Here is a 71,917-nt window from a genome sequence, read left to right as displayed (position 1 = left end):
ACTCCTTTCCTGGCCATATCTGGGCGCTGGGTTATGCTCTGGCTTATCTTCCAAGAACCTTGAGAAGAGAGAGCAGCCTTGACCTTCCTTGGTGCATAGTAGGTGCCCAATACTTATACTTTATCAGGATTGCACATTGATCTCAAAGAAGAGTCAGCTGGAATCTGCACATCTGGATTCCAAAGTTTCCCAGGTGCTTTTTATTAATCAGAATGAAGGCACAAGTACCCCAAGGAGGGGCGGTAACAGAGAAAGCATGCTTTGGTGTGAAACATGCCACTGGGTGTGTTACCTCATCTCTCTGAGCCTCTATTTCTTAATGTGTAAATTGCGGATGACAATAACGCAGACATTATTAGGTGGTAGTGAGCATGGCTTTGAAGTCCGTCCTGAGTTCTATCCTCAACCCCATCATTCAGGGCTCAGCTTAGATGTCCCTTTCTCAGAGAGACCTTCCGCATACCCTAAGGGAGCCCCTGGTGTTGTCATAAGCCATTGCGCCCTGTTAATTACCTTCTTAGGTCTTCTTACCATCTACAAAGATTTTGTTTGTGTACATGCACCGTGTCTGTTTCCCTGGTAGAATGTAAGCCCCACGAGAGCAGGGAACATGTCAGTCTCATTCGCCATTGTGTCCCTAACTCATAGGAATGTCTGGCATTTAGTAGGTGTTTAGTCAATTTCGGTTTCTTTTCTTTCCTTTTCTCAGTAAATAGCATGTTGTCAGTCTCAGTGTGAGGAAGATAAAGGATCTCCTTTAACCTCTAAGAAACCTCCTACAGTGGTGACATGAAGGTCAGAACGTGCACATATCATGAAGAAGCTCCTACACTATAAACACCTTTCCTTCAGAAAAAGAAAGATCAGTGGGTGGCGTGGAGGGGCAGGGGCTGGTGACCTTTTAATCTGAAGCAGCAGAACAAATGCCCTACTTCCACCTAATGAACTGGTTTGGAGGTGTCCTCTGCCTCAGCAGCTGGACACCTGGGATCCTCAGGCCATGGGACAAGTCTGGGCTGTACCCACCTGACAACAGAAGAGTTGCAGGGCTGTGGGCATTTCTGGGGACAGCAGCCTGGTCTTGCCCTCCCCCCGTGCCCACCCGTCTTCCCAGTGCTTAGTGAGCACCAGACTTTTCCCCCACCCGGGTCTGTTTTGGTCATGGTCAGCACAGTGGCCCCTGAGGAAGCTATGAAAGCTGTGGCCTTTCTCACCCAGTGCTGACATGGGTGTGAGTATGGGGGTAGGAGAGAGTGTGCATTAAAAATAAATTTTTTTGAGAGAAAGAAAATGGGAGACGACAGAACAGAAAAGAGAGGTAAAGGCAAAGGCAGAAAGGGAGGACAAAGGGGGAAGGTGAGGAAGGAGGAGAGAAATGTTGGAACAAAGGAGTTTTTTGTTTGGGTTTTTTTTAAATCTGAGAAAGGTTTGAACTGATAGAAAGCAGCCGGTTGAGAGGGAGAGTTTGAAAAGACAGAAACACAGACTGAAGAAAGGCTATTAACTGGAGCAGAGCGCAGGCTGAGCACTCTCCCCAGTTTGTCCAGGACGAAGGGGTCTCCTGGGCTGTGGGAAGAGACACACAAAGGACTTCTCCTGGGACGTCCAGTGGGCCTGGCCAGGCAGCGGCAAAGAGTGGCTTTGCTGGAGAGGAAGGACGAGTTACTAAGAGCTCACCATTACATGAACTCCAAAGACGTTCAGATGCTCAACCCAGACCGTAACGCATGTCACCTCCACCTCCCACAAAAGCACGTTCTCCAGGCTGGTGACGTGAAGCTGGAAGTGACCTAACCTTGCTCGTTTTCCTCATACGTAAAACAAGGACGGTGGGTTGGATGATGTCTGAGGATCTTTCCAGCCCCTGTTGAGCATTGTGAGGCAAGGTATGTAAGTGGCTTCAGACCCCTGAGCACTGGAGCTTCCAGGGGAAAATCTTCAGGCTGGGCTGCTTCTGGCTGTCAATGGAAGCCTCTCTCCAATTCTGTTGTGGAGGACATGGCTTTGGGACAGTGGGTCCGCACGTGAGGGTAAATGGACCAGTGAGTGGGTGCGTACAGGCTTGTCCTCCCTCAAGGATCCCTGCCTCCTAAGTGTGGTCTGGGTTAGCCAGTCACTGGTGCAGCATCATCCATCTGTGTGGGGCTGAGTGATTTCATCAGCAGCACCATGTGGCAGGGCCTCGAAGTGACAACAGCAGGAAATGAGGGGGAGAAGGGGGTTGGTGAACTGATCAGATTTCTCAATTATTTCTTTACACTAACCAGTTTGGGCTGAGCTAGCACCTGGGGCTCTTTAGTTTGGGGGTGGAGAGGAGGTCCCAAGAGAGATGCTATTGGCCATCCTTCAATTTGGGCAGGTGGGGACCTGAGTGATTAATGCACAGATAAGAAACAGATGTAACTTTATTTTCCAAGCTGGTGGTGCAGGTCATGACAATTACATGAATTTTTTCAAAAAGAATCAAAGTGAAAAAAAATAAGTTGCATGGGTCTGCGGTAGTGTTCATGGGTGTTGTATGTTGGGGGAGGTGACTGAAATCCCAAATCGATAAGGTAATTGAGTTATTTCCGTCAAGTGTTTAAAGCTATTACTTTAAGTGGACACAGGGTCGTTGGCTGTGTTTGCTGTAATCAGCTTTGGACTCATTGGGCATATTGATCTCCTCCAGCGCTATTTGGTGTTCGTAAAACATCAGCGGAAGTCTTCCCCTCCTCCTCCCCTCCTCCCTCCTCTCCTTCCCAAGGCTTCTGAAAAGCAAAAACACACTTCTCACTGCTGGCTGGGCGGCAAGTTTTCCACTCCACATCATCATCATTTGTTCTAAAAGCAAAATGCAATTTTCTGAGACTCTTTACACTTCTGTGCACACACACACACTCACACACACACGCACGCACGCACACACACAGCCTCTGTGCTTAACAATGTGCTTTTTAATCTAGAAAAGGAGCAGAGACAACACGTCCACTATAGTCCTGCAATATCCTAGGGCAGGGGAACCATTCCCAGCCCGGCAAGAGACATTGTCCCCATTGAGGCGCCTCTCCAGCTCTGGGCGACTCACAATCCCAACCTTTGTAACCACCAGAGAATCGTGGCCTGTACCCGTCCCCTCAGACTCTACCCTGCTGGCCCCCAAAGGTCACTGACAGTGATGTCACGGAAAAGCATGTGGTCAAGAGAGTCTGTCTTTGGAAGAAGTGCTGGAAACTGTGGGCCCATCCCCCTTCCACCCAAACCCCAGATGCTGGCCCTGGAGAATTTCTGCAGCTTGGAAGCAGTGCACTGGGGGAAGCACCCTGTCCCACTGAGAGGGCTGGGCGCTCTGCCATCTTCTCCGCTCTCCACGTGAGGCACCCAGGCAGGCAATTGAGGACTGAGCAAGATGGACCTCGATCCCCTCCCCTTGGACCTCCAGCCTCTAATCTACTCAAACTCTCTTCTTGCACAGCTGGATTTGGCACCACTTCTCTGTGTTCATTTGCCTTTCGGATTCCCCCTCCTTTCCTTTGTATCATCAGCAGAACTGACATACACAGATACACCTGTACCCACACACACCACCCTGATCGTCCCCATAAACCCACTCTGTAAGTGTCAGCCTCATCCAACTCAGGCCAGAGAATCCAAGGAAAGCCCCACTGGAGAGGTCCCAGAAGTGAGGTTAACTGGAGTCTGCATACATCTCCCTGAAAGTTTGGGGACACAGGACTCACAGGTGCTCTTGGGGAATATAGAGAGGACCCCAAAGAAAGCAACAAAATTTATATTAAAATTGCATTTGCTGGGCTCTGTCTGTGTCCTATTTCCCATACCTTATTTCCTATAATATTTTCAGCCACGCCAGGAAGGAGGTGTTTCTGTTGCATTTTAGTGCTGAAGAGGCTGAGCCACAGTGGTGACCTCCTGTGACCTTCTGAGTCCCAATCTGTGACATTTTCCCTAGGCTCCATCCCCACTGTCTTCCCATAACACTCTGCAACCTCTAACTTTGCATTCCAAGTCTGACCAGAGCTACATTTTAGAAAGATCCTGAATTGGTGGCATGGAGATGCATTGCATGAGAGACTAAAGGCTGGGAGAATGTGAGGAATCCACTGTAACCGTGCCAGAGAGAGGGGGACTATGGCGGTGAAGGAAAGAAGGGTTCTTTCTGGGTGTGGGGAAGGAGTCTGGAGGCTGAGACCACCAGACGTGGAGCTGAGTTTGACTCCAGGGTCAGATTAGGTGAGGTCAGCACCTGCTCAAGGCAGGATTGGGGAAAGTTTTGCCTCACAGCAGGGGACTTTCCTAGAAGACTTTTAGAAGACCCTTTCAACCCTTTAACCGGTTCCGTTATAGAAGTGGCATTCTTTGGGTTGCTCAGAAGGCAGAAGCTCTAAAAATAGAAAGCCTTATTATTACTGATTAAATTTCTTTCCACCTACAGAATTTTCTGAAAGTAATAAGAAAAGGAAGCCTGAGTCTGTGCGGAAGGGTTCAGGGAGCAGAGATGTATTGAGAGGTGATGAGAGAAGAGGGAGGGTGGAAAGAATGTGAGGCCAAGCAGGTAAGGAAGGGGTGAGGGTAAAAACATCACTGAGTGGGCTTCCCTGGTGGCGCAGTGGTTGGGAGTCCGCCTGCCGATGCAGGGGACACAGGCTTGTGCCCCGGTCCGGGAGGATCCCGCATGCCGCGGAGCGGCTGGGCCCCTGACCCGTGGCCGCTGGGCCTGCGCGTCCGGAGCCTGTGCTCCGCAGCGGGAGAGGCCGCAGCGGTGAGAGGCCCGCATACCGCAAAAAAAAAAAAAAAAAAAAAACCAAAAAAAAACCCATCACTGAGTGAGCACACTGATAGCTGAAGGGAACTTTCAGCATGCATCGGTGTCCAGGTGGGGTAAACTGAGTTTTTACCGAGGCCACTGACTCGGCTGAATGAAGGAGGACAGGGGCCAAGGGATGCAGGGACTTTGAGCCCGCCTCTGCTTCAGGGCGACACATGAATGTCCCCACAGTTCTAAAAGGTCGGCGGCTTCTAACCCCTTCACTCTTCTGCCTCCCGATGCATGCCATGCTCATAAAAATTCTGAGACGGGCACCCATGGTGATTAAGCATCTATAAAGTCATAGGTAGAGACGAGTTTGAAGAAAAGAAATGGAAAATACTATATTCGTACATTTAAATTATTTTTTTAAAAAAGAGATGATCTCGCCAATTGAATCAGCATCAGCGGATTCAGTTGGATTCACCCCTGTAGCTCTGCCTTAGTATAATTGAGAATGATTTGAACTCCTCTTTCTTATGATGTGAACAGTCCGAGTCCATGTATTTCCTGTATCTTCCCCCATATGACTTGGTTCACCGTCCTGGATGCCCTCCTGTGTTGTCCCTGCAGGAGTGTTCTCATCAACATGGAAAACACCAGGGCTTCAAAGTCAGACTAGAAAGCTGGCTTTTCTCATAGATGGCTCGGGCTACTGGCCCCTTGGAATTATTCCAAGGGAATTATTATTATTATTATTATTATTATTATAATTCCAAGGGAATTATTCCAAATTGCCATTTACTCATAGGTAAAAAATGATTGGATAACAGCTTTTTTTTTTTTTTTTTTTTTTTTTTTTTTTTTTTTTTTTTTTTTTTTGTTTGTGGTATGTGGGCCTCACTGTTGTGGCCTCTCCCGTTGTGGAGCACAGGCTCCGGACGCGCAGGCTCAGCGGCCATGGCTCACGGGCCCAGCCGCTCCGCGGCACGTGGGATCCTCCCAGACCGGGGCACGAACCCGTGTCCCCTGCATCGGCAGGCGGACTCCCAACCACTGCGCCACCAGGGAAGCCCAATAACAGCATTTTTACATTATGTTTTGACATAATCATTCCTCTGACTTTCATCTTTTCCAAAATGGAGGTGATAAAGGAGTTGTTGTTTAATGAGTATAGAGTTTCAGTTTTACAAGGTGGAAAGAGTTCTGGAGATTGGTTGCCCCCAAATATGAATGTACCATTAAAAAATGAAGTTCCACAGAGTAAGTTTTAAAGACCTTATTGGCTTTATTCAGTGATTCACGAATCAGGCAGCATATCCAATTTAGCAGGTAGAAAGGAGCTCTGGGGAACTGTGCAAAATGAAAGGTTTTTTCGGAGGAAGGGAGCAGGGACAGGGAAGTTATACTAGGCAGAAAGCAGACTGGTTACTTTCCCTACAGGACATGGCAGGGGTTCATAAGGCATATTACCTACCTAATGCTAATCAGGTTGGCTGGTTTAAGATTCCATTTCTGGGAGAGTGGAAACTGTAATCGAGTTAAGTCTGGGTTTGATGACATGGGGCTTAGCATAAGCAACTCCATTTTGGGCCTGTTGTCTTGTTTTTAATAGTACTTAACACGGCTGGGCTGTACCCTTAATAGTGGTTAAAGTGGTATACTTTGTTATGTGTATTTCACCACAATAAAAACAACAGAGATAGTAAAGTCTGTCTCACCTGACAGTGGTGAAGATGGGACTAAGAGGATGTGTGTACAGTGCTTTGCACAATTCCTGGCACATGGTAGACACTCAGCTCAATAAATGTTAACTTTTATTAGTAGTATTAGTATTAATAGTTTATTGTGGGGCTTCCCTGGTGGTGCAGTGGTTAAGAATCCACCTGCCAATGCAAAGGACGTGTGTTCGAGCCCTGGTCTGGGAAGATCCCACATGCTGCCGAGCCACTAAGCCCATGAGTCACAACTACTGAGCCCAGCCTAGAGCCCGTGCTCCACAACAAGAGAAGCCACTGCAGTGAGAAGCCCGCACACCACGACCAAGAGTAGCCCCCGCTCGCAGCAAGTAGAGAAAGCCCAAGCACAGCAATGAAGACCCAATGCAGCCAAAAAGTAAAAAAAAAAAAAAAAAAAAAAAGTTTGTTGTTAACAGCATTGGTATTTTCTTTCCCCAAGTTGGCCCTCTAGTACTTTGGGAAGGAGAAAGCTATAGGGGATGATTACCTAATGGAATCTCCAAAATATTCATTATTGACATTAGGGTTTCCCTTAAGCTGGAATCTGAATCTTTTTATAATAGTAACAGCTTAGGAAGAACACTCTTTAACATAAATCACAGCAAGATCTTTTTTTTTTTTTTTTTTGGTACTCGGACCTCTCTCTGTTGTGGCCTCTCGCGTTGTGGAGCACAGGCTCCCAGACGCGCAGGCTCAGCAGCCATGGCTCACGGGCCCAGCCGGTCTGTGGCATGTGGGATCTTCCCGGACCGGGGCACAAACCCGTGTCCCCTGCATCGGCAGGCGGACTCTCAACCACTGTGCCACCAGGGAAGTCCGCAAGATCTTTTTTGACCCACCTCCTAGAGTAATGGAAATAAAAACAAAAATAAACAAATGGGACCTAATGAAACTTAAAAGCTTTTGCACAGCAAAGGAAATGATAAACAAGATGAAAAGACAACTCTCAGAATGGGAGAAACTATTTGCAAATGAATCAACAGACAAAGGATTAATCTCTAAAATATATAAACAGCTCAAGCAGCTCAATATTAAAAAAACAAACAACCTAATCAAAAAAACGGGCAGAAGACCTAAATAGACATTTCTCCAAAGAAGATATACAGATGGCCAAGAGGCACATGAAAAGCTGCTTAACATCACTAATTATTAGAGAAATGCAAATCAAAACTACAATGAGGTATCACCTCACACCAGTTAGAATGGGCATCATCAGAAAATCTACAAACAACAAATGCTGGAGAGGGTGTGGAGAAGAGGGAACCCTCTTGCACTGGTGGTGGGAATGTAAATCGATACAGCCACTATGGAGAACACTAAGGAGGTTCCTTAAAAAACTAAAAATAGATTTACCATATGACTCAGCAATCCCACTACTGGGCATATACCCAGAGAAAACCATAATTCAAAAAGACACATGCACCCCGATGTTCATTGCAGCCCTACTTACAATAGCCAGGTCACAGAAGCAACCTAAATGCCCATTGACTGAGGAATGGATAAAGAAGATGTGGTACATACATACAATGGAATATTACTCAGCCATAAAAGGAACACAATTGGGTCATTTGTAGAGACGTGGATGGACCTAGAGTCTGTCATACAGAGTGAAGTAAGTCAGAAAGAGAAAAACAAATATCGTATATTAACGCATATATGTGGAATGTAGAAAAATGGTACAGATGAACCGATTTGCAGGGCAGAAATAGAGACACAGATGTAGAGAACAAACATATAGACACCAAGGGGGGAAACTGGGGTGGGTGGTGGTGGTGGTGGTGGGATGAACTGGGAGATTGGGATTGACATGTATACACTAATATGTATAAAACAAATAACTAATAAGAACCTGCTGTATAAAAAAATAAAATAAATTTTAAAAATAAAAATAAAAATAAATAAATAAAATAAAATAATGTTGAAAAACAAACAAACAAAAATAGTAACAGCTAACACTCATTTTAACCTAAATGAGCTCATCTAAGCCACACAAAACTCTAGGGAATGGGTATAGTTATTTTCATCACTTGCCTGAAGTCACACAACTAGCAAGTGACAGTCCAGATGAGACTCTGCAATTTTGACCACTAAGTCATACAGCCTACACCCAGCCCACCATTGCTTTATAGAGTCTCTAGCTTAGAGCCACTTTACATGATAGGTTCCTCTTTATCTGTGGCCAACTAAAATCCTTAGGTCTTATTCTCTGAAATTCCAGCCATCATCTCAGATTTGCAAGATGTTTGTATTTCAGATATAAGAAGGGCACAGCTGGAACGGTGCCCACATTGGGAGGAGTCTGGAGGTGCTCCCTAGGTGGCCCGTTACTCATAAGACTGCTCTGTTCAATGTGCCTTCCCCGAGAGCTCTGAGCTTGACTCACTTACCCCAGAAGTTCTATTCATTTAGTTTTGCATGTTCTTCACCCACTAATTAATTAATGTAATGTATGCACAGAGTAATAAACACTCGAGCAACATAGAACAACAGAAAATGAAAAGTAAAAGTGTCCCGTCCCTCTCCCTCACCTATGTTTACCTCGCCTATATTTAATTACTTCTGTTTCTAGTTCTTCTGGTGGTTATTTCCAAACTTTAAGTGCTTTTATGCCTTTTTCTTGTTTTTCAGCTTGAAATACTGTTTACTGATTTTTCACTTAAAAGAGGAAGAATATAACTCATTTGCAGTAATTGTATTTCTCCTCCAAATTTTGCTTTTTTGTTGTTCTTTACTCATGTAATTTTAAATTATAAATTGAAATTTATGTTTTTAAAAGATTATTTCATGACAGCTCAATTTCAGACATTTCCTGATTCTGCACTGTAAAATAAGGACGTCACTGCCCTTCACATTCTAACTTCTCTTAGTGTTTTCTCACTTTTACTTTGCTGGCATTAAATATTTACATTCTGGTCTGTAACCACCATTAGGTCCTCTGTGTTTTGCTTATATGTTGATTTCATAGATTGAAAATCAATGAATATTTACATTATGATTATGTAATTATTATTTTCTTCAGAACCAAGCAGTGTGATTAGACCCATGGAAAAGATGCGATTTTATTGTTGAAGTAATTGAACAAGGAGGCATTAGACCGAGGTGACTCTAATGCTTTGGTAGTCTACTAAGCAAACCAAAGTCCGAGCCAGAGTCAATTCCTGTAAGTGTGCTTGTTCTGAGAAAATGAAATTCAAGGACAACAATCACCATTAACTGGGCTTTCCCAAATACGGCAAATGTTTAGCCAGTCGAATAATTTTCTTGCTTTGCTTCTGTGTGTGCTCTGTAAAAGCCTTTCCCATAGTTCCTGTCGGCCCTGCATCCCTAACCATTCTCAATTTAGCACTGCCTCATCCAAATTGATATTTCCTCAGATAAACTCTTCAAAAATTTAACGTGCCTCAATTTATCTTTTTAACAGTATGTTGTTAAAAGTCCTCCATTCAAAGGAGACCAATCCCAGAATCACTGTCAGATGAATTCTGTGTTCATACATTCTATCCATGCTCAGAATCATAACATTTTCATTTTTGTATATTTGGATTGTGACTTTCTTCTACACCTCTTTCCTAATTTTATTTTTCCTGGCATTTCTAACTACCTTTCTTTCTTCTTGTTCACAAAATGGTGATGCTCTTTTACCTTCTCAATAAGATCATTCAGCTTCTAATTCCAATGACTTGTTACAGGACATTTCCTTTATTCTTAAAGATATTCTCAAAGTTCTGTCCTCCTTTCCTAATGTGCTTCATTACTTTCTAGGCCCTCTAAAGAACTTTCACTCTAGGATTTCAATTCATTTCACATTTGTCCTTGGTGTTTCTAAACTTTAACTGGGATATATTTGAGTGGTGCACCTAGTTTGTAGTTTTTGTAAGCTCCAGGCATCTGTCCTCTTTTCTTTCTTTCTTTCTTTTATTATTTTCTCCCTTCCATTTTCTCTGTATTCATTTTCTGGAGCTCTCATCAAATGGATGGTTCACTTACTGGATTGAGCGTCTAAGTCCTTTAACTTTTCTCTGATATTTTCCATCTCTTGGTCATTTAAAAAAAAAAAATTATTTATTTATTTTTGGCTGCACTGTGTCTTCACTGCTGCACGCAGGCTTTTCTATTTGCGGCGAGAAGGGGCTACTCATCGTTGCAGTGCGCAGGCTTCTCATTGTGGTGACTTCTCTTGTTGAGGAGCACAGGCTCTAGGTGCATGGGCTTCAGTAGTTGTGGCTCACGGGCTGATAGAGCACAGGCTCAGCAGTTGTGGCTCATGGGCTGAGTTGCTCCATGGCATGTGGGATCTTCCTGGACCAGGGCTCGAACCCATGTCCCCTGCATTGGCAGGCGGATTCTTTTTTTTTTTAACATCTTTATCGGAGTATAATTGTTTTACAATGGTGTGTTAGTTTCTGCTTTATAACAAAGTGAAGCAGCTATACATATACATATATCCCCATATCATTCCCTCTTGCATCTCCGACTGTGCCACCAGGAAGTCTCTGTCTTTTTTTAAATCTATGCTCTAGAAAATTTCTTTGAATTTGTCTTCTAGCTACTCTATTGACCTTTTCTCTTTAACAATTGTGCCTTTACTTTCCAATAACTGTTTCTTGCTCTGTGAAGGTTTTATTTTTATAAGAACTATTTTTGTTTTATGAATGTAACATCTCCCTGAATCTCTCTGAACACACTAGTTAGAATTGTTTTAAAAGTTGTTTTCTATCTTGTTTCCTCTGAGGTTTTTAATTCATCAAGATTCTTTTGTGATGCTGATTTTTTTCAAATACCTAGTGTTTCTTGGAAGTCTACTCATATTTTTTGAATGAAAGAGTAAATGTATGAATTTCTGAAGCCAGCACAAATTTCCTTTGTGGGTGTAGAGTCCTGCTTTCTTATCAGGTCTCTTTCCTAAACAGACGGCAGTTAAGGTCAGAGACAAAGTGCCTGCCCTCATGTTAGTTATCATCTTAGGGATGCAAACATCACATACATAATGGGATAAATAAATATAAATTTTTGATAATATTTGATGAGAATTACAGGGCTTTAATGAGGGAGCATACCTGGGAGATCTAATTTAGATTGAAGTTTTAGGGAAGGCTTTTCTGAGGAGGTAACCTCCATACTGGGCTCTGAAGTGTGGATTGGAGTTGCCAGGCAGATTGGATATTAGAGCCTTCCAAGCAGAGAGAATGGGCCTGGAGGCAGGAAAGGGTATGGCATGTTTTAAGCACTGAAGGGAAACCTGTGTATCTATGACACAGTGATCAAGGGCAAGAATCCATGAGTTTAGAGTAAAGAAATAGCCAGGGGCTGGGTCATGGCACCTTGAAGATCAAGTTATAGGTTCTTTTTCAGTGCAATGATAAATCATTGAAAGACTTTAAGCATGGGAGTAATATGATCAGACTTATGTTAATAAAAACATTCTGGCTGTAGTGTGGCTAATGGAATGGAGAAGGTAACAATGAAGCAGGGGAAGAATTTAGGACATTTTTGTAGTAGTCCAGGCAGAAGAAGATGGTAGATCATCATGGGTACATTACAGATGAGGAGAAAAACTGACAGGATTAGATAGTAGAAGAGATATACAGAGCAAGGCGGGAAGCAGATTCATGGATGACTCTTAGACTTCTGGCATGAGCAAAGTGGTAGATAGAGATGCCATTTGGGGATGAAAGACGCTGGAAGACAAGCAGATTTGGAGGTAAGATCATGAATTTAGTTGGGTTATGTCAGGTGTGTGATGTCCAGTAGGCTTCTGAACACTTGAGTCTAGAGAGAATGGCGCCATGGAAGGAGCATACTTCAAGAAGGAAAGAGAAAGGTCAGCATGTTGAATGCTGTCGTGCTGTCCAAGAAATAGTAGCTGAGACCTATTAATTCAAATTTGAAACAAAGAGATTTTTGATGACTTTGGAAAGAGTGGTCTTATTAGAGGGGTGGCCAGACTATGTGGGGTGAGAAGCAAGTGAAGGAGAGCAAATGGACAGTGTGGGAGTGGATAAGGGATGCTTAGATAACACCTTGGAGAGACTGACTGTGAAGGGGAAGAGAGGACGGAAGCTAAAGAGAAGTGCAGCATAATAGTGTTTCCACATCAATGTTATCCATTAGACTGTGAGCTCTAGAAGGGCAGGGACCATTTCTTTTTATATTTCTTTCTGTCCTCTGGCCCAGTAGTGGAACATGGTAGTTGATCCAACCAATCTATGACAATATATAAAGTCTTAGAGAGGCTTTCTAAAGAGAACCATTCTAAAACAACCTAAGTGTCCATCAACAGACAAATGAACAAAGAAGATGTGGTGTATATATATATATATATATATATATATATATATATATATATATATAAAATGGAATACTACTCAGCCATAAAAAAGAATGAAATTTACAGCAACATAGATGGACTCGGAGGCATTATGTTAAGTGAGATAAGTCAGACAGAGAAAGATAAATACTGTATGATAGCGCTTATATGTGGAATCTAAAAAAATACAACAGACTAGTGAATATAACATAAAAGAAGCAGACGCAGATATAGAGAACAAACTAGTGGTCACCAGTGTGGAGGAGAGGCAACTTAGGGGTAGAGGAATGGGAGGTACAAACTATTGGGTGTAAGATAGGCTCAAGGATGTATTGTACAACATGGGGAATATAGCTAATATTTTGTAATATGTGTAAATGGAAAGTAACCTTTAAAAATTGTATAGAAATCAATTTTTAAAAAGGAGAACCATTCTAATGTTACATGGCAGGCAGAGCTGGCTCAACACTTAGCCCCCAGTGCTGTTGCTGAGACTGATCAGAGGTCCACACAACGGCAGACTGTTGACAGCTATGACTTGTGTAAATTGTCTTTATCACCCTGGCCTCTTGGGGGTTAAGCTGCTGAAGGTTCTACTTGGGAAAGATTAAAAGGATCCAGTGGGACTTCTGAGTAACCCCAGGTACTGGTTTTAGAGTTGAACTGTCCTCTCAAGATAAGAATAGCCATAGGCCCTCCTTATTTTTACTGAGTACCTACTATGCAATGATCACTGTGCCATGTGTTTTTACGTGTTCTCTCATCTTTTCACAACTCTCTCATTTTCACAGCTATCGTTTACATTTCATAGATGAGAACATGAAGGCTCAGAGAGAGTAAATATATCTCCTAAGGTCATATGTGTTGTAAATAGCAGAGTTAGGATTTGAACCCAGGCCTTCTGATTTCACAAGACACACTCTTTATAAAGGCATATGGAAAATCAGCAGGATACAAGAGGAACAAGATGGTTTTGTTTGGGTTTTTTTTTTGTGGTATGCGGGCCTCTCACTGTTGTGGCCTCTCCCGTGGCAGAGCACAGGCTTCGGACGCGCAGGCTCAGCGGCCATGGCCCAGGGGCCCAGCCGCTCCATGGCATGTGGGATCTTCCCGGACCAGGGTATGAACCTGTGTCCCCTGCATCAGCAGGCGGATTCTCAACCACTGTGCCACCAGGGAAGCCCAAGATGGGTTTTAATGGTCCAAGAATCTCGATGATGTGTCTTTTCAGTGACTTTCAAGGGACATGAAAAGCAGGTGATAATTAAATGATCACAGGTGCGGGGGGGGGGTGGAAGAGAGAGGAGTGGGAGGGGCAGCTGAAGAGATTGATTCATTAATGGGATGAGACAGTCTAATGTAATTCAAATGAGGGGACCCCTGAGAGGCTATGCCAAAGGGAGGCTCATAAAATGTTGGGTTTGGGCTCAAACCTTGTGGGTTTTTTAGGGAGGTAAGGATTCCAGGCTTCTTTTGTTTGTTTGTTCTGTCATTCCTTAGCTATTTGCCTTATGAAATAAAATGTATGGAGGAAAGGGGCTGTGATTTGTGACATACCAATGGCAAAAACAAATAATTCCAAAGACTAAAGAATATTGTTGTTCAAAATTTTTAAATATTTAAATTATTTTTCTCATTGTAAATGTAATAGGTAATAAGTAAAGGTAATAGAGAACTTGTAAAATATCGAGAGGTATGCAGAAGAAAATAGAAATTGTCTTAAAATTCTATGTCCTGGAGTTAATCATTGTTCAAATTCTGCTCTATTCCAGGCTAAAGAATATTTTTGTAAAAATCCAAAGCTCCTTTAAATTCACATAAAATCTTTAAAGGAATCGTAGGCAGTTCCTTCTTTTTCCCACAGGCACATTTGATCTTACACTAATGGAAGAAGGGAAAAGTATAGTTTTTCTTAAAATTCCATAGAAAAGGAATGTTCTTAGCCAGCCATGATACTACATTCCAGTGGACCCCACATCTTACTAGCCAGGGAGCTCTTTCAGTTTCCGAATCTAAATCTCTCCTTTTTTTTATACCCAACTCCTTTAGTCCTGGCAACAATACAAACATCTATATATTCAATAAACACAAAAATAGCAACACTCAATTTGCCATTGAGGCAACTAATATTTTGCTGAAGGAGCCCAAGCCATAAGATGAGATAAAACCAAGAGGGGACTAAGCTTTCTTCATCATCATGACTGTCTCAGGAACTCCCCCATAACAGAGGCACTAGCAGGAGGTAAAAAGAAAGCAAAGGTTAAATAGGAGACATTTAGAGACCACCAGAAGAGGAAACTCTTTTAATAACAAAATCATAAAAAGTGTCTGTGAACAGATGTTCTTCTCTTTGAGAAAACCCAAAGATCTCACAGCTGGCTAGTGGCAAGCTTGGCCCAGAACCCAAGATATTAGACTCCTTGGCAGAAGCTAGTGTGGGTAAAGTACCCAATCCAATGTCTCATTAGGCATGAATTAGACAACTCATTAGGCATGAATCCCCTTCTTTGCCCATCTAATATGGTTTCCATTGCATTGGCAGCCTTCCATGCTGTGCAGTGTATCCTCAGGTGAACAGGGTAATCAAGTTTGATGGTATGGACTTCAGCATTGGCATTGAACTTCTATTCACAGTGTACAAACTTTCTGGTTCTCCACATTGGTAGGACTCATGGAGAACATCAACAACCAAGAGGTCATGCCAAATGGAGTTATAAGAGAACTTCTTAAAACCATCCATTGGGGCTTCCCTGGTGCCGCAGTGGTTGAGAATCCACCTGCCGATGCAGGGGACACGGGTTCGTGCCCCAGTCTGGGAAGATCCCACATGCCGCTCTTTCTAATTTTTTGGTAAAATCGCCCCAAATCTGGTTTTATCTGGATTTTTGCATATGCTTATATCTTTTTAAAAAAATGTCAGGGTGGGCTTCCCTGGTGGCGCAGTTGTTGAGAGTCCGCCTGCCGATGCAGGGGATGCGGGTTCGTGCCCCGGTCCGGGAAGATCCCACATGCCGCAGAGCGGCTGGGCCCGTGAGCCATGGCCACTGAGCCTGCACGTCCGGAGCCTGTGCTCCGCCACAGGAGAGGCCACAACAGTGAGAGGCCCGAGTACCACAAAAAAAAAAAAAAAAAAAAAAAAAAAAGTCAGGGCTACCAGCTTAAGCACACAGTGGAGATCCTAAATTGCAGTAGCAGCAGGAAATCTGGATATGCTCAAGATACCCTTCAGCTAGCAGGGCCCAAACAAGAGAGGCTGCCTGAGAGGCAGGAAGCACCAGTACTGCTTGTTCGTTCCCTTTGGTGCCTACTCTGTGTCTATCCATGTTTGCATTTTCCTCCACCCCCATCCTGTGTGCATCCCCACCCCCCCTTTGCAACTGCGGTTTCCCTATTCTTATCAAAAGGTGCTCTTCTTCTCCAGATCATGTAATGCCCGTTACCATAGCACCCAGTGCTTCACATTATTAAAACAATCTCTTTATTAGTAAGCCCACTCCTCCCAGGAAGCCAGGCGCCTCGGAGCCCATTTGACAAGATGATGAACCTGTGTCTTGGCAGGCTTAGGGATTTGTCAGGGAGCAAGACAGAGAGGCCCAGAGAGCTCAGACCTCACACCCTACTCCTGGGTTGTATCTCACTGCCTAGAGATGCTCCCAGCCATGTCTTATTTTGTTGCCTTTTCCTTTTCATCATGCACTCATAATAATTATACATGTTATCACACGTCACATTTTACAAAAGGCTTTCAAACACATCCCTTCTTTCAATCCTCACAATATCCCTGTGAACTAAGAATTTTGTGTTCATTTTTAATGGCTGAGGGTACTGGAAACTGACATTCAGAGTGGTCTAACTGTTCAAGGTCGTACAGACACTCAGGGGCAAAGCAAGAACTCAAAACCTGACCCTTTGTGTCCCTACAACGACTTCACTTACAGTGGACAAACAGACAGATACACAGATAGACAGACAAACAATTCTATGCCTCTGCAGAATGGATGCTCAATAATTATTTGTTGGTTTTTTGGACTACTGTGTCTGCTTTTGAATCAAGTGTGATGTTACTGACTCTCCATCACTTGCTTCCTTTCTTTTCCTTTCCTTTCCCTTCCCTTCCCTTCCTTTCCCTTCTCTTCCCTTCCCTTCCTTTCCTTTCCCTTCCTTCCCTTCCTTTCCCTTCCCTTTTTATCCCGTTTCTTTCATGTTTCCCTCTTTCTTTCTTGGCACATACTATGAAAAAGACACCATTGGAAGTGTTGGGGGAGGACAAAGAGTCTCCTTCATCATCTATATTCTTAGCCAGTGAAGGGGGGATGAGACGTGTTATACACACAAGCTGTCATCCAGTGTGGCATGTTATAAACGCTGTTCATCCATTCACCAACTATATATTGCCTACCAACTACGGCCTAGGATTCACTGATGAATAAAAGAGATGTGGGCCTTGCCCTCATGGTGCTTCTGTCCATGGAGGGAGGCAGGTGTTAAACAAACAGTACACAATTATTTAATAATAACTGTGATATGTGCTGGGGAGGAAGAATGGGTGCACAACAAGAGCATAGAAACGAGACTCTGACCTTGGCAGGGTGGAAGGATTGGGGGCTGAAACACAGAAAGCTTCCTAAAGAAGAGAATTTGCTCCAAAGAGGTGGGGTGACATGACTTGCCCCCTGGCCCCACTCTGCCCCAGAAGGAAACTGAGGTCCTGGCCTCATCACAACTAGGCCCAGTCTGTGGTGGAGGCCGAGGAGACAGCGTGGATTAAAAAAGTGAAAGTAAAGGACATGAGGGATGGGTTTTCAGTAGCAGCACGTTCAGTGGTATCAGTTGGTGGGAATGCTTCACACTGAGAAAATCCAAAGGGACTGAGTTGGTTGTGGATCAGAACCGGAGGTTCTCAGTGATGGGAGGTAAGGGTGGGAATTTCAAGGGCAGGGAGAGAGAGAAAGAGATGCAGAGAGACACACAGAGAGAAGAGAGGGGGAGACGATGAGTGGGGAGGATCAGGAAGAGGTGGCATTTAGGAGAAACTAGGATTCAGCTAACAGGGATAGGTAGTAGGGACGATGGCGTTCCAGAGGGTGAAGCAGCCAGAGCAGAAGGGGGGCAAAGGAAGTGCAAGGCGTGTTTGGGGAACGAGTAAGCTGTGCACTTTTCCAGAGTCTGGAATGTGCTCAGTCAAGGGGAATTTGAGGGCTTGGGGGAGTGGGAAGGGGCCCAGTGCAGATACCTCTGTGGGCAAAGGGGAGCTGTTAAGAGTATTTGGTTTGAGGAATCACATCAGCAATTGTGCATTAGGAGGATTAATCTGCCAGGGTGCACAGGATGGATGGACAGGGGGGCAGGAAGGTGGCAGCTGCCCCTCCACCTCACTCACGGCGTCTTCCTGGTCTACCACTGGCAAACTGATCAATAAATGGAAGTTTTAAAACAGTCCTCTGCCCGCCCTCCAGTGGAAAAAGGGTGATTCATTTTTAGCACTCATCATGATTGCTTCTCTTAATTACCAGTCATGATGGATCCCTCCCTGAAGCATTGAAAGGATATATCCCTGCCCCTCAAACAGCTGGGGAAATAATGGATGTTCAAGAACTACTTGTTGGATTTATTGAATTTCCTCCCTTTTTGATTTCACTTGTGGTGGCCTGAAGTCCTCGGGAGCTATTTTTACCTGCCAGGATGTTAAGGGGAAGTCCTCTCTGCTGCCGCTGCCTTCTCCATCTCTGATTTCACAATCTTCTCAATCTTGGCTGGCTGAGGCTGGCGAAGGGCTAGACCCAGTGCATCACCACAGGCCAAGGGGGGGAGGGGGTGATAGCAGCTCACACATAGTTCTTGACTCGGCGTCAGAAAGGCTCCAATCCCTAAATATCTGTGCCCTAGCCTGCTGATGTGTCTGAAATTCCACCTTGAGAGTCACTGATGTTTGGGCGATTTCAGAAATAGCATTGCATCCTTAACAGCTGCTCATGGGTGAAGTCATAGGGGGCCAGAAAAGTCTTCCTCTCGGCATGCCACTGCATCAGCACACTGCTTCTAGATCTGCCCCCAATCCCTGCCAATGCTTCAGTTCCTCTAGGTCAGTCTGTCTAACTGGAGATCTGGCATTGTTCTTGCCAGGCGGTACCTCTTTACTCGGCCCTCTGTATACTAAACGCTTCGAACTATTTCTTGTCTCTTGGGCTTATTTCTCCCAACTAAGTCTTTTCAAAACCTATAGCTGCAGGCAGCACCACCTCATTCCCACCTGACCCCCATACTCAATCCATTTTTCAGAACCTTTGCCTGACCAGAGGCTGGGCTTCCTGTTTGCCAGGGACAGAAGTTTGGACAGTTCAAGGATTGCATCTCCACGGTGAAGCGAAACGTAGTGGAAAAAGCACAAAATTTAGAGTCAAAAGAATTGGTTTCCCAGCTTGATTCCACTACTTAATAACTGTGCCTTTAGGCAGTCAGTTAGGCTGTGACAAGGCATCCCTGCTGGCCTGCAGAGTAACCAGGAGGGGCCAATGAATAATCTCAAATACTGAAAAGTGGCACACATACCCAGTTAAGATTTGGCCTTCTTTAGACATCACTCTGTAAGGCTGTGATTCTCAAATTTCACTGCTCATAGGACTCACCTGTGGATCTTGCTAAAGAGACACATGTCCAGGCCACAAAGTTTCTGATTCAGAGGATCCAGGCAGGGCCCAGAAGTCTCAGTGTTTAACAGGCCCCCCACTTGAGTCTGATGCAGATGTGCCTGGACCCTCTGAGCAACGCCGCTACAGGCAGAACGTCTCAGACCCCAGCTTCTTGGGTGTTCCACGGTTGATACTAGCAAAACTTGGCACTACTATCTCCTCTAAGGCTAATATGATACACTAAATACACCAATTACTCAAACTCTGTCTGATATTGCTAAACATTCTGACTTTAAGACCTTCCTTGTGCCACACCCCAGTATCCCCCCCTGCCTCCCATCTCCAATCAACTATCTCTCTGTCTTCAGCTATTTCTATTCACTTTTGTTACTGGACAGAGTTACCTGAATGCTGGTGGTTAATGCAGTTCTCACACAATTCCTTCTGAAACTAAATTCCTTTGGGATTTTTGGGAACAGCTGCCTGGAAATGGAGGTGGTTATACAGTGTTTGGCTTTTGGCAGTTAGAGGACAAAGTCTCGACTGGACTCTAACTCAAAAGGCCTTCCCCATTATGGAGAAAATCATTACAGCAAGATACATTCTCATGTCTTAATATCCAACATTATTTCTGACTGCAACCCACTTGGGTTTTGCTTTTAACAGCATTTCGTGCCTGTTTATAAATAAGCTATAAAAGCATGTTGTGGACTCTCAGGTGTTATACACATGGGAAATTTCAGTACTATTGCTTATATAATTGCAAGATCTTGCTATGATACAAATGCCTGAGATCGGAACAAGGTCAGTTTCGCCTAAATCCTCCTTTGCCGCGTCTACATGCTTTGCTCAGTGGATCTTTGGAGAGGGCAAAATAGTGGTTTTTACTGCCATATAAAGCATATGCCCAAGCTCTCCTAACTGAAAACCCAGTCAAATATAACAGACACTTGCCCTTCTGTAAATATAGCTCTACAAGTGGTGGGGCCTTTCGGCTGTGCTGAGGTTAATGGTGAGCTTCCTAACATCCCTGTCTGCCCCGCCCTGCTCAGCTGCCAGCAACGATCGCCTGCCTCCAGCAGTCACTGGATGGTATATTTAGAGCCTCTTCCCCAAGAGTAAGTGGGATCTGAAAATAGACTGCTTGGCCTGTGTGTGATTGGGTTGCAGCCTCCAGCTCTACACCTGAATACATGTAGGCCGTAGCCAGCTCAATACACATGGGTTCAATAGAATTCAAGTGACAGTGGCCTGGTCTCGGGGGCTGGGCTCTGCCTGAGTATGTTTCCTCCCTCGCAGGGACTTGAACGGGCCTTTCTGAGGTCTAGGGCTGACATCCACCTCTTTGGCTGGGACTCCTTGGATCTGGACCCAGTCTGGATTAGAGTGTCCCATATTCGCATGGCTGGCCTCTTTCTGGAAGGGACCAGATGTTTCCCTCTGGTCTCAGCCCTATTCTTCTCTCAGCATGATCACAGTTGTCCTGTATCCTGAGAGCTCCCATGTGCTTTGCAGCTGTGGTTGAGTTGTTTATGACAGGGAGGGTTTTATGATCGTCATTTGACTGGGAACCAAGAGATGGAGGCATCTCTATAAATGTTCCTTCTACCTTGAAATTTTTATGACAATGTTATTTAGTTTGGAGTTAAGGGTCGTTATAAGTTACCCTTAAACTCTCGGCTCATAGCTCCATGAGAGCAGAGACAAAGCCTCTTCTGTTCATAGTTGCAATCTCAGCATCCATTCAATAAGTATTTACTGAGCCCTTAATGTGTACAAAGCAAAATGCTAGATTCTTTGATAATATAAAGATGATAAGAGGGTCTCCCTATACTGAGGAAGAAGATTACAGTTTAACAACTAGTTATGATACAAAGGGAAATTCAACTAGTGCTGTAATAAATATTTAAGCAAGTTTTTTTGGGAAAGCAATGGAAGTACTATTTGTAAAGGAAGATTGACAGAGGAAACGGCCTTTAGATAGTGTCTTTAATGAGTAAGATTTTGACAGCAGACGGGGTGGGGTGTGAGCATGTCATGCTGAGAACACAGTGCCAGCAAACCTCAAGTCAGTATATGCAAGTCTATGCAGCAGATGGCCTCAGCCACCACATCTCCTGCTAAGCAAGAGCTTCTTGGGTTCATAAGCCCCAGTTGGATATACTAGCAGATGGGCAAAGTGGATCTTATTGGTTCCTTGGAACTATCTTGGGAAGTGCTTTCTCATTTTCTGCTGATGGGTCCTTCTTAGCCTCTTGTTGTGGAAAGCTTCTCTTTCCTTAAGTCAATAGTTCCCAAACTCATCTGTGTGTTAGAATCTCCTGGGATTCTTTGAACGGTTCCAAAACACAGACCACAGCCCCAGACCAAGTGAATAATCCTGGAGGTAGACAAAAGTATCTGTAATTTTTTAAGCTTCCTGGCCGATTCTAATGCACAGACAAGTTTGGAAATCCCTTCCTTAAGGCACACTTAACTCAGTCAGCTGGTTTTGCCAGTGACTGGAGCAGTTAGCTACAATACAAATGTGACTGGATGCAAAGCCATGGATGACACCTTGTAGATATAATGCATGCTTTTGGATACATTATGGGAATGTCCCAATTTTTTATGATAACTGAGACAGTTCTAATTTAAAGCTAATCAGCACTTTTTCTGAATTAGGTACTTCATTTCTGTCCTCAGAGGGTCTCAGTCACCAAGACTGATGTACTGTACTAATGCCAGTATGGAGCCTGTCCACATGTGAGTCTGTGATTCCAGAAAAAAAGAGCTCATGAAAATGAAATTTGGGCTGTAAAGACTGTTGGGACTTAGGAACACTCATCTCCTCTTGTCCAGTGCCCTGGAGTTGACATCAGGAGATCTCAGCCTAATCAATGAACTTAGTCATTTGCTAATCATGCATTTACCAGATTTCTATTATGTGTTAGACTCTGTAGTAAAGACAGCTGGGGCTACAAAAATGACTCAGACCAAGTTGACAGTTATTTAAGCTCTGCTGTCTAGTAAGACAGGTTTTCAGTTGCATTCATGATTATAATAACACAAGGAGTTAATAATAATGTAGAGTGACACAAGAGTGGTCTCAACCATAGACTACGGGAGTCTGGGAGAGAGAGTGGTTCAGACAGAGAGCCACATAAAAGGCCTCATGAGAATGGCCTTGGGGAATGGGTGTTATTTGGACAGAGAGCAGAAAGAGGGGAAGGCTATTCTGAGCAGAGGAGCGGAACGAAGATGGATTACTGGGGTGGTGCCATGCGAAAATGGCACGTCATCTGAATTTGACCAGCATGTGAAGGAGAGACAAAGCCAGGAAGGAAGGTTGTCAGCAGTACACAGCTGACATCGAATTGTGGGTGAGACAGTGGAACGATGGAGCTCTTCTAAAGGGGAGGCCTGAACATTTTTCTTCCTCAACTTCTTGAATGCACTAAGCTCACTTCCTCCTCAGGACTCTTAGATCCTCTGTTCCCTCTGCCTGGTACACCTTCCCCCCAACTTCTCTTTTCTCCCCTCGGCTGAATCCTACTCATCCTTCAGATCTGAGTATAACTGTCATTTTCTCAAAGAAGTCTGCCCTGGCCTTTCAACTGAAATTAGATTCCCCTGCTATAGTTTCTCATCTCATCCAATTATTTTCCTTCCTTGTACTTAACATGGGTTATAATGATATATTTATGTCTGTGACCATTTGTTTGATATCTATCTCTTCCATCCAACTGCATAAGCTCCATGAGGTCAGGGACTTTATCTATCTTGTCCCTTAGTGTATCCCCAGTAACTGACAGGCAAAAAGGTCTCGAGAAGTGTTGGCTAAATGATAAGTGAATGAATGAGTGACAGCAAAGAGAAAAAACAATATAAATAGAAACCCCCCTTACATACACACACACATAAAACAGAAACATGTCATTAATAAGAGAAGGATCATGGTCTGGTGCAAGATACATTGGCTAGGAGTCAGAGTTGGGGGCCTGGTTTTTATACTTATTTCTGCCACTACCTAACTGTGAGACCACATCCAAAATGCAATTTGTTAGAGTAGCTATTTTTCCTCCTCTGCAGTCACAGCCTTAGTCTTAAATTCCTCATTTATAAAATTGTGATAATACAGCCTGCCCTATTTATCTTCAATATTGGGAAAAACACTTGAACTTAATATACTGTTATATAGGTAAAGTACTACAGACATATAAAAATATTAATCCATAGCATCAGTGTGGAGATATTTGTGTCTAAATTGTATATCTAATGTCTATTGGCAATTCACAAATAAGTGACTTCAGTTTTTCATCCATGTTTGCTGCAAAAATTATTTTCTATCACCATTGGTCAAAAGTAAGAAAAAAAAAAGTTAAGAACAGTGGTAAAGCTATATACTTTCATTACCAGAGTGACTATGAGATATTATGTTGAGTCTGTGTTGAACATACTAGTGAAAACACATGCCCTTTACATTTACTCAAAGGCGCTAATGGCTTTCATAAAAGCAGAATGTATCATTTAAGGGGAATAAATAATTAGCCTTGACAAGAAGTAAGCTCAGGATTCTCATGAATGAATTAGCCAATTCCCACTATGGATACTGAGTATTTGGTTTTTAATTTTACATCCTAATGAAAATTGAGGACCAGCTGGAGACACTGGAGGGACTGAGACACAGGGTTGTCTGGGAAGGGCTTAAGTTAGGATAAAGTTGTTATATCAACAATGGTCTTAAACAAGGCACAGTGGTGCCAAGCAAAAAATGTGGATTAGAAAGAAAAGCCACATTCGTACTTTTTTGTACTTTAGGCTTAGTACTTTATGGATCGTTATGGAATGTTAAACCATATGGAAGGTATCCCACAAGGACAGCAGGCTGGGATATTTTGGGTCTAATCATATCAAGCATTTTTTAATGCAAAACTATGTATTGAGCATTTATTGTGTGTTCTAACGTTTATGGGAGAAAATTTTAGGTGGAGAAACAGTTGGGAGAAGGTAAATGGGCATGAACAACGAACCAGAAGTTGGAATGAACATATTGTGCTCCCACAGTGAATGAGAAAATTAGCCAGAGCAGAAGGGAACATTGGAGAAAAAGGGAAGAAAGAAAAGCAAGAAAATATTACTTCCTTGCTTGTATAGAACTTTATAATACGAAACAAACAAACAGACATAACCCCAAACCCAACCAAAACGTATGCACAATTCTCATCACATTTGATCCACAAAACCAAAACCAAATGCAGAAACCTCAGTGATGTCGGGGGTATGGGTGTTTGCCCCAGAGAGTAAATGAGCTTGCCCAAGGGCACACACAGCTGGACAGCGGGGGCGGGGTGATGGCCTCGCATTACTCTCCCAGAGCACTTTCCTCTGTAGGGCTCAAAAGATAGGATGAGATGCGATGGTGAAGCCTTTCCATGCCAGGCTAAGGAATTTGGTCTTTATTCTGTGAGGAAAATAAATAGACAGTACACCTAATTTAGCACAAGGGGAAGAAAGAAGAGTTCACTACAAACCACCAACAGGTCATCTTGACATGGACCTTGGACAAGGCCCTACAGAGAGCTTTCTAAAGGATGACTTTTGAGTGCTTGGAAGAACCCTTGCCAGCACTGGTTCACCGAAAAGCCAATTATGTTGGAGCAACTCATTTTCTCCTCTGACAGGAGTATCATAGAAAATTTAGTTTGTACTTCAGTAAGACACTTGTTTCAGATACCACTCTGGAGAAAATGGGCAATTACAGGATGGGTGGTGGATTAATTTGCACTGAATTTTTTTCCACTTTATTTCTTTTAATTTTTTTGATTTATTATTCTCTTATTGAAGTATAGTTGATCTACAATTTTGTGTTAGGTTCAGGTGTACAGTAAAGAAAGTCGGTTACATATATATGTATATATGTATACGTATAAATATACATATATACATTATTCTTTTTTAGATTCTTTTCTATTGTAGGTTATTACAAGATATTGAGTATAGTTCCCTGTGCTATACAGTAGGTCCTTTTCGGTTATCTATTTTATGTATAGTACGGTGTATATGTTATAATATGCAGTGAATTTTAAAGGTGAAGGGGATTTTAGAACTCATCTAATCTACTCCATCCTTTTAAAAATGAGAAAAAGGAAACAAGGGGTAAATCGACTTGCTTTAAGTTATATCATCATCATCATAATCAAAATAGCTTACACATATTGAAAACTTACTATGTAACTGGTACATTCTAAGTGATTAATATGTATTGGCTTCTTTAATCCTCACAACAAACCTATGTGGGTCAGGGAGATTCAGTAACTTGCCAATATCATGAGGTTATAAGCAATGGACCTGGGATTTGCCAGCAAGGCTGGCTTCTGAGTTGGGGCTTTCTCTTTAGGTACACCCTCTCCAGGACATAAATCTAGAAAGTGGGAGAACAAAGTGTCACTGGTACTAATGAACGGACTTTCTGGTGGTACGCTATAAGACGTCCTTGCTATGTCCTTTTCAACATTTTTACCCACAAGTTGGATAAAATATGGAAAGCAATTCATCAGATCTGCAGAACTCATGATATGGGGAGAGGAATAAAAATTACACTGGACAAAACAAGCAGGATCTCAAAAAATCTGGGCTGATGAATGAATCTAAACGTTTTCATTTCAGAGGAATATAGGAAGATATTGCGTGTTGACTCCCAAACCAATTGCCCAAGAACGGGGTGGAGAATATGCATAAAGGAGAATACAACTTGGGGTATGGGATTTATCAATTCCAACATGAATAAGCATGTGGGGCTGCCCAGAAGCTAATGCAAGGAAGCAAATGACATTCTGTGTGTATTTTGCACTAGTCATATCCACGCTGGTTCTCAGCTGATGCTATGAGACCAGTGACTAGCTAGGTGAGCTCTAGACACCGAGACTTTTCTCAGCGACGGCCTGATCTTTCTTCCTCCTTCCTGACCTGCTTTTGCTCTGACGTCCATCTTGGCCTCTTCCCCCATTGTCATCCTGGCTTTGTTCCTGCATCTTGCCCTTTATTCTCAGTTTTTCTTCTGGGTTCTCCTAGCGTGTGAATCTTGGGGTTTTTTTCCCCATGGGGCCCTGATTTGACTGCCTCTCTGACTATGAGCCATGCTGCATCAGGAGAAAACCTCTCACCTTTGTTTCAGCCTCTCAGAGCTCAGCCCATGACTCTGACCCCTGGAGGGTGTGCTGATAGCACTCTCATTGCCCTGCCAATACATACACCACAAGAAGATTTGGACCATATCTGGAGTATTGTATCCAAGTCTGGCCTGCCCCCTTCCCTACCTTAAGGGAATCTCTGTAAATTGAAGTATATTCATAGAAAAAGGATAGGTTGTGAATAGACTTGAACAGTTAGTGATATGTGGAATGAATAAAAGAGGCCAGAATGCCCAGAGAAGGTAGACTATGGGCTTGGGAGATTTATCTCAGACTTTGCAGAAGATCCTACTGTGAAAGACCCCACAGATTTTTCTGTGTGGCTCCAGGGAGTAACCTAGAACCTGTGGGCAGAAGTGGCAGGGAGGAGACAGATTTCAGCTTAATAAAAAACTTTCTCATGATAAGAGCTGTCCAGAAATGGAATGGAATGGAATGGTAGTGAGCTCCCCATTGTTGGAGGTATTCAAGTATAGGTGGAGCAGTGGCTTGTCAGGAAAGCTGTATAGTAGATCCAAACATCAAAGGGATGCTTAGGCTTTTTCATCTGTGGGTTGGTTGCACCCAGGAGTCTCTGTGCCACTGAGGACTCAATGGTGCTATTTGAACAGGTGGCCTGATGACAGTGGTATGTAAGGTAAATGCATCCCTCCAGTGAAATATAAGAGAAGGACCACCCCATTTGTCTTCCCTACCTGTATGTTTTCTGTGTCAGCGAGCTCTGGCTTCTAACTGCCCTTGTCAAGCTTCTACCTTTAGAGCACAGACAAACGCTTCTGGCCACCAGAACAGGAGGGGCCCACCCCAGATCTAAGGGCTACTCTGGTTTAGTTTTCCAAAAGCTGGGTATGGCCTCTCACACTTGGCCAGTCTCGGGTTTATGAAAGGGCTCTGTTCTCTCTTGGCCCCTATCCCCACCACCTTTCCTAGATCAAATACCAAGTGCATTGGATAGATAGAAGCCGCAGTGAGAAAATGCACTTTAATAAAATCCCATTGATTTTGGGCGCTGCAAGTAAAGAAAAGGCACCTAAAGAGTCCCACCCCCCCGCACTCCCCCGCCCGGCCACTTCCCCCTCCTCTGTCCTGACCTACTCTGGGGCGGTCACACATCGATTGGCTTCCCAGATAATAGATTGTGCCACCACCGGTGGGGACCTCTGGGGACCAGCCAGGAGGTGGAAGAGTCGCACGCAGCAGCCCAGCCCTGACTTAATCAAACTAGCAACAGGATCTCCAGCGGCAGCGCGGCGGTGGCAGTGTGGCAGTGGCGGCAGCGGCGGCGGCATTATGCGTGATTAGTGACAGGCACCAGCTGCTGCCGCCACCGCCGGCTCAACGCACGATGTGGACTCTCAGATCGAGAGGCAGATTCCTGACTAATCCCAGAGGGCTGGCCCAGCCCGAGCTGCCTGGGCTGGTAGGAAGCGATGACCATTCTTGCTAGCCCAAGTTGAAGGGAGCCCGGCAGCGCTCGGGAGCCGGGAGAGGCCGAGCGATTGAGCAGACGCGCCCGGGAGGACTATGAACTGAAGAGTCAACATGTATGGAAATTATTCTCACTTCATGAAGTTTCCCACAGGCTTCGGAGGTGAGTATTTCACATGGCTTCACCGTGAGGACCGTCTGGAGAGATGGAGCGGAGATGGGGAGATCCGGATAACTGGATTAGGATTGAATTAGGAGAGCATATATGTTTATAGGCATATGTAGTGTGTTTCCATGTGAGAGTGTGTGTATGTGTGTGTGTGTGTGTGTGTGTGCATGAGAGAGGGACAGGGACCGCGAGAGGGAGGGAGTGAGAGAGGGGTAGAGAATGGTCCGTAGGTGAGGATCTGTTTGCATATCAGAATGAGTGAACAGATGGGAGGATATGGGGATATTCTAAGGAGAGCCTCAACCCACATGCTTGGGAATATGTCTGAGACAAAGGTAGACTAAGTGCATTGTTATAACCCGGTGTGTTTGCGTGGGTGTGAAGAGTGGAAAAGGTAGGGGAAATTACTAGGAGGTACCTATTATCCAACTTGCCATGTGGAAAACAAATGTGACTCAAAAGGTTTTGCCTATATTAAGGGTCCCTGGGATACTTCATAACAAGGGACTGATTGTTTTATTTAAAAGCAGATTTCCTTAGAATTGGATTTTTTATAAAAGAAAACAGCACTTTAATTTGCCACCCTGTTTTCCTTCCTCTGTTTTCTCCCCTTTTGATTTGCTAATAGCCTCTTGTCCCCTCCCCCTGCTGCTGCCCCCAATTCCATTTCCAGGGTTGCTGCTATCGGTCAGAATCTGGGAGTTGGTGGAGGGGCTGGGTGGTCCAGGTTCTCATAGCAGAAAACAGGCAAGCTGGAGCTCCAAGTTGCCAAGCCACGCAGCGCAGCTGGGCGGCACTTCCCAGGGGCTGCCTTCACACCCGGGCACTTTGGTCCCAAGGCTCCTTCCATTCAGTGACAGAAGCAGCACCGTCGCCCAGCTTTGGATACATGGAACCAACAGCTGACCAACTGGCCTCTCACTTGGCATCTGGTGGCGTATAGTTCGGGTTCTTGGGAGCCAAAGGGGAAAGCTTTTGCCCCACGGATGCTGGCAGGAAAGACAAAGCAGAAACTCTTGTCAGATCTTGAGAACTGAAAAGTCTCTGCTCTCCCCACCTCCTGTGGGGACAGATAGGCCATTCATCTGAAGGCTTGGGGCAAAGCTTGCTTATCCCTCTGGGCAGTCCCCTCTATAAGGTGTGGTGGTACATGGCCAGTGGATGGGGTCCCTGTCCTGGAGTCATTAAGCCAGGGGGTTTGCTGATTCATTCGGGGTACATTGCTTGGTTTTGTGGGCCAAGCATGGAGTTAGGCGCTGGTAATACAGATGTGCATGAGATGTAGTCTCTACTATTTGGACCAGACACATTGTAATACTGCATGGCACGTGCCCTATCTGTTGCAGGAGGAGGTTGCCACTTGGACACAGCGGGTGGGGGGCCATGGACACACATCCTGGAGGTGGTAATGCTGAAGTTCTTGGGGCCAGTCTTGTGACATGACCCGGTGAGAGTGGTGGCCAAGGCTGTGACCTGGACATCTGATCTCCAGTTTACAGTTGGGTTCTGGGTGTGAAAAGTCTTTTCAGCTCCCACCTTGGTCCCATTCACAGCCGAGAAGTACTTTTTCCTTCTTCCTCTGAGTTCAGTTGTCTGAAGAACACGCTTATCCATGAGATTCTTGGGACCCCTGAGGTCTGTGAGGTTATGGCTTCATGACTGCCAGGGAGACCCTCTGCAACAGTTGGAGTGAATAAAAGGATTGAAGGTGGGCAGATGTAGGGAGAGAAAGTCTGGAAAAAGAAGATCTAGTCCAGAATTCGCTGGGGGCTGCTGGCTGGAATCTTGGGACGGTAGCCTCCTAAGGGGTCTCAAAGAGCATCTTAGCCCTCTTATATTTTAGATGTGTAAACTGAGTCCTCAAGAAAGGCAGGAATAGTTTTATGTGGAGTTGAGGGGGAGAGCCCTTCTGGAAAAGCTCCTGAGTCAAACTTCTAATAGTGTTCCTTCAATCTGATGGAGTGGAAAGAGCATGAAAGACACACACACACACACACACACACACACACACACACACACACACAGAGAAAGAGAGAGAGAGAGAGAGAGAGAGAGAACTGAGTTTGGTTTCTAGGTTTTCACTTACTAGCTGTGTGACCTTAAGCAAGTTATTGAACCTCTCTAAGCCTCGTCTCTAAAACAGAGTTTAACATCCCATCCTCAGATCATGGTTGTGAGCATTAAATGTGCAAATGCTTGTAAAAGCAGCTATAGAGTGCTATCTGTATATGTGGTATTTAGTAACAGTTAATATTTTCATCCCCTCCATTTTGTTCAAGTACTAAAATGCAAATTAATCTAAAAATCAAACATTACTATAATATAATGAATTAGGAATCTGGGGAAATAAAATTAAATCCATGAAGACCCACATACGTTGCTGGTTTAAATTTTCATAATTGTGAGAGCTCTGGTATTTAGTGTAATCAGGTTTCAGATAAAAGGAAACACAATTGGCTGGACCATGGAAGAAGTAGGCTGATATAACATGAGGGGTGGGAGGAGAAAGGATAATCTAGGCTGTTGAAACATCTCTCCCTAATGCTTATTTTCCTCCCCATTCCTGAGGGAGGAGAACAATTATTTTGTATAGTTCTGCTGATGTTTTCCATTTTGTTTGCTTTCGCCAGCTAAGAGGCGGAAACACTGAGCAAAGGACAGGGACCCCTTGAAAGCAGAGGTCTTCCTGAGAACTTGCAGCAGTGAGGGAGGGAGGGAAGGAAGGAGGAGGACCCACCCATAGGCACTGGGGAAACCTGAGGATGGGAGCAGACATTACCTGCAGCCTCTCACCACATTTGCCCAAACGCAGCAAGTTGTGCGACACATATTAAATGATTTAGTGTATAACCCCTGCCCTTTTACTTACTAGCAAATGGAACCACAGAGGGCTCCTGGAATTTCTGAGGATCTCTAGGGAAGCAATGTCACCCTTGGGAAACAACACACCTGAGATTTGCATCTGGGCTGTGCTTACCAGATATCAGGCCTTCCCTCCATCCGTGAACAAGACACTGGTCAAAGTGGCCACAGAGTGGGGACTAGTTGGGCTGCAGCAGCCCCACCAGCGTGCCCACCCTCCCAGCTCTGGGCCCTGCCATGTGATGAGGTGAGAGTCCTTTTCTTTTCCTTTTCTGCCAAGTCCTGGCTTTGCCAGCTGCCCAGTAAGAGATTTGTTTGCCTGGATGAGACAGTTGCTACCTCTAAGAAGATGGCAAAACAAAGCCTGTAATCCCCCCGTCCAATTGTGTGGTAATCCTCAGGGTGAGAAGGAGATTAGGGGAGAGGGTGCTTGTCTCATTTAACAAGCACGCAGTAGCGCTTGCTAAGTGCCAGCTACCATTGTAAACACTTCACTAGTATTATCTTATTTAATCTGCATGACAACACAGTGAATAGGTACTATTACCAATATTATCACATTCCTTTTATCAGCAAGGAAACTGAGGCATTGCAAGCTGCAGTAACTTCTTTTAAGGTTCCATAGCTGGAAAATGGCACAGCCAAGGCTTTGAACCCAGGGAGTCTGGCTCCAGAATCCAGGACGTGCTGAGTTGCCTCTCACGGCTTCTGTGGGCCACAGACTTGCTGCAGGAGAGCTAAGGCAGCAGTGCCCACCTTGAGGGGGTTGAAGAGCCCTAAGCCAGACACGGCACTGCCCAATGGTTGCAGACACAGTAGCCTGGCATTGAGGAATAAAGCGCAGAATAGGTTAGCAGTCACTCAGGAGCAATGGTGGCCTCTGGACAATTAACTGCTGGCTTCTTCTGGGGGCCTACTGATTTGCAAGAGTCCTGCCCTACAGACTCTGACCATTTGTGTAGGATACTCCCCTTCTCACCTAAGAATAGCCATAGAAGAGGGGTTGAGTTGGAGGTGAGTGTGTGTGTGTGTGTGTGTGTGTGTGTGTGTGTGTGTGTGTGTTTGGAGGGCAATATGAGGATGTGGGAGGAGGGTGTGTGTGTGTGCGCACGCCAGAACATATTTTTCCCCTCCAACAAATGTGTGGGTGGCTAATAGGGACCTACCATGGGTGTAAGTGGTTAGGGTTTATGTAGGAAGGAATAACTGTTTACGAGATTTAGGAAGGAACATATTCAGTATAAACTATTTTCTGAAACATTTACAATCTTACCAAGAGATAGAGAGCTGAATGGCAACTGGGGGAAGAAATTATGCAAAGGGTAATCAAAATTCTTCACCTCTTCCTTCCCTTCATTATGTAGCTTCTGTATCTGCAGAGAATTTAGCCACCAGAGTTGGGTGGCTGGGATGCCAGGGGCTCCCAGAGGAAGCTGCTATTTTCTCCTCTTATTTGAAAGTAGAAAACACAGAGGCCCAGGGAATCTAAGAAGTGAATGTTCTAGAATGCCTGGGTTTGGGTGGCTTTCGTGAGATTGACCCAGGTCTTGGTTCGGTAATTTTCTCAAAAGAGTGAAAATAATAGCTGACGTTTATTAGACACCTTCCATATGCCAAGCCCTCTTCCAAGGGCATTACATGCACCATCTCATTTAATATTCTCAAGGACCCTAGGAGGTAAGGTACCATTGTTATCCCTGTCCCCATTTTTACTGACAGAAATGTCGAGCCACAAGGAAGTTGGGTAACCTGCCCAAGATCACCCAGCTGGTAAGGAGTGGACCCAGGATCCAAATCCAGGCAGATGTCAGGAGTGTTGTGCTTAGCCCTACACTGTGCATACCACTTGTAGCTTGCTGGGGAAGGCAGAGGGGGTGGGAAGGGTGGAGCGGAGGTGGAGGGGGGCCGGTGTATGGAGTCCCAGATCCACCCCAAATGGGTGAATTATGTATAAGAACAACAATTAACATATTCAGTTCTTACTCTGTGCTCTTCACAACTTATTTAGGGATCATAATGCTTTTTCTTGAATATGCACACTTGCAGCAAATGAATAAAATGTCAGGGGTGGGGGGCAGGGGACTGAGCCCTCAAAGGTGCTAAAAAGACAAAGGTCAAAAAAATTTCCAGATGAACCTCACTTGATTTTAATTTGTATTCTAGGGCGGAGGTTGGCAAACTTCTCCTCTACAGGGCCAGATAGTAAACATTTTAGTCTTGGCTGGCTATAGTCTCTTCCACAACTGTTCAGATCTTCTGTTGTGATGGGGAAGCAGCTGTGGTCAAATGCATAAGTTAATGCACAAGGATGTGCCCTGTTGAGTGTGTTTGCCAACCCCTAGGGGATCATTCCAGAGAAGTTCTATTACTGTTTCTGATTGTCTCCCAGTTAGTGTGATTAACAACACTACCTCTAAATAACTCCCCTGCCCCCCTTCCCTTCCCTGCAAGAGCTGAATCTTTAAAGCTAGAAAAAAAGACTTGCTGCTCATCCGTTCTGACCCCTCAGTTACAGAGGAGGACACTTGGGAAAGCAGGTAGGGCTTGACCAGGACCTGTGGCTGTTTATGGTCTTCAAACTGGGCTCCCCTAAGCCCCCTCGGGAGCCACGTGGGGTGGCAGAAAGAAGAGTAGAGAGAGGCCAAGCCACAGAGAGCCCTCCCCCAACACGTTGGTAAAATAACAGGGTAAAAATACCAACTACACAGGGTCAGGGTTAACCTTCCACAGTATAGGGATTCAATAAAATAAAGCCTGGATAATTGTAAACATGCAATAAAAGTTTGTTTCTCTTTCCTACTTCAGAAAAGTTGGAGACTATGGTAGTAAGTTCAGCTAAAATTTTGTATGTAGGTTTTTCTTAGAGGAGGTATGCCTGTTCTTAAAGTGTCAGACTGTGCAGTAGGAGAGGCTGACAAAATGAAGTAAAGAAGACATCGATTCTGTGCCAGTTACAGAGCATTGTATTTTAACGAGTTATTCCAGGGCAGACACTCATGAGATCCAGCAGAGACAGAGCAGTGACCTGGGACCTCCCATCCCTATAATCTTCAGGATACCTTCGCCCCAGGCCAGTGTCCTTAATGAGTCATGTCCCCCTGAGTTTCCTCAATTTCAATTTTCATAACCTGGGGCCATTGGCTCCCTTTATCAGATACTGTAACTGAGAAAGGCGTGAGGGAGAGAGCAAGAGTTTCTAGGTTGAAGACCAAACTCAAATTCCTGATGGGATTTCAGAATTCAGCATCTGAACTTTAAAAATGGAAAAGCTTGTGATCTTTGATTTAAAAAGCATTTACAAAAAGAGGAGCGGCAAAGAAAGTGCTTAATAAATATGTTGGGCTCTTTCTTCTAGGCTGGTTGCCTGGGTTTCATTTCTGTGACTCAGCATGTCTTTTGCCCCTCCTTTGGCTGGTCACTAGTGTCGTGAGGAAGCAGTCTCTTGGAAGGCTTGGCGCTCACGGTACCTATGTTTTCTCAGCCTCAGTGACATGGGGAGCAGAGCAAAGGTTAGAGATCTTCAGGAGGGACAGTATATCCAAACTGCTCCGGGAATGCCTGTCAATCATTCATTTAGCACACGTTGGCTCAGCATCTGGCTTGTGCAAGAGTTGTGTGGGACACCGAGAACTAAGACCCATCCTCTGCCCTGAAGGAGCATATAAACCAGTTACAAGCTCTGAAGTCTGCAGAACACTTAGAGATGAATTATTCCTGGAAACATTTCTTGGGGCTGAAGTTAAGTGAATAGATTCAAGGAATTTAGGTACCTGGAACCTGAGAACAAATAATACCATGTCCATTACCCAATGGTAACATTGCACTAGGGATATGGTTTGCTGTATTTTAAGACAACTGCAGTCTTTAGAAGACAGTCCATATTGAGAGGCTAGGGAGAGCATGTATGTACAAGAAGCCTATATAGACAGAGAAAGGGATTGAGGTCATGGAATCAAGAGCTGGGTGTGGGCAGAATTGGTGTTCAAGGACTTCAGGAGCAAGGGTTGAGAGGGGGGGCACCCTCAGCAAATGCCTGGAGCACTTCCTGGCATTTGTCTTGGTGGATGGGCTGGTTTAAAGAGACAGACAGCCTGTCCTGGTTGGTGGACACCCTGCTCCAGTATCCCTTGGTGCCTCGAATGTGTTAGGGATGGCAAAATATCCATCTGTACCAGAGAAGTTCAAATTTGGTCCTGGGTGGGAAGGCTGGTTTGCAGGCCAAATGCCATTAATTACACGGAGGAAGGTTGACAGAAATAATGCTAGACTCAGATTCTAGGTCTCTAATAATTCACAATAAACACTTGTAAATGTCACTTTATCATTCTGAACCTCAGTTTTCTAATCTGCCTAATGGGGATAATTTCTGCCTTTCCAACTCTTCTGAGTCAGTTTGAAGCTTGAATGGAACAGACAGTGGCCTCCAAGGGACTGCTATATCCATAGTGCCTAGCACGGAGCCTGGCACACAGTAGGCACTCAACAAATATTTTTTGACTGATGGAACCAATAATTGATATGGAAATACACAGCAGATAATTATAAAGAGTTTTATGAATGTAAGCCTGTATGTAGTGGATGGAATAAGCTTGGACCTGGGAGCAGAAGACCCAGTGCTTTTGTCCTGTGTGGCCTAGACCTAGTCATGCAACTTCTCTGGGATTAGTTTCTCTTCTATAAAATAAGGTGGTTCTTCAAGTCCTGAAAGTCTGGTTTCTACCCCCAAACAATATGGCCTTATTAATTTATGACAGAATTAATTTGGAATGGTGATTAAACTGATCATGGCAGGAGCTAGTTTGTATTTGCTCATTCATGAAAAAATAACAAAAAAGGTTTGTTAAGCAACTAAGATTGTAGAAGTGTTGAGCCTCTTTAAGTTACAGCATTTTCGAGCAATTTAAAAAGCAAGCATAGTAGGAACCTCATTAGCATATTAACGGAGTGTTAATTACAAAAGAGTCTTTTAAAGCAGATTTTATAAAATCCCCACTTAATAACCATTAGCTTGTGGTACTTGAAGCACAAACTCTTCACGTGTGTTACTTAGAAGTAATAAAATCGTAATTTAAAAGTAATCTGCCAACTTGTCATGAATTTAGACTGATTTTTCTCTCAAATGATCCGAATGAGTGAGGTTTTGCTATAATTATATATAATGCTGGTAATAATGAGGCTGATTATCAATCTTTGCCTGCTTTTCACTACCTCCATCATCACAGGTTTTAGGGGAGGGGTGGGGGTGGAGGGAGAAGGGAGGGATGGAGGGGGTAGTGGAGGATGCCAATCTCCCCCTCCCCCTTCTCCAGGTACTAGAAGAAGCAACCTCCAGCCCCTACCCTGAACAGCCAGACAGCTCTCCTTTGGGGACTGCAGGAATCAGGCAGAGCTACCCTGAAAGCTTTCTCTGGGCAGAGCCCAGAAAGCCTGGCCAGTTGGCCAGGGCTGCACACAGCAGTGTCAGCCTATCAGCTGCTGTGTTCTCTTATTCCTGCTGAGAGGCCAAGGGGGCTGAGCCTCGGGGCCAGAAGGAGTGTCTCTTCTCCCACAGCTCGCTAGCCACTTCCATCACGTTTCTTCATTTTCCCCATCAAGAAATCCAGAAAGGACATTGGCAGCAGAGAAAGCTTCCTGTTAAGAGATGCAGCCTCTACTCCTCACTCCCTGAGAACTGATATCTTGGTGTCCACATCTGTTAAAATGTGGAGCTCAGTGCCTGTAAAATACCTTCCTGTCCAGTCTCAGGGTGGCCGTGTGACTCTGATGTGTGTGTGAAAGGGTTTTGAAAATACCACAGCAGTTTAAATATAAGAAATGCATATTAGACAGCCCCTGGCATCTGAGTACCCCTTCTGCAGAAGAAAGAGGGAGGAAAAGGCTGGGCTGAGCTCGGACCCCTGATGAAGGAAACCAGAGCTTGTGTTTGATGTGAGAGGCTGGAGTCAGATGGGAAGTGTTCTAGTCAGAAAGTGCCAGGTCATATACACACTACTATATATAAAATATATAACTAATAAGGACCTACTGTATAGCACAGCGAACTCTATTCAATACTCTGTAATGGCCTATATGGGAAAAGAATCTTAAAAAGAGGGGATATATGTATATGTACAACTGATTCACTTTGCTATGCATCTGAAACTAACACAACATCGTAAGTCAACTATACTCCAATAAAAATTAAAAAAAAAAAAAGTGCCAGGTCGACGTCCTGAGAGAGGCCATGAATTGGGTTAGGAAGGGCAGAGTTGGGGACAGAAACTGGGCCCATGGGGGCTTGATGGAAGAGTGGTCCTGAGTAACTGCTATAAGTAGTTGCACAGCTAGTATAGTACATGGTGGGGCTGGGGTTAATATCCAGGTCTGCTGCTTTCCCCCTAGAATCAAATGCCACTTGTATAATTTACTAGCCATGTTCTCTTGGGCAAGCTATTTAATTTCTCTGTCCCCCAGTTTTTTCATTTGTACAATAGGGGTGAGAGTTAGTAACCTCAAAGGGATTTGTAGGGATGAAATGAGTCAATATCTGTAAAGTGTTTAGAACCATGTCTGGCTCATGGTAATTGCTTAATAAATATTATCTGCTATTGTTACTTAGTAGAGGAGATAAAATTTAAGGGTCAATTAAGTGTCTTCATACGGCAGACCCTGGCCTACCTCTCTTGCAACCTGTCTGTGTATTACAAGCCAAGCTGGGAATGGGTGTGTGAGCAAGTTTCACTTCAACTAGGAAGAACAGGCCAGGTTTCTGAATATTCTATGACTCTTAGGCTTATGTACTACATTCCTCCATTGGAGAAAAGGAGGCAGATTGGGTGTGAGATTGTGCCCACTGTGACAGAGAGTAGAGTGGGGTAGGGCCCTGTGATGTTCCCTTGACTTCAAATGGAGAGTTCTGACTTAGAAATAGCAAGTTTTTGCCTCTGTCCCCTTCCCTGTGGGTGGGTATTAACCATTATCAATGATTCATCCTAAGTTTCCATTCCATCCTGAAGCTGGGACACTGAATTCTCTACCCAGGTACAGCAGTAAAGGGGTGGAAACACCAAGCCATTTGTTCCCTTGTCTAGCCAATTAGAAAGACTCATGCTTAACATTTTACGTTTACTGGCTGAGGATAAGGTTGCTAAGCAACTTCCTTGCCTTGGTAAGAATTCTGTAGTTCTAAGTACCTGAGCTTCTCTTTCTCAATAAGTACCCCCTCAACACACACATGCAATTTGTTGTCTAGAGATTGCAGAGATTTTGGATTTGGTAAACATCAGGGACACAGATTTCTTATGCAAATAATTTCTATTGATGAACTCTATATATAGTTGTATACATTAATTAACCAAAAAAACTATTCCATTCATTGATTAGGCAACAAATATTTTTTGAGCATCTAGCATGTTCCAGGCACAATGCTAGATACCACAATGTTAATCGTGGTGAAATTTAAAATATGTGACAGCCAGTAGGTCACCAGGTACTCAGAATGGAAGTTAGCATGGAGGATATCTTTGTGCTGGGATGGATTCTGGGGATATCTGGAGGGTCCTAGGGGAAGGGTTGGGGTGGCTGGGATAATGGAGGGGCACTCTGGGCTCAGAGGAGTGGCTAATATTATAAACAACTGCTATGTATGTACTAGTGTATGGTAGTGACAATCCTTAACAGAGCGCTTACTATTGGCATGGCTTGGGTTAAACCCTTTACTTACATAATATTCTACAATGGTATTCAAGCCAGACTCAGGTCTCCCTCACCACTTTTACAATATGGTAAGTAATTGCAGCTGCTACCACTGGGCCAGTAGTCTCAGATGCTCTTACCACCCCTGAGATAGGTGTGCATATCTCCATTTATGGCTGAGGAAATTGTGGATGAGAGAGGTCCAGTTCCTGGCTCAAGTTTTTGTGACTGGAAAGTGGTACAACCTCAATCCAACCTAGGACTTTTGGGCTTCAGAGGCTTGTATTCCACATAGACTGCACCCTTAATGCCCGTACAATGCACACAAAGGCTTCGGAAATCAATAGAGTGTAGGCACCCTGCAGATTTTCAAAGAGCTTTGCTTCCTGGTGACACTATCAGCATCTCAAAGTGCAATCTGGAATCCCAAACAGCCTGAAGGGCTAACATGGCCCAACTGATGATGACAGGGGCCCCTCTGCAAGTGGTCCAGACTCAGACCATTCCAGACCACCACCTGTACTTCTTTTAGATGCCAGTGAGCCATATGCTACCTACCTCAATGTTCATGGAACAACATTGGAAGGGATCTTAGAAGCCATTGGGTGCTGGCTCCTTACTGGGGAGAATAAGGTCCAGGAATACGAAAGGCCTTTCTTCAGTATGTCGCCAGGAGAGAAGAGAAGCTCCTGAGAAAGTCCTCTCCCATCAGATAAGTTAATTTCTGTAAAAATCATGGCTATGCTAAGAGAATGAATTCTGCAGAGTACAGATTTTGTGTATTTCCCAGGCATCTGCCAGTGGGCACAGTGTGAGGGGCTGACGGGGATCAAAAGGGTGTGTGGTCAGGGGGCGAGCAAGGCTGATGGGCTGCAGAGGCTGGAGACCTGGGCTCCCAGCCTCTGCAGAGGAGCCAGGTAGAAGCATTAGAGAAACACTTGACTTCAAATTTGGACTAGAACCCAGGTTTCTGGAAAACTTGTGCTAGCTGTAAATCCCACATGGCTATGAAAAAAAAAGGAGTGAGTGCGAATGAAGCTGATAAAAATGTCATGGACAGGTATGCTTTAGAGTCTATTTGGGAGACTGGATTAATTTTCCATTGAGAAACACTTTTGTCATTATAGGCATTGTTTTCCACCTTTTCTAAAAGCAAGGCTGTTTATTTCTAAGAAACGCTGGGTCATTGTGAGACGAAAAGAACCAAGATGCATTTGTGTAAGATGTATTTGTCTTTTGGAATTTTACTTTAAAAAATACGCTTATAAAGTAGCCCATCTCTTCTGGGTCATTGACTCAACAGAAACAAACCACATTTTAAAGGCCATTGTAAATCAAACTTTAACTGTGTTTAATTCTATCTCAGAAATGTATCATTATCATCACTGAGTAGTCAAGGCATATTCTGATTGTCTTAATTTATATTATTATTAAATATAATATAAACAATATACTTTTAAATTTCAAATCTCTCTCACCTACCATTTTATTCTGGAAACAATTTTTGAATTTCCCCAAGTCCATATTTTTATATTTTGCACAGTTCATGTTTCTTAAACATCATACCTTTGCATACTATTTTCATGATATTGAACATGTGTTCTTGTACTTAGAAGTGTTCTGAGGTCAATTTACTTTTCTTTTGAAAACTTAAATAGCAATTTTGAGGAACATCATTTTATATAAAAAATGGAAGCAGAGTCACTTGCTGTAAATAGGAGACGGTGAAAATGAATATAAAACTATTAATATTTTCAAAAAGTTTGCCTACATACCGCTTAAAATACCACCTAAAATGTCCCTTACCACTGGTGTTGCAGTTTCCATAACTTGGGAACTCTCAGGTTGATGAATGTGTGAAGGAAAATCTTGTTCCTTTCTGTCTCATAGCTCTGAGCCTGGTGTCAGGCACTGGGCTTTACCTTGGGGATATAGAAATGAAAGGCATAGTCTCTGAGATCCAATTAAAACAGAATATGCAGGGCCCTTTGGTCCATTTTTGGAAAGCCGATGCTGGAAGGGAAAGTTGGTTTCCCTCAGATGGCTTGGCTGCGGGGAAGGACAGCTGTCATCCCAGCCGAGTTCACGGCTCCTTGCCCATCAAGTCGGGCTGGCTCCTAACTCACCTGTCACATGTTATCTTAGTAACAGGCTCAAGGTGTACATTGGCCTCTTTAAATGTCACAGACTTCCAGTGCCTCAGAAGAGTCTAAAATTGTTCTTTCTAATCAGTGACCGTCTGGGAAAATTTTTGTTTTTTCTGTCTTGAGTTCTAGGAAGGTCCCCTCTTCTCTCTTCTTCAGTTGAACTTTCAGCATGAGATCATTTCATAATTGAGTCATCTTGTACTTTGTGATATGATGGCTCTCCAAATCATCTCTGCTATCCTTGACAGAGCACAGAGGAGAGAGCCCGGGCTTCAGATTAACAGTTTGAATCTAGGCTCTGCCGCTTACTTCCCGGCTAATGCCAGTACAGTGCTAGTGGTGAGGATACATAAACAGACACATTTTTCCCCTCTCAATTTAGTGAAAAATACAAGGAAATACACAAGATGTTACTTACAAAACAGAAAAGGGCATTAAACCAGAGTAGGAATACCAGGGAAGACTTCCTGGAGGAGGTGATCCTTGAGTTAGACCTTGAAAGATGAATCGGAACTTGCTAGACAAAGGAGGTGGGGGTAAGTCATCCCGGAACTGGGAACAGCATGGGGTGATACTGAGCCTAAGTGGTCTCATCTGTAAAAGGCTGAGATGATCCTCATAGGCCTATTATCAGGATAAAATGAGTTAATGTATGGAAATTGCCTATTCAGGACACATAAGAAGTGTCTCACTTGTTCATTTAAACCCCTTTACCACTTCTCTGTGGACCCAGAGCATTTGGTTCACCTCAGTTGTGGTACTTAAAAGATCATGATTGGGATTCATCTGTTTATGAGACAAGACACCTGATAGACTGAAACTCCTAGATAGAATCACTAGAAGGGCACAGACTCCTCAGACATGGGAGTGACTGTTCTCTCCATAAGTAGACCTTAACTAAGTTAGTAGATGCTCCAAAGGCAACTCCAGGTTGACATTTTTCTAGTGGGACATTTATGTTTAAGAATAGCTGCACAGTTATACCTCTGATGCTCCACGCCCCCCTCCAGAATGTGAAGACAGCACCTCCCTCCCTAAATTCTGTTCCTAATACTACGCTCAGTGCTACTGAGGTCTCTGAAAGGTTTAAGACATGCAGTGCCTTCTCTGCATGTAGAAGGCACTCAAGAGATATTCCTTGAACCAACAGTGAACCACCTAAGGTCAGGCACATGACTTACTCCCCTCAGCATCCTAGCTGCCTGGCGTGGTGTTGGGCTCCAGTAGGAAGTGGAGAGAATTGGATGGTTTCTCCAGCAAACCATGCTTACTGACCACCTCTCCCCTTAATCCTCTCATGTCCCATCCATGAGGACAGCATGGATGCTGTGATGGAGCCTAACACATGGTTTCTTTGAATCTGTTCTTTCATGCCAGCCACACAGGGCAGTGGCACTGAGATTGAGGGTGGGCTTCTCTGTTATTTGCCCAGTCTCTCCTCTGCTGTTGAGGACGCTCAGGCTCACAGCTCCTCTCTTCTGGAGAGACTTTTCCATGCCAAGCTCCTGAGATGGCAGCGGGGCACCCTTCTTTTCTTTCATCTTGAGTTGCAGCTAAACTTGGGCTCAACTTATCTGGGGAAAATGGTACCAGGAGCCATCTGCCCAGAGCCCATTTCATAGACACTTGTGGCCGCAGCTCCCTATCCCCGGAGGCAGAAACATTCTGGGCAGGCCTGGCTGCGCTTGCCTTCCTGGGCCTCTGTGGCCATTGAGCCATGCCCAGCCATCCCGAGTCTTCTTCCCTGAGCGCTGATTAACCTTCCAAGAGATTGGCAGGACAAGAACCATATGGGCATAAAGCCGCAAAAGCTACTGGCAGTCAAGGGCATGAAAACAGCCTCTGCCTTCCCCATGGTCATTATGGAATGTGTTCCCGACAGCAGGAACTGTGTTCCCTTCGGTTCTGAATCCCTAGCACCTGATGTAGTTCCTGCACCTTAACAGATGTTCGTTACATATGAATGAATGAATTTCTCCTGACTTTATAGGTTCAGCCCTGCCCCATTTCTCAGAGCAATATGAATTTGAGGCAGAGATTCTGGAGCAGCCTGGACACCTGCTCACTCCATCCCCCAACTGGAGGTTTGGTATTGACTCACCTTCCCTGTCTGGCTGGCTCAGGTCACAGTCACCCAGGCCTGGGGACATGTGGGCTATGCCCCTGTGGCCCTGGCTGTTGACCTGACACAGTTCAAGGTGAATGTCATGTGGTGCACCAGAGAACTGGCACATCAATGAGTATTTCAGCAGGCCCTTTCCCCTCTCTGGTCTTTGCTTGCCTTTATTCTACCAGCTGCGGGAGTTCACAGGTGTGCAGGTATGGCTGGAAGGAGGGGAAGGATATTGGGAACAAAAGGAGGGGGCTCTGTCCTAGTGTGCCATCCCTGTGTTCCCCTAGCCTCTCATCACCTTTGATCTTCTCCTTACAGGTTCCCCAGGCCACTCTGGCTCCACGTCCATGAGCCCGTCGTCAGCCTTGTCCACAGGGAAGCCCATGGACAGCCACCCCAGCTACACTGACACCCCAGTGAGTGCCCCACGAACTCTGAGTGCAGTGGGGACCCCCCTCAATGCCCTGGGCTCTCCATATCGAGTCATCACTTCTGCCATGGGCCCACCCTCAGGAGCTCTTGCAGCCCCTCCAGGAATCAATTTGGTTGCCCCACCCAGCTCTCAGGTAGGTGTCCGTCTGTCCTCTCCAGCGTCTTTCCAGACATCCTAAATAGTTTCATCCTGGCACAGAGGCAGCACTCAGCAGGTCCTTAATGCATGCTTGCAAAGGGATTGGGTTGTCTCTGCAGACTTCTCTCCTGCAGGGCCTTCATTGAGTGTGCCCTCAGGCAGAGCAGCCCCAGAGAACTGATGATGCCTCATGGTCCAGGAAACCGGCTGAAAGGGAACCACACCTGTGGTTTCAATGGTTCAGCCCTGGCTGTGATTTCAGTGTCTCTCAGGCCTGTTTGTCTTCCATGGGGTGGACCCCTTTGATTCTTCTCAATACTGGGTATTTTTCGAGTCAGTGAAGTGCCCAGTGCTCTATGACATGCTATAGGGCAGCAGTCCCCAACCGTTTTGGAACTAGGGACAGGTTTTGTGGGAGACAATTTTTACACGGATGGTGGGGTGGGAGGGGTGGGGAGCGGGGGATGGTTCAGCGGTAATGCGAGCAGTGGGGAGCGGCAGATGAAGCTTCACTCACTCGCCCACCACTCACCTCCTGCTGTGCGGCCAGGTTCCTAACAGGCAGTGGATTGGTACCAGTCTGGGGCCCTACCGGTTGAGGACCCCTGCTATAGGCGATACAGAAATGATCAGGATGTGGTCTTTGCTCTCCATGAGCTTACAGTTGAGAGGGGAAATAGGCAGGTATGGCATACGGATAAATCTAGAGCAAGGCAGACTGTGTTACCTACATGCTATCTCTGAGATAGAGGTAAAGATTATGGAGACTCGGGGAAAAAGAAAAAAAACAACCCCTCACTTTAATTCCTAGTGCCTTTTGCTACAACAGAGGCAAGGATGTATATCCATGGTAGATACTACATTGTTGCTCTGAGGAACCTACAGGATGGCCAGAAGCTGTGTACTTCCTTCTAGCAATGTCACACTGAGATTATCAACCTTCCCTTCTTGTAGTGGTCAGCTATTGCTGTAATGATGCTGCATGACAAACAATCCCCATATTGCCATGGTTTACAAAAACACACATTTTTTTTCTTACTCACAAGTTTATGTGTTGGCTAGGAAAGTTCTGTTTCAGATGGTGGATGAGCTGGGCTAGGCTGCAGCCTGGGTGCAGGTCAGCTCCTCATGTCCCAGACTAAAGAAGCAGCAGCTTCTTGGGGCGTCCTTTTCTCAAGGTATCTCCCAGGAATGTGAAAGTCTAAACCAAATCAGGAAAATATAGTGAATTCTCTGCTCACATCATGTCCATTAATATCCCATTGGCCTAAGAAAATTGTGTGACCAACTCCAACATTGGTGGGACAGGGGAATAGTTTGTGCCTGTTTCATTGGGAGGAACTACAAAGACACAATGCAAAGGATACGAAGAATTAGGAACAATGATCCCATCTACCAGACTCTCCTCTCTCATTGTTCTGGTATCTCACTATTGGGCCAGGGTCCCTCGAGACATCTAGCAGCAGAATTAGTAGGTCCTGTAGCCTCCTTTGAATTTATAGTTCTAAGAAGAGGCAGGACTCCCACTGTGTTAGCACTTCTTACTGCTACAAAGAGAACTTTAGAGACTATCCCTAGAGTCCCTTCCAAGACATTTCATGTGCTCAGAGTCTGAAAGCAAAGCCATGTGGAGTCATAGAGTTTAATAGCCAATAAGGACTTCAGTAATTTTTTCATCTATAGATTAGAGAATCTGGAGAAGACCTTGGCGATCATCTAGTGTAGGGATTGCAGGAGCCAGGGGGCCAGGCAGGTAACACAGGTAGGTGAATGAGCCTGGTGCGGTCTGTACAAAGCTGCCCTCCTCCCCTGAAGCTGTTCAAATTCAAAGACTTTAAGCACTCTACAGGCCAAGCAGAGTACTTCTGTGGGTCCCATTTGGCCAGCCTTTGAACCCCAATTTGGAATCTAATGGCTCTCACCTGTAGGATCTTTTTCAGAGTACACATTTCTCTCTTATCCCATATTTTGGCCCTTGTGTGGGTTGTAAAAATCCCACAGAGGATTCTAACTGCCCCACCCCTGCCCAGCTGAGAACCACTAGTTCTGTCTAAGTCCTTCAGCCCACATAGGCTCAGTGGGCTCAGGTGATATGTCCAACCCCACACAACCTGTCTCAGCAGAGCTAGGGTTAGACCCCAAGTCTCCACATCCCCACTCAGTCTTTATGATGCTGCATTTGCCCGCTGCTGTGGTGCATTCTGACTTAACCAGTGACCCCAGGATCTTCCTGTTGGCTGCCAAGGATTAAAAGATGAATATTTGGTGTTCCCAAGGAATCTTGTGGGGGATGTGCCACATCATGCAGATAAATTTTAACGTTGTACGTGCTGTCGAAGGTGTAGGTGCAGAACCAAAGGGAGCCTAGAAAAGGGCCCTGTGAACTTCCGGTTGTGTGTTCCGGATGTCAACCACTCGGACGAGTGGGGGCCAGACAGTTGTGGGGAGGGACATGGGTTTATGCCACCCTCACCTATGTCATCAGCAGAGCTGGTGATACCATACCCTTTAGAATGTGGGACTTGAAGAGATTGGTTTATTCATTTTCATTCATGTGAACAGATGCCAGGAAGGCAGGTCAAAGTCAATAGGTTAGAGACAGAAAGAGAGGCGGAAGTTCTGGGACAAAAGTGAAATTTTGCAAAGGACATTCACATTCACTCAAATAACTATTTAGCAGGATCTACTCTGTATCAGGCACTATTTGATACTGTTCTAGGTTCTGGGGACAAGCACTAAATAAGCCTGTACTTTCATGGCAATTACACTGTAGCAGGCAAGACAGACAAAAACGAAATGAATAAACCAGATAGTTTCAAATGGCAATCATTGTATCAGGAAGAAATAAGACAGGGTGAGGTAATGACCAGTGACAGAGCTTGTGGGTGGGGAGGGGGCAGGGCACTGGCCCTCCAAGCCTGCTTTTAGCCACCACACTCCAGTCTAATTGAGCCAAGCCTGGCCAATAAATTCAGCTTCACAGCCATGTGAGTGGCAGGGCCGCTATTCCTGGACCATATGTCTGTACAGAGGGATTGGGGTTGAAAGGTCAGCTGAAAGCTTTGGTCCTGGCCAACTGGGCTGTGTGCAGAGGCCAAGGCCAAGTTTGGCTTTGGGAGCTATATTAAGCTTGCCAGCACTGGTGAAGCTGAGCAGCGTTTGGGGCTTGGGTTTTGGAGCCACACGGCAGTGACACTTTGCCCAATTAACTAGATAACACATGATATCTAGCGCTCTCAGTGTTAGCCACGGTGAGTTGGACTCTGAACACTCTGGATAGACGATTCCTATGCATCCTGCCTTTCTTGCCCAGAATTGAGGCTGAGTGGGACTTGTCCGGGAAACATGCGCCTTCTGTGACCTGGGTCTAGGGTAAGTGCAATTTGGGGGTGAAGGGAAGCACTCAGTGTGGGAGCAGTGGTGGGGGGTGTACTGTTCTGTGCTCTATCTTCTAGGTATTTGAGCTTCTTTTTTTTTTTTTTTACTCTTTTTGGATTTTCAGTCTTGAGGAATAAAGAGAAATGAACTGATACTCTGGAGGCAGGGACTGGGTAAACTTTTGCAAACCACTTTAACTTATATTTATCTCAGTTCCCTTTCCTCTATTGTGGGGTAACACATTTTGCCCTGATTACCCTACAGGGATTTTTTATGAATATCAAAGGAGATGAGGATTTGAAAAATCACTGCTTAAGCACTTATGATGCTCTGTGGCAATAAGGTGGTATTATTAATATTATTATTATAATACCTAGGTGCTATATCATACACCTTGCATATTATGCAACTATGTGATCATTGGTTCAGGTGTGTGTACTTTGTTGTTGAAAGGTTCTAGAGAAGTTCATTTCAACAATCATTCATTTCACTAAGCACTGGAGATTTAAAAAATGTTTAAGACTCAGTCCCTTCCCTGGGTAGTATCTAAGTGGAGTAAACAATTTCCCAAAACACCAAATATATAATTGAGAAGATATTTATGCAGCTTTCAGACAGAATGATCTAGATCAAGTTTTTCTGAGTGTGTGTGTGTAATTTTTGTAAGTATGATATCTGTTGGCTCGACCCTGAAGCAAGCCCTACCTTTGGAAGGCTCCCGCCTCTTTCTCCTCTCCTGACCCTGCTGCCTGACCTGGGTTCTGTCCCTGATAAGTCCTGCCCAGGTAGTGCTTGATAACCAAATTATTATCCTTTCAGATGCTTGCATTTTTACAGAGAATACTTTGATAATAAAAATTGCAAATGTTAGAGCTAGAACAGACCTTAAAGATCATCTTGTTTAATGATTTTTTAAAAAGCCATAAAGTCTTTCCTTCAAGTGAAAGTATGTTTGGAAGCCATTACATGTCAAATAAAAACAGGTCTAGAAAAAATAAACAAAACAAAACAAACAAACAAACAAAAAACAGGACTGGTGAACTAGAGGTGGGAGATGTGAAGGCTTCTTACTCAGCCTTGCCACCCCCTGCCATACATACTCTCTGAGCTCAAAAACCACTGCTCTAGTCTGTGGATGAGGAAACAGCTTCTCTAAATGAAGTCATCCAGTCAAGATCACACAGCAAGGAAGTGGCAGGTCCAGGCTCTGTACTTTTTTTTGACAGAGACCCTCACTCAGTTAAAGAAACGCCACTCTAAGGAGACCACTCATTGGAAGAGGCGCGCCGGCCGGCAGCTTGCCTGGCTGGCCACGTGTCTGCCTTGAGTGGAATAATTTGGGTTGAAAGCCACTCAGAAATGTGGCTCCCAATGTTCTGTGATGGCTCCAGGGCATCTAGGATGCATTCAGTCCTTGGCTGAGAGGATTGCAAATGGAAGAAAGGCCAGCCAAGCGTGTTTCTCTCCTGTTCTCAGAAGCAGCCGGCTGCCTGGTAAATCCTGGCCCTAAAGTGTTCATTTCAGCAGAGCTGCTTCTAATGGAATAAGACAGCTGGGGCCGTGGCACTGGGGACCATGCAGCTATTGGGTTTGAGCTCTGGTGGCCATCTTCGATCTCATCTACCATTGGTCTGATCCCACACAAACCCCAAACCAGCAAAGAGCCTGATGGAGAAGAGGGCATCAACCCGCCTGTCCCAACCACTGCCTCCTAATGCCAGCCCAACTCAGGAAGAGGAGGGGTGTTGGAGAGAGGCTTCCAGGAGAGAGTGGCCAGAAGCAAGTTGGCTTGTCTGGGTACTCATTGCCAATGATGTGGGGCAGGAAGCAGTCAGGGCAGGGGCGGTCTGGGGAGCTCCTGCCACATAAGACAGACAATGTGGGGAAGGAGGAATGATGACCTGAGATCCAGGAGCCCAGGGTTCCAGCTCCCACCTGTTAGATCTGGGAAGGCACCTAACATGGTACTTGGGCAGGTGCAATAGTCTTCGTGTCTCTCTCCTTCAGTCTTTCCCCATGCTGCTGCCTCATACTTTGAGGACCTATTTTCTCTGCTGGAAACCTCATGGCTCCTCATTGCCTCTCAGATTAGATCCACTCTCTTTAGTCGGGCAATCAAGTCTCCGGCTCTGTCACAGCCCACCTTCCAGCCTTGTCTCCCATCCATCCACCGGACACAAATACCTGGGCTTCCCTTCAGGCCTTTGTTGTCAAAACCTTTTGTCCATCACTGGCCCGTCCAAATCCTACCCATTTTTTAACTTTTTAAACATCTTTATTGGAGTATAATTGCTTTACAAGGGTGTGTTAGTTTCTGCTTTATAACAAAGTGAATCAGCTATACATATACATATATCCCCATATCCCCTCCCTCTTGCCTCTCTCTCCCTCCCTCCCCATCTCACCCCACTAGGTGGTCACAAAGCACTGAGCTGATCTCCCTGTGCTCCCCGTTTTTTAAAGCTGTCAAGTCCCAGATCAAATGCTCCTTCCTTCAGGACATCTTCCCTAATCTCACTTGCTTTCTTAAATTATCCCAACTGGCTTTTAATCTCATGGATGGTCAGTTTCTTGGGTTAGTGCCTGTGTCTTCTTCCTTTTTGTATCCCAGGATTTCTGAATGAATTTAAGAATAAACCACTTTATAGCTCAATTTCCTCATCTGAAAAATAGGAAAACCTAATAGGGTTGTCGTAAGGATTAAAATAGTTAATTAGTGCTGAGCAAACTTTCCTTGGACGGTAGCACCTAACAGTAGCAAGAACAATAATTACTGTTCTGTGACTGTTGTGGGCTGGAGGTGGTGGATCTGGTCCTGTTGGAGATGGGAGTGGGAGAGGAAGGTGGATGAGGGCCTCCTGAGCCCGAGGTGACGGTGTCCTCCTCCTTATTCCCATGACCTTTCTTATCCATCTGAGGATTTGCAGACAAAGTCATGGTTAGCTAGAGGGCTCTTTTTTAGGGGGTCATTTCTTTCATGGGGTGGAACTAAGTGCTAATAACTATTTCCTTGAGGCACTCAGAATTCCTAGCACATAGTAGCCCTCAGGCCACTTTTGGATGTGGGGCTCTGGAATTAATTTTTTCCAAAGCTCCCAGGTGTACATCTGGGGTTGAGTACCACTGTATTACACCAAAACAAAACAAAATACTGAATATAAGACCTAGATGTCTTGCCTTAGCCTTGTATAAAAAGGTGGGAGCAGGAGGAGGAGGGAGGAGAGAGAGGAAGAGGAGGGAGAATTCTCCCATCATGTACGGGTTTTTATCCCTCATATGAATTAATTTTTAAAAATTCCTCATGACTTTGATTTCAAAGCAAGGCCCTGAAAGCTGTCTTTTCTTTTTTGCATCCCTTGCAGCATTTAACCCAGAGCCTTTGCTCACCTCTTATGCTCAATAAATATTTGCTTAGTGAATTGAAAAGCTAGTAAATTTAGAAGGAACCTAACTCAGGCTCTGTTGTATTTTAGGTTTTATTGATCATTCCTTCTGTCCCAAAGGCCTTGAATAGAGAAGAAAATCCTACCTTTGGTTCAGTTTGGGAATTACAGTCACTTCAGTTAGGCAAAAGTCACATAGACCATGCAGAAGTCAGTGGACCTTCCCTTAAACCCCCAGATATTCATGAGGTGCCTCTACCGGGCACTTAACTCACACTTACTCAGCACCACCTTTGTTTGAACTTGGAAGTGTTCTTTGTTTGGGGGCATGTTCCGACTCCTCAGTGAGATTGTCATCATTTTTGAGGAATGAAAGACAGACCTCCATTTCATATCTCTCTTCACAGTGCCTAGGATGTTGACATGTACCCATGGGTACAGAAACACTGCTGATTGGATGACTGGCTTGTATTTATTTAACTTTTCTTTGATGAATACAAAACTCATAGAGGCAGCTTCTCAGTCATCTCCCTAAGAGCACTGGGAGACAAGGAGCGGGTGGCGGTGAGGAGTTAATGTTAACTTGTGATAAGGGGTGAAGAAAGGGATACACACACGTTCGTTTATTCAGCCATTCAGTTCTACCAACTCCCTACCACATGCTGGGTTCACGTCAGGCACCCGGAAGACAAGGCAGATGGTCTCTGGCTCTAAAGATTTTATATTTTCATGGGAAGATATTTGTTCCTTACAGACAAGTTCAAAAATGTGATCTGGGACTTTTAACCTAATTTTTGGTGCTATTGCAATGATTTGGGCTTTTGGCTTACCATGCTCAGTAGGCTCGTTGAGATGACCATTACACGTATGGTGTCTTCCATTTTACTGTGAACATCTTAAGAGTGTGCATTTTATTTACCTTTGTATCCCAGAGCCTGGCACGGTGCCTGACATGGTGAGTGCTTGTGAATGACTGTTGATTCACTAAACGGATGGATTTGCATATTTTGCTTGGTTCTCTCTGAGTCTAAGTCTTTTGCCTGAGGGCCATAGCTCCCCTTGGAGTCCTGCTGAATAGGCAGGATGTAGTTAATTAAAAATTTAGAAATACACAGAGGACTTGTCCTAAGTGTGCTGTTCAGCGTGGATTTCTAGCTCAAATAAAACATGAGTAAAATGAGTAAAAGCTGAGAGCTCTGAGGTAGATGTGTTGTGATTTTCGGTTTAGGTTTTGGCATTTAGAAATGACTTAGTTCCTCTATGCTACGCTTTTTCTCCCTTAAATTCACATCCTTCATAGGCAATTTTAGATACTCTGTACTTGGAAACTACTTCTAGAAATAGAACCCACTTCTTTTCCCTCAAGGATGGCCTTATTGCTTTCTGACTCAGGGATTAGGTTTACCCTGGCTCTGTGTTTTATTGTATTTTTTTCTCTTGCAGCTAAATGTGGTCAACAGTGTCAGCATTTCAGAGGACATCAAACCCTTACCAGGGCTTCCTGGCATTGGAAACATGAACTACCCATCCACTAGCCCTGGATCTCTGGTTAAACACATCTGTGCCATCTGTGGGGACAGATCCTCAGGTATGTATAGAAGCAGACACTCTTCCCAAGTGCCCCATGCAATGGGGATACCAGAGAAGACACCTCTTCCATTGCCCACTTGGTTCCTTTGTACCCAATGAGAGAAAAAGGGTCTTTGAGTATGGTCCAACTTGGGGCCCAGGCTGTAAATTTCTGTCACCACAGCCTTAATGAATTTAAAGCATAATTTCATGTGGTGAGATTAGATTTATAGAAAGCATTTCAGAAGTCCTTCCCTGGAGTTACTGTGTTGCATGTGTATCTGGGATATAGAAGCTGTTGTAATGAGCAAGTATCTCAAGCTAGAGTCCCTTCAATTTTTAAAAAAATATTTTTTATAATTCTAAAAATAATATCCCAACATAGGAAATGTGGGAGAACCAGAAAAGTACCAGTGAAAACAAAGAGTTATCTATAGTGTTCCTAACAAAATAAGCCTTTTGATATTTTAGCAAATTTCCCTCTATAACATTCTAGGTTTTTAACATGTTTCCATAGGTGGAAATAAGTGTGTTTTCACTGATTTTATCTTCTTTGATCCTCTTCCGTTTTTGCCCAAATTATTTCTTTCCTGACTTGTTTCCCTACCTCTCCATCATTCCTGCCTCCCCACTCACCATCTCAAAAATTTTGATGACATTTGAATCTCTGATTTGATGAATGAGGAAGATTCTTTTCTATAGTTGTCTATGATGGCTGACAATATTTTCTCATCTTTTTATTGTCACCAAAGTCACTGCAAAATGTGACTCCACTGAAAGTTCCAGGTGCCTGGAACTTAGCTACACAGCTGATGTCTGCTTGTTCTCAAAAAGTTGTTTCCAAATCATGCAGACTTTACCATTGCCATAGCAATGGAATTCCAGCCACCCTGATAGAGAGTTTTTTCTGCTATGGTTTAATTGAAAGTTGGGCAGTTCTTTCGTATATGGAAGAACCACGGGAATGACAAATTGGTCCCATGTTTCTTAAAGACAAATACTTCAGAGCTGAGAGCATTAGGTTCTTTGAGCCCAAGATAAAATCCCGTATTTATTATTACTATGAGTTCAGGAAATTAGTATAGTCAACTGATTAGGTACAGACTAACTTCATCAAGCAGGCTATCTCTAGCCACCATTGCATCTTACAGTGGCTTCCTCTGAAATGTAAGCTCCTGGGATGCAGATATTTACATTGCCTAGTTCTCAGGGACTTCAAGTTCACTTTGATATCAGCCTAAATACAACCAAATTAGAAAGTCATGTCAGGTCTATAACTAAACAGTATCACATGTCATACTCAAGAATCAGACATAAATATGTTTTGAATGATCTGTTTCATTATATTTTTCAAGTCCTACAATTCCAGTCCATTGAGCATAGCTGTATGGTGTGTAGTATTGGGAAGACTTCTACTTAGAAAGAGTATGGTGATTGATTCTTGATGCCTATGTGGGCATGGGTATGGTGGCTCTCCTGACCAAATTAGCCATCTCTGTCTGGAGTCCTGGAAAACTGGATGTGTGGTACAGGTAATAAGGGCAATGAAACATGTAACAGATTATTCTGGATCAAGCAAAACTACCTCCCATTAGATCTTTATGTCACATCTCAAGATTATATGTCATATTATGCCATAAAGATTATATACCAATTTATTGCTCCAATAAGCAGTAGTATTTTAAAAATTTATAACTCAGGTTCTTGTTCATAGTTTATGATAGAGGATAATACTTTTAAGTGAGATTCCTAAGTCCCTGGGCTTCAATTATGGGGAAATATGTGTGAAGCTGAGGTTCTTTTCCTGCTAGATAACACATAACAAGCATAAATATTTTTATTTCTTATGTATACTAATGTCTTAAATGAAGGCAGAACATTTTGCTTAACTAAACATAAGAGTTTCCCTATTAAATAAATGTAAGCAAAATCTTAGGTCAGGACTTTTCTGATAATGCTCTCTGGAATTAGTGATTCCAGAGAATCATTTCCAGAGGGTAGACACGAGGAAGGGCATATTTACTCTGCCTTGGTTGGGTTCCTGTCATCAAGCCTGCATTCCCTGCTTTGCTTTCTGTCCCATTGCCTAGGTGATGTGCCAGTTTCCCTAGGCGAGAGCCAAGGGGTTCTTTCACATGAAAGACCCAAATAAACACAGGAATAACTTATGGAATGTCCTTTTCTTGTGACCAGGAAAGCACTACGGTGTGTACAGTTGTGAAGGTTGCAAAGGGTTCTTCAAGAGAACCATAAGGAAAGACCTCATCTACACGTGTCGGGATAATAAAGATTGCCTCATTGACAAGCGTCAGCGCAACCGCTGCCAGTACTGTCGCTATCAGAAGTGCCTGGTCATGGGCATGAAGAGGGAAGGTGAGGTTCCCCACTACCCCTCCCTCCACTCAGGGGAGAGCAGTTTGCATATAAATAATGGAAACAAGTGCAGGACATAGGAAAGAGTCCTGCTAGGCTGGACTCTGTGGAAGAAGTTTGAAGCGGAGGGGAAATGACTTTGGGTACCATGATTTCTTGAGTATTTCAGTTGAATGCTTCCTGCCCTGGTAAGTGTGTATCCCCGAGCAAAGAGAGTAAGAACATCTTCCTCCTCCATGTTCACCTATCGTCTCCTGGCCCTCAGATGATGATCCAAACTGGACCCTCTCCCTTGCTCTTCCAATAGCCAGGCAGCCTCAGAACTGAGGTCTCGGGGTCGTTGTGTGCTGCCCTGTAATGGAACATCAGACTGACCTTCTGAGCCGAGCTGACTTCTCCCCTCTAATCCTCACTCTGGGGAAGCCTGCTGGTTTGATTAATCTCTCTGGGCTTTTATAAACTTGGTCTGCTACAAATCCTCTGAGATTGGTGTATTCCAAAGCCTTTGGGGATTATTGGCATTACCAATAATCAGACTTCGCCTTCTCATTCAGAGAGATCATCATCATGTGTTTTTAAATGTTACATCTTTCAATCTTACAGTGTGGGTTAGCTAGGTTGTTGTAGAAAAAAAATCTAAAAGTGCTTTCTGTTTATGTACATATCAAAAAGTCTTTCTGTTAAGTAATACAGATAACTTGAATTGGGCAGTTAATTAGCTAGTGAACTCAAGCAAGTACAGGGTGTAAATGGTGAATCTTAATAGACTTCAGAGTAAGGAGGTCCTGCCTCTCTCTCTAGGAAATGGGAACAAGGCGTTTAGTCACTCCCAGGTGGCTTCTTATTCTTGAAGAACTTCTTTTCTGTGAGGTGGGGGGGAGGTTGACTGAAAGGACCAATGAAGAAAAAGTTTGAGCCCCTTCTAAGAGAGAATGCTACCAAGAAGGGAAAAAAATGATATTACTAGCATGTTTGAGATGGAGGTGGCCCTCGAGAATAACTAATAACCCTAACCATTCTACAGCCAAGGAAACAGGCTTGGACTGATGGAGTGAGTTTTCCAAGGTCCCCAAGGTAGGTGATGAACAGAGACTAGGACCTCTTACTCCCAGGTCAGAATCTCAAATTGACAGACCCCCAAATCTGCCCTCCCAACCTGTTCATCACACGGTCCTCCCCATTTTAGGAAATAGCCATTTTTCAGTTGCTCAGACCAAAAGCCATTGGACACCTCTTTTTCTTTCATACATCACATTCAATGGGTGAGGAAATCTTGTCTCTTTCTCAAAAGATGTTCAGAATCTTTCCATGTCTCACTATTTTTACTGTTATCAGCAAGCCACCATTCTTTTTTGTAATAATACAAATAGCCTCCTAAGAAGTTTCTCTGCTTCCATCTTTATCTTCCTTCAATCTCTCCTTATCAAAGCAACCTGAGTGAGGCTTTGAACAAGTGGGTCAGGTGAAGCCTTTCCTTCACCAAAACCCTCTGATGCCTTCCCTTCTTACTCAGAAAAAAGGGCAAAATCCTGGTCATAACTTCAAGTTCATACATAGTCTGGTTGCCCCGTGTCTCTCTGCTCCAGCCTTCCTAGTCTCTTTGCTGGGCCGTCAGGGGTGCTCCCACTTTAGGGCCTTTGCACTTACTGTTCTGTCTGCTTGGACTGCCCTCTTCCCAGCTACCTGCATGACTCACTTCTCCTCCTTCATACCTTTACTTGATTGTCAACTTCTTGATAAAGCTTTGCCTGACTACGTTGTCTCAGATTGCCCCAAACACCCTCATACTTCCCAGTCTCTTTCCCACAGCACTTACCACTATCTAACATACTTTACAATTTTGTCTGCTGTCTGTCTCCAAGAACGCAGGGATATTTTTTCTTCCTTTTTTCCCCACACTGCTATATCACCAGTGACTAGCACATAGTAGACATTTAAGAAAAAAATTGTTGAGAGAATGGATGAGTGACTTAAACTAAATATCAGAATCATAAGTTTTAGAAATGCAGGAGCTTCTAAAAATGATTCATTCACTCAGTCATTCATTCATCAAGTATGACTTGAGTGACTACTTCATGCTTGTGTCATACTTGCTGTAGAGGGATCAACAATTTTCTAGACTGGAGCATGTGATGTGAAAAATCAGCTGGTGGAGACTGTCTTCTCTTCACTGGGATAGAATTGATCCTCTTTGTAGCTTCCACCACTGTGACAGTCAAAACATAAAATTAATGCCCCCAAAGTGTGTCTCTCATCAGCATAGAGCATGATTGCTGCAGACTGCAAATCACCTATACTCGATTCTCCTGCCTCACAGTCTAATTCTGACTCTCATAACTCAACCTGAATATTTCTGGCTCAATTAGGGTCAGAGTGGTTCACAGAGCAAATGATGGGAAGCGTGGTTCTGTATTTTAAGTCAAACAGGGACATGTGGGTTGTAAGAGCCTGGGCAGTCCTTCTTTTAAACCTAGTATTACGATTCTTTCATAGCAAAGAGAGGCCAGTTTTGGTTCCTGTATTAAAAAAAAAATAATGTGGAGCAACAAGAGTGATGAAAAGCTGAGTAGTAAAGATTAGGAGGGGGAAAGGGGCTCTCTGAGAAATTGCTAAAGGAATTGATACTATTTACCCTGACAAAGAGAAGGCAAAGAAGTGAATCAATTCCTCATCTCACTATATGAAGGGTCACTTTAAAAAAGTTACTGGACAGCCTTTCCTTCGCCACTATCATTTCTGGCCTTCATTTACAGAATTTGGAGCTCAGTTCAGACACTTTTTTGAGGACAAGAATAATAAAATCCTGGAACAGATTACTGAGTGATACTATGGAATTTACATTCTTAGATAGTTGGACAGACAGAAAGAGGTGAAATTGGGGTGGGCTCATAATTCACCTGCCTAAAGCCAGGGTACATAATGGTGAAGCTGGAGTGGACATTTGCTATTGTCTGATGTAATACATTCATGTCCTGAAAGAAGAAGCAGAGGTTCTGAGAGGCTAAGGGTCTTGCCTAAGCTTACATGGCAAGCTAATGGCAGAGTGGGTGTAGGACTGGGACCCTCTGACTTCCAGGCCACCAAATGATCCTCAGGGGTTCTGGGGAAGTCTAGTTCTATAATTTTGGGTCATATAATGTGGTTTGGGTAGTAAAGAGAATGGATTATTTTTGAGGCAATTTGTGGTCAGCACTTCACATTCCTGTGGGTCTATTAATCCAAACAGCCCAGAGCCTTGGAGTCAGGGGTAAGCTAAGGAGGCAGCCAGCCTGGGTCTACATGCTAGCTTCACCACTTTCTAGCTCTGTGACCTCAGACAGGTTACCTAACTTCTCTGTGGTTCATAGCATTTCAGAGGGTTCTCGTGGGGGTTAAATGAAATATAATTATGAAAAGTGTTGAGCATAATTCTGACACAGAGAAAGGGCTCCATAAATTTTGGCTATTTTAACATCACAATAAATGTATGTTGGACTAACGGAAAATCCTGTTTTAGATCCCACTGGCCCCTCAATGTACCCTGATGTACTGAGCAGCAGTGGCTCAAAATGTGCCATAGAAGATTTCCTTCAACAACAGATACATGACTCCTCATTGATGACAGTAAGATTTGTGTCACAAAAAGGAGAACTGAATAGCAAAGGATCACTCAGTTAATTGCAAAATTGGAATTAGAATCTAATTCCCTGAAGCCAAGGTTATTTTCTTTGGAGCTTGAAGGTTATTTTCCTTGAGTGTTACAAATCTGTAGAAGAAATCAATTGAGGGCCACAAGAGGAACTTGGTTTGCTTTCCCCCATCTTTTCTATTTTTTTCAGTATATGGGCCTCTCACTGTTGCGGCCTCTCCCGTTGCGGAGCACAGGCTCCGGACACGCAGGCCCAGCGGCCATGGCTCACGAGCCCAGCCGCTCCGCGGCATGTGGGATCCTCCCAGACCCGGGCATGAACCCGCATGCCCTGCATCGGCAGGCGGACTCTCAACAACTGCACCACCAGGGAAGCCCTCCCCCATCTTTTCAAATCAAGACAAATAGAAGCCCATTAACCTACTTTAAAAAAAAATTAATACAAGAAGCGTTCAACTTTAACCAGCAAATCCAACTGATGATAAAAACACATATGAGAGTTTCTGTATGTTGTTAGTGAATGAAGGCTAACAGAACGGACAGAAAGAAAGGAGGAGGGGAAAAGAGAAACAGGGAGAGGGAGGAAGAGGTCAAAAACGGGGATAGAGAGAGGACCAGAGCAGAGCCCGAGAGTGTAAAGAGAGGCCAAGGGGAGGGGAAATGCTACTTTTCAAAACACTTTAAAATAATTGTTTCATTTAATCTTCATAAAACAATCTCAGGTAAGTACTATATCCCCACTGTACATATAAGGAAACTGAGGCTTTGTAAACTGAGTACCATGTCCGACGTTACTAGCTAGGAAGTGATCGGGCCCATTTTGAAAAATATTTCTTTGACTCCAAGGTACATGACTTTTGCTCTTCTCCTATTTTGTCCTCTCTGCTCTCTTTCTCATCCATTTCTTCTTCTTACTCTCATGCTTTAATCTCTCTTTCTTTTCTTCCTTTACTCCTTCCTTCCTACCCTCCCTCCCTCTCAACCCCTGAATATCATTCTCATCTTGAGGTTTCTTGGTGTGTCTCTATTAGAGACGGTGATGTATCAGCTGTATTTGTGCTGTCAGACCCTTCTCTGACCTACTTTGAGAGATCAATAATATCACTTGCGTGACAAACTACATGTCCAGCATCCAGTCCCAGTTCATTCCGCAGCCTTGTGGCTCAGAGAGTAGGAGGTGCCTTGGAAAGTGGACAAAGAGGAGGAAAGGAGAGGAGATGAGAGGTAGAAGTTGCTCATGGAATAGCTGTCACTGAGGTCCCTCTTGGCCACTGCTTAGAGTATAATTTTCTTGATTCTTGGGATTTAGAAAATGTGTGCCAGTATTGAATTCTGCTTATTGCTACTGGGAATAAGAAGATGGAAACTGAAGCTTTCGAGAGGATGGAAACTAACCCCATAGAGACTGTTCTCCCAGTGAAGAGCACAGAATTGGGAAAGGGGTCTGCCTGACATTCTAATGTACAGACCCAGAGGGTTCTTTGATGAAAACCCTAAACTTGGGGAATCTGAGAAAATTCCAGCCTCCACCTTTGCCTGTGTACCCTTCCCCACCTCCCAAATCAGCTGCTGATTCTGAAATGTCATCTAGGTGACATTATTCCACCCTTTCGCTTACTAAATACCCACATGGCTCCCTGAAGATCTTCCCTGACAAGTCAGATCAGGTGATGCTGTGTTCAGGCCGGTGCACTAGGGGCAGACCTAATGGGACGTGAATGCCAAGGATGATGCACAGGATCTGACAGACGGAGTTTTTAGAGTAATGTGCTTGTTACTTAACTATTGCAGGCTCATGATTTATTAGAGGTAGCAGGTGGAGGAAGGATAGGGGAGACAGCATGCAAGGAGACAGTGGTTCATTTAAAAAAAGGACAGAATTGGACGTTATTAAAGCTTAAAAGGCACACTTCTTAGAGTGGTCACCATAATGAACTGGAAAGACTTTGGACTGAAAAAACCCATAGTTTGGCACAGGCATAAGATAACAGCTCAGCTCTGCTTTCTTGGTTTCATCTGTTAACATGACAGCATCTCTGATTCATTACCACCATGATGCCCATTTTACAGAGGAGGAAAATGAGGCTTAGGGTTGTAAATGACTTTCCCAAAGTTTCCCTGGGCATATAGTAACGTCTGCATGTCCTTGTCCCTGGCAGCTGTGCAAGAAGAAAGGCAGAGAAGCCGGGAGCGGGCTGAGAGTGAGGCAGAATGTGCCAGTAGTGGCCATGAAGATATGCCCGTGGAGAGGATTCTGGAGGCTGAACTTGCTGTTGAACCAAAGACAGAATCCTACGGTGACATGAACATGGAGAATTCGGTAGGTGGTCTTAGATCTCCATCCATCTCCCATTTCTTGGAGGGGGCTGGAGATGGGGAAGGAGTATGTTTGAGTCCTAGAACCTGTCCATTCAGAGTACTTTGTTCCTTTTTTAGACAAATGACCCTGTCACCAACATATGCCATGCTGCTGACAAGCAGCTCTTTACTCTCGTTGAATGGGCCAAGCGTATTCCCCACTTCTCTGACCTCACCTTGGAGGACCAGGTCATTCTGCTCCGGGCAGGTAAGGGATACCAGGGCTCCTTTCTTCTTGGGTTGCCATTTTGAAATTACCCTTGGGATCCTAAAACAAGTGACCTGATGGAGCTGTAACCCATCCAAGCTGTGCACCTTGTTGAGACAGGATAACCTTATGCGAGGATGTTCTTTTTTATATTATTGGTAAGCTCTGAAATTTGGATGGTCCTCCCCCAAAACTTTCATTTCCAAATGAAACACTGTTAATGGAGGAATACGATTCTTTTTTTTTTTTTTTTTTTTTTGCGGTATGCGGGCCTCCCACTGCCGCGGCCTCCCCCGTTGCGGAGCACAGGCTCCGGACGCGCAGGCCCAGCGGCCACGGCTCACGGGCCCAGCCGCTCCGCGGCACGCGGGATCCCCCCGGACCAGGGCACGAACCCGTGTCCCCTGCATCGGCAGGCGGACTCTCAACCACTGCGCCACCAGGGAAGCCCACGATTCTTTTTTTTAATATTTACATTTTCTCTTTTATACTTGATGAAATTTTTATTAGTTTCTACATGCATTTCATTATCAGAGAAAAATAACTTTTTAAATACACACATAATTTAAAAAACAAGGCAGGAATGGGCTTCCCTGGTGGCGCAGTGGTTGAGAGTCTGTCTGCCGATACAGGGGACACGGATTCGTGCCCCGGTCCGGGAGGATCCCACATGCTGCGGAGCGGCTGGGCCTGTGAGCCATGGCTGCTGAGCCTGCATGTCCGGAGCCTGTGCTCTGCAACGGGAGAGGCCACAACAGTGAGAGGCCCGCATACCACACACACAAAAAAAAAAACCACAAAAAAAACACAGAAAAAACAAGGCAGGTTTACAAGAAGGTGAGAATTTTCTATTTAATGAGATTTTTCTGTCCATTGGTTCTCTTAAACTGCTTCCTAGAATCCTTTTAGTGACCAAGAGAGGCTCTTTTTCCCTGCAAATTTTATACAGCCTTTATAATTTGCATTTAATTTTCAAAGACAGCTAAACAATTGTTATTCAAGACAATCTGAAGCTGTGCTTCATTACTGTTATGAAATTGGAAAATAGAGATATTCCCATTTCATAGGCGAAATAGGGGAAGCCAAAGATTTTTGCTCAGGCTTTTACTAGATGGATTCCAGGGTCCCTTCCTATTTTAAGATTCTACATGCTGTAATCTCTCTAGCCTCCCATTTCTGGGACACTGTGCAGTTGACATATGCCAAATCTCCTCTTTGTCATGGAGCCAGCAGGGAAATTTCATGAAGATTCACTGAGCCTGGGGAGCCAGTCCACTTATTTCATCCTTATTAGATAATGAGTGATCCCTGAGTGTAGATGGAAAGTTACATGCCGTGCTGGGTGCTACTAAACAACGCCTAAGAAGTAAAACTAGGTTGTCAGGTCCTGGGGGCAGACACTGCAGGGTATACTTGCTTTATCTACCATGGCAGCTAGCAGTGACCATGACCCGTTAAGTGTTCAATCCATATTTGTTGATGGACTGGAGGGAAAAAAGAGTCCTTGTCCTCAAGCTGCCATTCTGGGCTGCATTGGGGAGACTGTGGGGGAGGAGCATACCCACGAGTCAGGGGACCCCAGTCTTACTCTTTTTTCCCTCACTAATTAGTGATGTCGTCTGGAACTAGTTTTTGACCTCCCTGGATTTCCGGTTCTGCTTTTATTCCAAAGGATAATAATACATGCCTTGGATGATTATCAATGAAGCAAGAGTGTGGTCAGGTTTCCCTCAAGGCCTCCTTCTTATTCTTGCAGGGTGGAATGAATTGCTGATCGCCTCCTTTTCCCACCGCTCAGTTTCTGTGCAGGATGGCATCCTTCTGGCCACGGGTTTACACGTCCACCGGAGCAGTGCTCACAGTGCTGGGGTTGGCTCCATCTTTGACAGGTTGCTCTATTCTGCTTCCGGCGCTTGTATGTGTGTGTGTATACATGTGTGCATGTGTGTGTGTGTACCTGTGGGTAGTGTTGGGATGTAGGATGGACAGCCCAATCAGCTGTACTGGCTGGAAGCAGAGACCATTAAGCACATGATAACATAAATCTGGGGAATGAGAAAGGGATTAAAAGAAATGGTAATCCAAGGAGATGGAGTCAGTCAGAGGCCAACAGAGTTGCTGGCAGATGAAAGACCCTATTATCCCTAAAGCTTTCCAGGGGAGAGACTGTATTATGGACATTCCCTAGTAAGGTGGGAGTGGGGGGTTTGAACTGCTTATCCAAGGGGGCCTGGATGGGAATGAGGGTTTAGGATCTGACTTTAGGAATCTGAGAAAGATGAGCTGATGTTTTTGCTGGTCTCTGCACCAGGCTCTCTGGGGGAATCCTGCTATAAGAGCCACAGCCTCAGTCTGGGATTCTGTGCCTTACTTGGTTCTAAAGGAAAATTAAGCCAGGTGATTTAAAGAGATGAGAGATGAATGGGCAGGTGACAGGATGGAGAACTGGGAAAGGAAGAGTAAGATTGAAAATAGTCTCTCTGTCCAATGCCAGGGCCCTGTGGTTCCTTCCCGCCCCCATTTCATCAATGGTCTTCCAGGGCCATGCTCACGTCCATCTAAGATATCCCCACTCCTTCCCTGCCTTTTCCCACAACATGTTCCACATGGAGACCATCATGGTCTTCAGTTGACTCAGCCCTCTTGATGGTGTCTAGAAATTTCTGCCCTGTCACGGAACGCCGTCCTTCACGGTGTTCTTCCAGACCTGCAATGCCCTCACCCTGCTCTGCCCGTTGCATTTCTGCCAATTCCCCAATCCTCTAGGCTGCCTTTCCAGCTTCCTCTCTGTGTTCACTGCCTCATCCTTGGTGTTCCCTGGGACTTTGATCATGTCAGTTATTGGCTTTGTGTTGCTGTTACGTATTGCTTCTGTGTCTGTTTCTTTAATTAAACTGTGAGGTCTCTGAGATCAGGGAGTGTATCTTATTCATCTCTGTGCCCCTAGTACCTAGCACATCTCCTGGAAAAGGGGGTGGGTACATGATAAATATTGGTTGCATTCATTTGATCAGCCCTTGACCTGGTATTCATGATTTTCTCATCACCTGCCATTGTTTCCTGTGAACAGAGTTCTGACTGAGCTGGTCTCCAAAATGAAAGACATGCAGATGGATAAGTCGGAGCTGGGCTGCCTACGAGCCATCGTGCTGTTTAACCCAGGTGAGTGCGTCATGCTTAGCTCTCCTCCATGGTCGGCCCCCAGTGCTCTGATGTTCTCCAGTCCTCTAGCTCAGCAGAGACAGATAAAGGAGGGCCAGGAGACCTATCCCCGGGAGGACAAAGAGTCAACTCGTCATGGCCTCTGCTCCTTGAGCCATCTTGAAAAGGGTCTCAAATGGGCACGGAGTGTGCATGTTTGGGAGCAAGCGGGGAGGACGAGAGATGCCAGAGGGCTAGGGTAGTAGAAAAGAAGGCAGTAAAAAGTGGTCAGTTTCTACATATATTTTTTAGGCAGAGCCAATGGGATTTGCTGATAGGGTGTGAAAGAAAGAGAGGTATTAAATAGAATTCTCAGAACTTTTCATTTTGTTTTCTTGAACACTCAGAAAATCAGAGATTTCATTTACTGAAATGGCGTTTCAAAGGGTGGGTGGTTAGGAATCAGGACTTTGGACATGAGAATCTGAGATGGATAGTAAATGTCCAAGAGTGGCTCTCCTGGAAGCAATTGTTTCTGTGAGTCTGGAGTTCGGAGAAGAGGCAGGACCGGGGATGTACATTTGAGAGCTATCAGCCTAGACCTGGCATGCAAGGCTCTGAGACCAGGAGTAAAGTAGAGGCATTGCAGAGCAGAGGGTTGAGGGCTAAGCCCTGGGGCATGGTGATATTTAGAGGTTGCAGATAAAAGGAAGAGCCAGCAAAGAAGCCCGAGAAGGGGCAGTGAGTGAGTCAGGGAAGAGCCAAAGAGTAGTGTCCTGGGGGGTCCAGGGAGGAAAAGCATTTCAAGAAGGAGGAAGTGATCAGCTTCTTCAGATGCTGCTGTGGGTCAAGAAAGATGAGTATTCAGAATTCCATAGTCATTGATGCACATGCTTCATCTCCTGAATTAGGTGGTCTGTTAATTGATGCAGGATGTGGGTCTGTCTGGTTTTTGTACCCCATCTCTTTATTCAGTCCATGCTTAGCACATAGTAAGCACTCAATAAATGTATGAAGGTAGTATTTCTAGAATGGCTCAGATAAAAGACAACTCTCCTCCTTGGAGTCAGCAGTGCGTATATTTGCTCCAAGATATTATTGGGTAGATTGGGCACAGCAAGGAGGTGTGAGGGCGCAAAGGGCTGGCTTTGCGTATTTCACAATGTCCCCCATCCAGCGTATCTCTCGTAACTCTGCGGGAGGTGGCCTGTGTGAATGGGCACAGACTCTATAGAAGGGTGTCCCTCAGAGGTGTGTAAGGAGAGGTTGAATCAGCTGTCTTTTTCAGATGCCAAGGGTCTGTCCAACCCCTCTGAGGTGGAGACTCTGCGAGAGAAGGTTTATGCCACCCTTGAAGCCTACACCAAGCAGAAGTACCCAGAACAACCAGGCAGGTGAGGGAGTCCTGGAAGAATGGTAACAACCGCAGCAACTCTTCTGATCTGCCATTAATGAATGGTGACATGCAGCAGGCACTGTCTAGATTTTTTCACAACCGTCTCAAAGCTACTCAGACACTGGCTCCATGAAACCGGAGGTCTCGTCTGTCTTGTTCACCCACTGTTCACCACTTTGGCATCAGAGCCTAACAATTAGTATTCATCTTTAAATGTTGAATGAACACCCCAGTGAACGAACGATGGTGGGACTCCTTAGCTCTAATTTCTAAAGAGGCCCCAAGGCTCAGAAAGGAATCTTGCCCAGGGTCACAGAGCTGGTGCATGGTGGGGCAGTTTGTGAACCCAAGTTTGTCTGATTTCGAAGAGCTTGTGCTTTTCAGTGTGACTGCATTGCTTTCTGCTTTGCCCTCATGGAAGCCCCCCTGCAGTAAAAGGTACAGGCTTTGGTAGCCAGGAGAGGTGACCGCTGGCCCCAAGGGTGCCATCTGTAGCCTCTGGCAACGTCCTGGGTCTGGGCTTCTTGTCTGAAAAGGAAGACATCGGTCAGAGGATTTCTGAGGCCATCTACCAGTATTCCTGAATGGTTAAAAAAATCCTTTTCCCAAATGTTTCCCCCAAGTACAGCTGAATAAAAGTTTTCCTCCTCCACTAACTCTAGTTAAAAACAGAGAATACGATCCTCAAACCTCACAGCAAATGGAAAATGAAACTTGAAAAAAACGTCTTTAAAGGCGTGAGTTTGTTTTTAGGATTAATTACCTATGCTCCCAATTCTCACTGATGACTTTTATTCCTTTGTGGAGTCTAATTTACATTAGCCCATTTTTCCTGGATCATAAGCCACTATCTCTCAGTTGTCCAGAAGAGGCTGAGCTCGTTTTTTATCACAGGCAATGAACGCATCTGTGTGAGTGGGGTCCAGCCAGTTGATACAATAAATGAGCAGGTCTTGTGTGTTGTGGAGACTAAGCTGTGACAACAGACTTCCCAAATGTCAATAGTTGTGAACACAAGTTTATTTCTTCCTCACAAATCAGTCCTGGATGGGTGATCAGTCTAGTGCAGGGATTTTCTTCCACACCATAGCTCAGGGACCCAGGCTCCTTCCTTCTTGGGGTTCCACCATGTCGCCGAGTCTCATTGTGCTTTGTATGCTGATGATGGAAGGGAAAGAGGAGATGTGAGGCTATATGGGCAACACATTGACCTGGAAAGGGTACCCCCTCCCTTTACTCACTTCCATTGGCTATAACTTGGTCACATGGACCAGCTAGCCGAGAAGGAGACTGGAGAATGTGTGCAGCTGGATGCCAAGGAAGAAGGGGAGAATAGATTTTGATAGGCTTCTGGCAGCCTCTCCTACATCTGAAGTGGGTGAGATTGAAAGAGCCCTACCCAACAAGCAGGGCCTGGCTGCCAGCATCAGCTCAGCTTCTGGCCAGTGAGAGCTGACTGAAAGCCCTGTGCTGGATGATATCCACCGAATCTCCCAGCTGTAAGGCAGCATTACTCATGTGTGTGTGTGTGTGTGTGTATCTGTGTGTCTGTGTGCACATATTGTGTGCAGGGCATTAGGACTAGGAAGGCTCATATTCGTCCTTTTCCTGGACTTGGCTCTAGGTAGTGCTGTTTACCTCTTTAAAAGGCAGAACTCTATTTTATCTTATTATAAAAGCTAAGCATGCTTTGGTAGGAAACAAGGAAATTTTTTTTAAATAAATAGGGTAATATAAACTGATTGTAAATTTGGGAGGTATATTTCTTTCTAGCAGCTTTGTGTATCAATGTATGTATACATAGAAATGTATATTTACAGATCTGAAATCATATGGTTTGGCATATTATTTTGCTCCATTAGCTATTTTAGGCATTTTATCAGATATTAAAAAGTACAAAATTCTTATTTTCAATGATTTTGTAATATTTCACAGGACGGGTGTATCCTAATGTATCTAGTCATCACTCTGTGGTTGACATTTACATTGTTTCTAATGAATAACACTTTAAAAAACTTTGGAACTTGCCTGTTTTCCCAGGAAGGGGACTGCTAGGGGACTGGGCGGCACCCAGGCACTAGGCAGAGATGCCAACACTTGTTCGCTGGCCCAGGGCAGGGCCTGGGAGTTCAGGGAGGGAGTGCAGGGACTGGGCCCCTGCATGTCCCTTGGGTGCATCCAGTACAGCCTGGACAGCGAGTGACCACTCTGATGCTGAGCAGGTCCGTCAGGGATGTCACTTGGCTCAACCATGTGGGCAAATGTGCCGAAGGCTGGTCACCTCTGGTTTGCAGAAAGTGGTTGAAGGGGTTCCTGGTGGCACACGAGCCCTGTCAAGGCCGTTTTCTTGGTGGTGGAGGGCTGCCACTCGGTGGAGACTTTTCAGAAATACACCTCACAGAGGCGAGTTCTGCTTCCTCTAGCCAGAAGCAGAGATCAAAACTCAGGAGGGGCCAGAACTTGCAGGAACCTTCTCTCTCTCACAAAGCAGGTGCCTTCAAAGGCTGTGAGTCCCCCTTGTTGCCAAACATGTGAGCGAGGAATGTGACGGCCGCCCTGTGGCTATGGCTATTAGCGGGTGTGTTTATTTCTACATCCTGATCTTAGCTCCCAAACCTGGGACAGACAGCAAAGACAGCAGTCTTACGGTTAGCATTTTTTAAAAAATTATTTTCTTGAAGTATAGTTGATTTACAATGTGTTAATTTCTGCTGTGCAGCACAGTGATGGTTATATGTATATATATACATTCTTTTTCATATACTTTTTATTATAGTTTATCACAAGGTGTTGAATATAGTTCCCTGTGCTATACAGTAGGCCCTTGTTGTTTATCCATTCTATATATAATAGTTTTCGTCTAGAATGGTTAGCATTTTACACATTGTAAAACTTTGGCATTTTTAGAGGAAAAAAAATATGTTTTCAAAGCTAATGTCAGCCTAACTTCACACTTTATAAAGAAGCCGTTTCCTTTGCCTAATTACATAAACCTCTTTCATGGCTGAGCCATGACCAGGAGCTCAGCTTCCTTGTTCTTATCTAATGGTGATACCATTCAGATGCACTCAGAGGCTTCCTTTTTTTTTTTTTTTTTTGCCACATGGAGAGGCCTGTGGGATCTTAGCTCCCTGACCAGGGATCAAACCTGTGCTCCCTGCAGTGGAAGCATATAACCCTAACCACTGGACTGCCAGGGAAGTCCCACTCAGAGGCTTTCTAATCAAACGTTTTGAAGGTGTACGTCGGCCTTGGTATAGACCTTTAATTTTTCCATGTAGGGAGGTAATTCTTACCTTTTTAGATGGTGCCACTCTGTTCTTCTTATATTGCCACATTTCCTTAAAACTTCTTTTGGCATGAATATAGACCTATACGCATTTTCGAGGAGTATTAAAACTCCAATTTGGAAACTTCTCGTGAAATAATGTTGTGACGTCCAGTGATGATCCAGCCCAACTGGAAGTTGCTGATTTAAGGCCACCGTGACTAACAAGATTTTGATTCCTGTACTTTTTATTGGAAATTGTGAGTAGAGTTATTTGATTTCCAGTCATTATCATTAATAACATTAAAAATAAGCTTCACTGGCAAAAAGGATTTTGAGAGATGAAGAAGGACCACAGAAGCATGTTGGAAATGTGGCAGATTGAGGAGCCTGAAAAGGACCCTGTATGTGTGAGGCTAATTCCTTCACACACTAGTCTCTTTCCCTTTGGTGAGCCTTACAACGAAGGTCCTTAATTATAGAAGAGTGTGTGTGTGTGTGTGTGTGTGTACACATGCATTTGTGTGTGTGGGGTGTACCAGTGTGTGAGGGCAGGTGAGAATGGAGGAGAATGTGTGTGTATACTTTTACACGTGTGAATATGTGCAAGCTCATGTGCGTGAGGGTGTATAAGAGTGCAACTGAATGTGTGTGCACACGTGTGTGTATGTGTGAGAGGGGTGAGGGTGTGTGTGTGCACATGTGTGGGAGGCATATGTGAGTGTGTGTGTAGGCATGGGTGTGTGTATTATCTCTCCAGACTGTGGGCCCCTCAGGGGTGAAGGCTACTATTTTCTGTCTCTCTTCCTAACTGAAAGGTAAGCACATCCATGTTGCTGCAAATGGCATTATTTCATTATTTTTTATGGTTGAGTAATATTCCAGTGTGTGTGTGTGTGTGTGTGTGTGTGTGTGTGTGTGTGTGTGTGTATACACACACCCCCACACATCCTTTTTATCCATTCATCTGCTGATGGACATTTAGGTTGCTTCCATGACCTGGTTATTGTAAACAGTGCTGCAGTGAACATAGGGGTGCATGAATCTTTTTGAATTAGAATTTTCTCCGGATATATGCCCAGGAGTGGGATTGCTGGATTGTATGGTAGCTCTATTTTTAGTTTTTTAAGGAACCTGCATACTATTCTCCATAGTGGCTAGAGATTATCATACTAAGTGAAGTAAATCAGACAAAGAAAGACAAATATATGACACTGATTATATGTGGAATCTAAAATATTGGTATAAATGAACTTATTTACAAAACAGAAATAGACTCACAGACATAGAAAAGAAACTTATGATTACCAAAGGTGAAAGGGGGGGAGGGAAAAATTAGGAGTTTGGGATTCAAATATACACACTACTATATATAAAATAGACAACCAACAAGGACCACTATATAGCACAGGGAACTATATTCAATATCTTGTAATAACCTATAATGGAAAAGAATCTAAAAATGAATATATATATATGTATGTATATATATATATATATATATATATATATATATATATAAAATGGAGTCACTTTGCTGTACACCTGAAACTAACACAACATTGTAAATCAACTATATTTCAATAAAAATTTTCAAAAAATTTAAAAAAGGAAGTCACACTTAGGCAAAAAAATAAACAAAACAAAATAAAAGTAAGCACAGACTATGAAGCTGATGTACAAAGTGGTTATAAACGGGTAACAGAAATGTGGTAACTGAGGCACATTGAGGTCTCATTGCTTAAAGTTAAGTGCAGTATGAGGAAAAGCATAGTCCAGCAAGGAGATGAGAACTGCTGGTCCTGAGAGTGGGGGGCTCTTCCTGAATCCCAGAACCTATCTCGCTGCCTGGTGTGTGGTTTGTACACAAACACGTTCAGCGAGTGGCGACAGCCCCTGTGGATTCTGCACGTTCGCCGTGCTATGCTGTTCTAAATGCTTAGGCAAATCTTCCCAGGAATCCCCAGGCACAGAGAATGTAAGGAGCCCCAGCTGGTTAGGGCTGGAGATGTGAGTCAGCATAAGCAGCCTAGCTCTTCCTCTTACCCACCACGAATGGGGGTGCTGAGGGCAATTCTGGGATGTGGCCACAGAATTCAAGAGATTCTCAAGAGGTCACAGGATCCAACTTCCACCTTTAAGAAGCATAACAAGACCTCTAGCCTATTTCTGAAGCTCTCCAGAATTAGAGATTCTCCAACTGCCTTAGTCTCCCCAACCAGGCTCTTTCTTCTAATCACAGATTGGTCAAGAAGACCAAATGAGCTGCCTCATGCCAGCAGCTGCCCCGTGCATGCTGGTCCCCCAGTTCTTAATGTCTCCTTGCTTCTTCACAGGTTTGCCAAGCTGCTGCTGCGTCTCCCGGCCTTGCGCTCCATTGGCTTGAAATGCCTGGAGCACCTCTTCTTTTTCAAGCTCATCGGGGACACACCCATTGACACCTTCCTAATGGAGATGTTGGAGACCCCACTGCAGATCACCTGAGCCTCACCAGCCACAGCCTCCTACACAGGACTAGTCAGGGCAGGTGTGTGTGGACCACCCCCCTGCACACGTTCCTCCACCTCCCACCCCCAACCCTTCCTGTTCCCCAAACGTGATGCTTATAATAAAGAAACCTTTCTACACATGCGACTTTTATAGGTGGAGTTTTGTATAGATGTTAACGGTAACCCTTCTTTGCTATATAAGGGGCTGGGGATCTTTCTGGAAGTTCTTGGGAAAAACTAACCAAGCCTCTGTACATATAATTAGTTTAAATTATTTTTTCACTTGCATTGGAAAGCCAATGACCAAATAATAAAGTAATATATGTGATATTGGCACTGCTTGGAGCATGGGGTGAATTATTGTGTAGCAGGGCAGTTATCTCAGATGTGGGAGGAAAGGTATGGGGGGTTAGGAATGGGGGATGGGGATGGGGTCCTGAAACAATAAATCCCACAGTTAGATACCCCATGTCTAAGCTGGGCGCAGCTAGCTTTGCCCCAGGGCAGCCCCTGGAGAGATTGGGAAGAAACATTGTCTTTCAGAGCCAGCTTGGTTTTTTGTTTGTTTGTTTGTTGCTCTTTTCCTCCTAAGAATAATGAGTACTAACAGCCTGTCCTGACTGGGGGAAATGGAGTATAAGGGCAAGAGTAGATGTTCTTTGTTTTTTTAATTTTTATTTTATATTAGAGCATAGTTGATTAACAATGTTGTGTTAGTTTCAGGTGTACAGCAAAGTGATTCAGTTATACATACACATGTATCTATTCTGCTTCAAATTCTTTTCCTATTTAGGTTAGAGAAGCTGTGCTCTTGATGGGGGAAGACATGGGTCCTGGGAGTTGGTGGGAGGCGGTAATGGACTTTGGTAATGGTAAAGGAATGGATTTTCTGTCCTTAACTAGCAACAATAACAAAAAGACCAGAGTGCACCAAATTTGTTTTCCATCATTATCTAACTATATGTAGCCTGTTCTTAACAACTTACTGACCAGAGATGTGTTAATACGTCTTTTGTTACCCAAACATTGTTGACCGAAGTGTTTTGATATTCACTTACATAACAAATTGCTGGCCACAGGCATTAGTTTCTGCAAAAATCCCCCGGTCAGGGCTTCCCCGGTGGCGCAGTAGTTGAGAGTCCGCCTGCCGATGCAGGGGACACGGCCTCGT

General features: G+C 44.4%; 1 protein-coding gene across 2 annotated transcripts; it reads left to right on the top strand.

Annotated features, from left to right (window-relative positions):
- The first annotated feature begins 27,698 nt into the window (after positions 1 to 27,698).
- RXRG (retinoid X receptor gamma) lies at positions 27,699 to 70,886 on the top strand. 2 transcript variants are annotated; one of them, XM_059072912.2, is made up of 10 exons: positions 27,699 to 28,182; positions 43,303 to 43,550; positions 51,760 to 51,904; positions 54,079 to 54,258; positions 60,046 to 60,206; positions 60,323 to 60,452; positions 62,209 to 62,341; positions 63,523 to 63,614; positions 64,882 to 64,987; positions 70,594 to 70,886. In XM_059072912.2, the coding sequence occupies exons 1-10, from the start codon at positions 28,134 to 28,136 to the stop codon at positions 70,739 to 70,741; spliced, it is 1,392 nt and encodes a 463-aa protein (XP_058928895.1). In that variant the 5' UTR covers positions 27,699 to 28,133; the 3' UTR covers positions 70,742 to 70,886. The 2 variants fall into 2 exon arrangements, with proteins under 2 accessions (XP_058928895.1, XP_058928903.1); XM_059072920.2 differs by lacking the exons at positions 27,699 to 28,182; positions 43,303 to 43,550 and adding an exon at positions 46,707 to 46,927.
- The last annotated feature ends 1,031 nt before the right edge of the window (positions 70,887 to 71,917 follow it).

Source organism: Kogia breviceps, chromosome 1 (assembly GCF_026419965.1).
Source record: "Kogia breviceps isolate mKogBre1 chromosome 1, mKogBre1 haplotype 1, whole genome shotgun sequence".
NCBI classification, from domain to species: Eukaryota; Metazoa; Chordata; class Mammalia; order Artiodactyla; family Physeteridae; genus Kogia; species Kogia breviceps.
Note: the sequence above shows the minus strand (reverse complement) of the source record. Positions and strands in the feature narration are given on the sequence as shown.

Excerpts from the sequence above, each read along its gene's own strand:
- RXRG (XM_059072912.2), top strand. The coding sequence starts at position 28,134 with ATGTATGGAAATTATTCTCACTTCATGAAGTTTCCCACAGGCTTCGGA. Across the intron at positions 60,207-60,322 it reads ACATGAACATGGAGAATTCG|ACAAATGACCCTGTCACCAA; the intron begins GTAGGTGGTCTT and ends TTCCTTTTTTAG. Across the intron at positions 60,453-62,208 it reads GGTCATTCTGCTCCGGGCAG|GGTGGAATGAATTGCTGATC; the intron begins GTAAGGGATACC and ends TTATTCTTGCAG.